At 47.8% G+C, this 71,593-nt stretch overlaps 1 protein-coding gene across 4 annotated transcripts; it reads right to left on the reverse strand.

The window, feature by feature from the left end:
* Positions 1 to 19,311: 19,311 nt before the first annotated feature.
* Positions 19,312 to 52,510, reverse strand: LOC133363932 (cytochrome P450 26B1). Of its 4 annotated transcripts, none has more exons than XM_061583691.1 (6): positions 51,448 to 52,510; positions 46,012 to 46,236; positions 31,438 to 31,713; positions 28,546 to 28,701; positions 27,055 to 27,336; positions 19,312 to 24,510 (listed from the first exon to the last, which is right to left on the reverse strand). In XM_061583691.1, exons 1-6 carry the CDS (start codon positions 51,649 to 51,651, stop codon positions 24,118 to 24,120), a joined length of 1,536 nt encoding a protein of 511 aa, XP_061439675.1. In that variant the 5' UTR covers positions 51,652 to 52,510; the 3' UTR covers positions 19,312 to 24,117. The 4 variants fall into 4 exon arrangements, with proteins under 4 accessions (XP_061439675.1, XP_061439678.1, XP_061439677.1 ...); XM_061583694.1 differs by lacking the exon at positions 51,448 to 52,510 and adding an exon at positions 51,113 to 51,246; XM_061583693.1 differs by lacking the exon at positions 51,448 to 52,510 and adding an exon at positions 50,488 to 51,094.
* Positions 52,511 to 71,593: the final 19,083 nt, after the last annotated feature.

The following is a 71,593-nucleotide window of genomic DNA, read 5'->3' on the forward strand; positions in this document are numbered from 1 at the left end:
TAACAGGGGAATATATTTGTAGCCCACTCGGAGTGTCTGCAAGAGGGAGGAGAGACAATCCAAATGCAGAAGTAAGTAGGGCCCTAAAACAGCTAAACCTGTAGAAATGCAAGGACAGAACTTTACAGTCACACCCTTATTTTTTCATGGCTCCATGCTGAAACCAAGCTATCTGGGCTCCTGCTGGGAGGAAGGGAGGGATATAAATCAAATAATTAATAAATAAAATCTGTCGACACCTAGTGTTCTCGCCCTATTTTCCAAACAGAGGTCCATCTGTTGTGAAGAGGCAAAATTTCAAAAATGGATAGAGCAGCAAAACACCATCTCTGCATTATAGGCAGAAATCAGACTGATGAAGATTTTCCTTGCATGGAAGTACAGAGACCAGAGAAACAGCACTTTAAAACAGTTTAAACATTTTTTAAAAACTTTTTTTTATTTACTGTTTTTAAAAGACATTTGCAACCTGCTTTAATATTTAAAAATCCCAAAGCAGTGTATACAAGAATCAAACTAATATACAATATGTAATAGAAACAATATAAAAACAGCCTAAAATACAATTTCACAGCTACTCTGTGAAATCTATATATGATAGGCATGTGTGGTGACTTTGTGTGAAATTCAAGGCATGAGGCGAATTGGGGTGCCTCAGGGTGGTTTTCTATTTGCCCGAGTTGTATCACACTGCCAATAAGGCACGCTGCATCAGAGCAGCTCCTCTCTAGTCCTCTTGCCCCTCTCTCAACTCCGGTGCCAGAGAAACCACTTTCAGGCATTTGTTGTCACTGGTAGCATAGTGGCAAATTCAGAAGTGCAGGGTCCATTCATGTTAGTCACAGCCACGCCCCCTCCCCCCTTTTTTGCTGCTGGGTTGAGAATGAGATCCTTGTTTTAATGCATTCTCCCACATCAACAGACATTCCCAGGAACACATCACCATGAAAGGGGAGACTATAGCTACTGAGAAGAGTCTTCTCGGTGGCTGACTCACCTCCTTTCACTCTGATTGGCTCCAATCAGCAAGAGAAGGAAGCATGCCCCTTCCCTAGATGTATTCCGCAAGGCCCTGAAGACGTGGCTATTCCAACAAGCCTTTGAGGTCCTTGGGATGGGTAAATCGTCATGAGTCTGTCATCTATCGTATGTTGTTAATTTAATTGCTTTTATATGTATTGATGACTGTCCAGTATTTCTATCTATTGTTTTAATGTGATTGCATCTGATATTATTGTATTTTATCTTTTTTAATGTACGTCGCCTAGAGTGGCTAATTGCCAGATAGGCGACAAACAAATTAAATATTATATTATTATTATTACTTCTCAGTGGCTAACACACTCCCCTTTCGTGCTGATTGGCTCTTAGGATGCTGGAGACATAGGGACCCTGCTCTCAACCCCCCCCCAAGTCCCTGGATGACTACAGCCCTGGTTGTCATTTAAAGCAAATTAAGCTGACTAAAAGGTGGAGGGAGAATATCCTGGTGCAGAGAGGAAAGAGGTGGGGGAACAGTTGTTTTAATGGACAAGTCTAGCTTTTCATCAGAGGGAATTATTTTACCAGGGCTCTCCTATGACATTGCTTTGTGAGAGGGATGTTAATGGAAAGAGTGTGATCCACACACTGCTTTCTCATTGCTCTTTTGCATGTTCTGTCTCTCCAGAGGAACAGAAGTGGTGCACTAGTCGGTGTCCCGCCTTTCTGTATACCAACAAAGAAAAATCCTACTTGAATCATTGTATTTTCATTTGGTTTTTTTCCCCATCTTGCTGTGTTTTTCCCCCAATTTGCGTTTGTGCCAGATTTTAAAGTTAAGTATAGTGGTTAGAGTATAGTGTGGTCCGCCATACCAGCTCAGCCAAAGCTGGAGTAAGTTCCCCAAAAGGGGTGTCCTGGAGGAGGGGGTGTGTGTGGAGGGGGCACAAAAAGAAAGAGGGAGGCTTGTTCTTGTTCTAAACTCTCTTCAGCTCTGGTATGTGACCTAGCAACCCAGCAGACATTACACTGGCAAAAAGGGTGGTCTACGGCTTGTTTGCCAGGGTCAGGATGGCGCAGCCAGCAGTAACCCTGCTCCTGAAAAAGAGTTTGGAGCGCTGTGACTAATGATGCAGCTGGGTCAAAGCCGAATGGAAGCCCGGAGGGTGATGCGCACAGATACTAAAGGAGAACACAATAGGAACATGGAATGTGAGAAGCATGAACCAGGGAAAGTTAGAAATTGTCAAGCAAGAAATGGAACATGAAACGTGAGTGAATTGAAATGGATGGGAATGGGACATTTTCAATCAGGCAACTACAATATATTTTATGCAGGAAATGAGAAATTAAGAAGAAATGGAGTTACTTTAATAGTGAGAAGTGATGTAGCAAAAACAATTAAGAGCTATAATGCAAGGTCTGAGCGAGTGATATCAATGAGGTTTAACAGGAAACATAACCATCATCCAAGTTTATGCTCCAATGGCAAACACAGAAGAAGAGGAATTGGAGAGATTTTATGCAGAAGTACAAGAAGAATCATAGAATCCTAGAGTTGGAAGGGGCCTTGTAGGCCATCGAGTCCAACCCCCTGCTCACAGCAGGAAATCCACAGCTAGAGCATCTCCCGCAGATAGCTGTCCAGCCTCTGCTTGAAGACATCCAGCGAAGGGGATCCCACCACCTCCCTAGGCAGTCGGTTCCATTGCCGAACTGCCCTTACTGTCAAGAAGTTCCTTCTATTGTCCAATCTGAATCTACGGTCCTGCAACTTAAAACCATTAGACCTAGTCCTACCCTCTGGGGCAGCAGTGAACAAATTTGTACACTCTTCCATTGTGTTAGCTATCCCTCCCAGTTTCGTATCATCCACAAACTTCATAAGGCTTCCCTCCACCCCATCATCTAAGTCATTGATAAAAATGTTGAAGGGTATTGGCCCCAGGACAGAACCCTGTGGCACTCCACTCGAAACCTCCTTCCAGTCCGAAGCAGAGCCACCGACGACCACTCTTTGAGTATGGTTTTCCAACCAGTTGTGAATCCACCTGACAGTATTTCCATCTAGTCCGCATTTGACGAGTTTGCTAATCAAAAGGTCGTGGGGGACTTTATCAAACGCTTGCTGAAATCTAGATAGATGACATCTACAGCATTTCCACCATCTACTAAGCTAGTGACCCAATCAAAAAAAGAGATGAGATTAGTTTGACAGGATTTTTTCTTGACAAACCCATGCTGGCTCGTACCAATCACAGCATTGTCATCTAGATAGTTGCCAATGGACTCTTTTATTATCTGTTCTAATATCTTTCCCAGTATTGAAGTCAGACTGACCGGCCTATAATTCCCCAGATCTTCTTTTTTACCCTTTTTAAAGAGTGGGATGACGTTTGCCCGTCTCCAATCCTCCGGCACCTCTCCTGTTCTCCAGGATTTCTCAAAGATGATGGCAAGAGGTTCCGAGAGTACATCAGCAAGTTCCTTCAATACTCTGGGATGCAGTTCATCAGGCCCTGGAGATTTGAACTCATTTAGGTTAACTAGGTATTTCCTGACTATCTCCTTATCAATCTCGATCTGCAATCCCAACCCCTTACTGAGATTGCTACCGATGCAAGGTTGCACAGCGTTCCCTTTTTGGGAGAAAACGGAGGCAAAATAGGCATTGAGCAGTTCTGCCTTTTCCTTGTTATCTGTCAACATTTTGCCATCCTCATTGAGCAGCAGTCCCACCGTTTCCTTGGTCTTTCTCTTGCTTCGAACATATCTGAAAAACCCCTTTTTGTTGTTCCTCGCTTCCCTCGCCAGCCTCAGCTCATTCTGGGTTTTAGCTTTCCTTACGCTATTCCTGCAAGCCCGAGCCGCTCGTCGGCACTCTTCCTTGGTGATGCGTCCTTCCTTCCATTCTTTATACATGCTCTTTTTTACTTTTACCTCCTCCACCAGTCTTCCGTGTAGCCACATTGGCTTTTCCCGATGTCTTCCGTTTTTCTTCCTCTTTGGAATTGTTTGCGATTGCGCTTTTTGTAATACGTTCTTCATGAACTCCCACGCTTCTTGGGCTCCTTTTTTCTTTAGTCTATCTAGCCACGGGATCCTACCCATCATTTCCCTGAGCTTGCTAAAATCGGCTTTCCTGAAATCCAAGGTCCGTGTTTGACAATATTCTTCTTTGGCTTTCCCCAGAATCACGAATTCCAGCATTACGTGGTCACTTTCCCCCAAGGTACCGACCGCTTTAATTCCCGTGACCAGTTCGTCCGTGTTAGTTAAGATCAGGGTTGCCGATCCCCTTGTTCCTTCTTCTACTTTTTGAAAGAGGAAATTATCAGCAAGGCCCATCAGGAATTTGTTGGAGGCTTTGTGCTTCGCAGAGTTTGTCTCCCAGCAGATATGCGGGTAGTTGAAGTCCCCCATCACTGCTACTTCTTGCCTCCTTGAGATTTCAGAGATTTGTTTGAGAAAGGCCTCGTCTACCACCTCTTCTTGGCCAGGGGGTCTGTAGTAGACACCTACTACCATGTCGGTTTTATTTGTTTCTCCATTTATTTTTACCCAAATGGTCTCTACCGGACCCCTTTGTTCGCTCTCTTGGATTTCCATAGAGGTGTATTTGTCTTTGACGTATAACGCTACTCCCCCTCCTTTTCTGTTGCTTCTATTCTTTCTGTAGAGTTTATATCCTTGAATGGCTATATTCCAATCATGGGAGTCATCCCACCAAGTTTCTGTTATCCCTATGAAGTCATATTTGCCTTGATGCACTAAGACTTCAAGCTCCTCTTGCTTGTTTCCCAAGCTCCGCACGTTGGTATATAGACAGCAGAAGTCTCTTTTGTCCCGATTGGATTCCTCCGTTAATATACCGTGAGCTTTGCCGTGCATCCCTTTCTCTCTCCCAGTATCTCGTGTACCCTTCAAATCCTTGCGTTTACAGCCCACTGTTTTTGGATTGGTATTTGAGCTATCATCTCCATCCCCCAGAGGCTTTAGTTTAAAGCCCTCTTGATGAGTTTTGCCATACTTCTGCCCAAGAGATTCTTGCCAGTCCTTGTGAGGTGCAGCCCATCTCTTGCCAACAGTCCCCCCTCCAAGAAGCTTAGATCATGGTTCCAGAATCCAAACCTCTCCCGTCGACACCATCTGCGTAACCAGTCATTGACCTGCAGTATCTTCCTTTCCCTTTGTAGTCTTCTATCCTTCACGGGAAGAATTGATGAGAAGACCATCTGCGCCCCAAAATCCTTGACCTTCCTACCCAGAGCCTCATAGTCCGAGGTGATCTGTTCCAAGGTGTTTCTGGCCATGTCGTTTGTGCCCACATGGATGAGGAGAAAGGGGTACCTATCTTGTTTCCCAATGAGCCTCAGCAGGTTGTCAGCGATGTCCCGGATGCGTGCCCCAGGGAGACAACAGACTTCCCGATTCATTTTGTCCGGCTGGCATACCGGTGCCTCTACCCCCCTGAGCAACGAGTCTCCAACCACCAGCACCCTCCTCTTTTTGCCACGAGCAGTGGTTGCATCAGCTTCCTTCTTCTGGGGTGTGGAGTCTTCCTTTGCAGTCAGTGTCTCTTGATGCAGGTGAGTTTGTTAAGGCTCTTCAGAGGTGCTGTCTGCCGAGAGACACTGAAAGCGATTTGTTAGTTGCATCAGTTCTGAATCCCTCCTGTTTTTCCTTGCCCTTACAGTGACAGTCCTCCACGGGGATTTGTTGCTGTTGCAGTCCTGTTCTTCCTTGCCACTTTCTTCCTGTACTTTGTGTCGCTCCCTTAATTCCTCTTGTGTTCTATCGAGGAAGTCCTCATCTTCTCTGATAAGTCGCAGGGTGTCTATGCGTTGCTGCAGCCCCCTAACCTTTTCTTCTAGGAGCGCCACCAATCTGCACTTGCTACAAGAAATTGATCACACACCAAAACAAGATGTACTGATAATCTTGCGGGACTGGAATGCAAAAGTAGGGAACAGAGAACTAGAAATTGTGGGGAAATGGGGCTTAGAAGATAGAAATGAAGCAGGAGAAAGACTTATTGAATTCTGTGAAGCCAATAATTTGTTTCTTGTGAACACATTTTTTGAGTAACCGAAAAGACAACTGTACACATGGACATCACCAAATGGTCAATATAGGAATCAAATTGATTGTATAATTGGTAGCAGAAGATGGAGAAGTTCCATACTTTCTGCGAAAACAAGACCAGGAGCAGACTGCAGTACAGATCATGAAGTGGTAATATTGAAAATCAGAGTAAAGCTAAAGACGACCAACAAAGCAATCATAATGCCAAAATACAAACAATTTGAGGCTTTAAATTTAGTTGACAGAGAACCAGAAGAACTATGGACTAGAGTCAGAGACATTATCAGGAAAGAATTAAAAAAGACAATACCTCTAGTTAAAAAGAGAGAAAGCCCTCAATGGATGACTCTAAAAATGGTTAAAGAGAGAAGGAAAGCAAAAGCAAAAGGAGATAGAAACATGGTCAGAACCCTAAATGCAATAATACAGCGACTAGTACGTAGGGACAAAGAGAACTATTACAACAGTTATTGTATAGAAATAAAAGAGGATAATAAAAAAGGTAGAACAAGAGCCCCATTGCAAAAGATTAGAGAAATTAAAGGGAAATTTAAACCACAAGTAGGGATGTTGAATAATCAACAGGGGAACACACTGACTGACCGAGATGAAATAAAAGGAAGATAGAAGCAATACACTGAAGAACTCCATAAAAGAGATGCAAGGATGACAGATTCATTCATAGAGGAACCATATGATGAAGAACCAGAAATTTTAGAATGTGAGGTGAAAGCTGCTCTTAAAATACTTGGAAGAAACAAATCACCAGGAATAGATGGCATACCAATAGAGTTGCTACAAGTTACTGAGACGGAATCTGTCCAAATTTTGACAAAAATTTGTCAACAAATATGGAAAAGAAAGCAATGGCCCACAGACTGGAAGCATTCAATATACATCCTGATTCCAAAGGAAGGGGATCCCAGGGAAAGCAGTAATTATCGATCTATTGCCTTAATATCTCATGCAAGTAACGTAATGCTCAAGATTCTACAACAAAGGCTCTTACGAGAAATGCCGGATGTCCAAGCTGGATTTAGAAATGGAGGAGATACAAGAATTCACAAACATACGATGGATAATGGACCAGACCAAGGAATTTCAGAAGGAAATCACCCTGTGCTTTATAGATTACAGAAAAGCCTTTGATTGCGTAGATCATGAAAAACTATGGAAACTAAAGTAATGACAACAAAAGATTTATGTAACTTTAAAGTTGAAAATGAGGACATTGAACTTGTCAAGGATTATCAATGCTTTGGAACAGTCATTAACCAAATGGAGTCAATAGTCAAGAAATCAGAAGAAGGCTAGGACTGGGGAGGGCAGTTATGAGAGAACTAGAAAAGGTCCTCAAGTGCAAAGATGTATCACTGAACACCAAAGTTAGGATCACTCATACCATGGTATTCCCGATCTCTATGTATGGATGTGAAAGTTGGACAGTGAAAAAAGCGGGTAATTGAAAAATCAACTCATTTGAAGTGTGGTGTTGGAGGAGAGCTTTGCGCATACCATGGACTGCGAAAAAGACAAATAATTGGGTGTCCGAACAAATTAAACCAGAATTGTCACTAGAAGCTAAAATGATGAAACTGTGGTTATCATACTTTGGACACATCATGAGAAGACAAGATTCATTAGAAAAGATAATAATGCTGGGAAAAACAGAAAGGAGTGGGAGAAGAGGAAGGCCAAACGAGAGATGGATTGATTGCATAAAGGAAGCCAGAGACCTGAACTTACAAGATCTGAGCAGGGTGGTTCATGACAGATGCTCGTGGAGGTCGCTGATTCATGGGATCGCCAGAAGTTGTAGTCGAAAACACGTAACAATAACAACAATCTACACTGTAGGGCCTGCTATGGCTGCACATTTGATCCACGTCTGTCAAAGGGGGGGGGAGATTTATAGCCTTTTTAAAGTCCCCCATAATAGTGACTCTTGGAAAAGAGCTTTGTTTTTATGGAAGCTGCTTCAGGACCCAAACTACACTTCAGACTGGATAAACTACAGAGTGAGGGGGAACAGATTGGGCTGGTTCCTGTAATGACCGATGCAGATAGAAACTGAATCTTGCGTCCAATGTCCATTCTTAATATACGACGAATATCACTAATCTGAAAATACTTTGGTGAATTAAAAAAAAAAAGCCAAAAGAATAAAATAGTTGGTGGGTGCCTTATTTCCATGGGGAGAATGTTCCACATGATTTTTTAACCTTTTTTTCTGTTTTATAGTTTCTATCCTTTTATTTATTATTTGATTTATTTATTTATTATTTGATTTATATCCTGCCTTTCCTTCCAGTAGGAGTAGTTTTAACTCCCCTCAGCCATCAAGACTGGGAGTACAAAATAAGTCAGTCCAATATCCAACCTATCCCGTGTGCCAAGCCCAAAACAGGAGATGAACATGTGCCATAAATAGGTTTTTCTCTGGATGGAATGTCTGAGGCAGGCATAGACTCTTCAACAGGGAGGGGTTTGTTCCATCTTCTGGTGACTATTGAACCTGAGCTGTCCTTTGCTTCTTCGGTGGCATGAAAACACAGAGAGAGGAAACCTGGGCAGGGTGCTTGCTCTCCTCTCTGAGGGCAGCCCAGCCAGCCGCGGAATGTTTTGCTGCCTCGCTTGGAAGCAGCCAGAGTTTAAATAAACTACAAAGTAATAAAGAGCTTTGAGTCCCAGGGTCATTCTTGAGGCCTGGGCTGCTGTAACTCTTCCTTTTCTGTCTGCTCCAGGAATCCCTGCAGACATCGAAGGACTCTGCACCCATTTGCTTTAACTGTCTGCACCACAGAGCTCCCATGTCTGCCACCCAGATGGCCTTCCCTCGCCACAGACAAAACACTTCTCTGTGGCGTGGAGTGGACTGAAGTCAGCCTTTGCAGCCTGCCTAGGAGGGGCGTAAATATTCCAGAGCGCAAGTCAGAAGCCTCCTGTTTGAAGCCTTGGACTGCATAAACTTCAGAGACCTCCATCCTGACTCTAAGCTCTCTGCTCCATCCATATTGTCTTTTGCATGCCTTTCACCTTCATCAATGTTTGCCAGCAGTCAACCTGCTCAACATCTTTACTTGCAAGGTCAATGGAACAGAGCTTGGAAAAGTTACTTTTTTGAACTACAACTGCCATCAACCCAATCCAGTGGCCATGCTGGCTGGGGCTGATGGGAGTTGTAGTTCAAAAAAGTAACTTTTCCAGGCTCTGCAATGGAAAGCGCTTTGCAACTCAGCTCAACCCCTTTGCAAAGGAGCTATGTTCTGTTACAAACTAATTCACTTTCCTCCAGCATGGGGAGTTTCAAACTTTCTACCCTGAAGGAACTCTTCCCATATCAACTTATCCGAGGAGGAACCCCTTGAAAAAAAAATCTGGGGAATATTCTAGGATGTAGTGTTGCGCCTTTGTTTCATAGCAGGTGAAAATCCATCAGAATAGGGCATTTGTTTCCATTTTCATTCATTCTCATGGGTAATGAATTATTACTCTTGTACATATTTATACCCATTGAGGTTAGAGGGTTTACCGTTCCAGAATGCCCCAGGTGTTGCTTCATTCTGGGGAGAAAAGGCATCAATCAAGGAAGGCATTCTGGGAAAATTAAAGAGCAGCACCGAGAACAGCTGTTGCAAGGGCTCTGTTGTCATTCCCACCAGAGGCAGCAGCAAACACGCTTTTAAAAGCAAGGGAAGGGAAGGCGGAGACTTGGAAGCTGCCTCGTGCCATTGGTCCATCTAGTTCAGGATTGTCGACTTTGACTGAGAAGCTCCAGGTTGCCACATAATACTCGTTCCACATTGGAAGAAATCGTTCCTTGAGTGCGGCAGCACCTACTCTTTGGAACTCCCTGCCTATTGACATCAGGCAGGCGCCTTTGCTGTATTCCTTTCATCACCTGCTTAAAACTTTTCTGTTTAGGGAAGCCTTTCCAGACACACAGATGTTGACCTGTTTTAATCTTTTTTGTTAGTTGCTGTTTTAATTGCTTTTAATATGTTTTTAATTACTTGTTTTTACTGAAAATTTTAATGGTTTTTGTAAAGCCCTTCGAGGTCTTTCCATTCAAGCAGTAGATAAATGTTGTTAACTAAAATAAATAAATAAAATAGAAAGGGATCCCTCCCACCCAGTCGTATCAGGAGATGCTCAGGACTGAACTTGGATCTTTTGGATGTGCGGGTGAGGATGGCTCTCTTGGGCAGCTGCTGTGCATTCCAGTGGGGCCTGCAGAGGCGGATCTCCTGGTGAATTCTTCAGCCTCCTCATTCATGTGCTGTCACCCAGGAGATGAGCCTGGCAGGGAGATGACGCAGCCCAGAACCGCACCGATGGAAAGAGCACAACATGGTAAGATGTCAATGGGAGCTAGAAGCTAATTGCCCAACGAGTGAGTAACTGAGAGGACAGCACTTCCAACTGGGAGTAGCTGGAGCTAGTCATTTTAAGCTGTGGCTTCCTTGTGCCATCACAGTACATCTCATGGATGGAGTAATTTTCAACAGAAGAAGCCTTCTGAGACCATCTGCTGTGTTAACAAGGGTAATAAAGCTCCCGAAAATTGTTCTGGATACACAAATACATTACAGAAGAACGGCTTTGTTAATTCATAGGAGTAAAAGCATCAAAAAGCCCGATGGGCAGCTTAAAATCTAATGCGTTCATTATGGCATGAGCTTGCCTGTGTTACAACCTTCTTTATTAGATGCAGCAACTACTTTGGGCTTCCCAACTAAAAAGCAAGGGAGACCAAAAAAATGTAAACATTTATGTGAATAACTCAAAAGGTCTCCATTAATCTACACCATCAGCTTATCACCTCTTTATAATGCAGACATTTTTACATTTCACATAATGAAGTAAATTATAAACTTTCCTCTCTGATCCAGAGTTCACCATCTGCTCCAATAAGCACACAGGCCATTTATAGATCATTTATACTATAGGCACTTAATGGATAATTATAGATCATATTCAAAATTTTATTTGTTTTAAACATAAACCCACCTTGTACACAAGAATCCCAAGCACCTAAGATCAGTAATTATATAGCCACAAGAGTGTATACTATAGCCACCATGGATTTTTCACATTCCACCATGTTAAATTGAAAATACCTCCCATGCCATTCTGCTGCTTCCCATAAACTCATTTCAAAACAAAATCTTATAAAACTTATAGTCCTGGACTCAGAAATGCTTGCTTAACAACCCTCTAAGTTTTCATGCATTTCTCAGAGAGAATCCAGACTTTAAAATCTGAAACACAAAGTAAAAAAAAAATCCAGACCCCTGTGGGACTTTTTTCGGTCAGTGGGCTCATAATCAAGTCTCTGCATGCCTTGAATGAAAGAAGTTAGATTGACAGGCACGCAGGAGAGAGCCTTTTCAATTGTGGCTCCCAGACTTTGGAATTCCTTGCCCCAAGAAGCCCGCTTTGCTCCCTCCCTGATGGCCTTCCGGAAACTTGTCAAAACTATTTTGTTCCGGAGAGCCTTTGGTTGGTACTGACGGGTCAGCCTGACACTGTTTTAAGCTTTTTATTCTTCATTTTTAAATCTTAAGTTCTTTTAGTCTCACTTTTTTATACGTGCATGCACATATATACATGCATGTTTGTATGTGTATGCATAATTGCATTTTATGTATTTTAATAGTATTTTATGCATTTTAATCTACTGTAATGTTTTGTGTTTTTATTGTGTATTTTATTATGTATGTATGCGTTTTTATTGTAGCCGCCCTGAGTGCCCTATTGTAGTGTAGAAGGGCGGGATAGAAATATTTTAAATAAATAAATAAATGGTTGAAATTAATTAAAAATCAGTCCTGTTCACAGAGTACTTGTAATCCTATTACTGGCCTTGTCCTCTACTCTGATTTTCATCTTCTGCAGTTTAAAAGTTAAAAAAAATGCATGGCTGATTTTTAATAAATTTAAGAAAATTAACATTGGAGTCTATGATAGCATAGGCATGCTCAGTAAGAACCAACTGTCAATGTTCTAAAAGCCAGAGTAACAGCTGTTTGGCTTGGCTAATCAGGGGGACACATACACACCAGACATTTATTCCACTTGAAACACTCCTGGCTGTTTGTGAAGTTTGTGAAGGCTGGTGAGAGTTGTTAGGAGACTCCTATTTCCCTTAGAGAGCTCCAGTGGCCAGAGCGGATTAACAGTTGGAGGCCTTCTTCCCAGACAATTCTGGGGATTGTAGTTCTGTGAGGGGAATAGGTCCCCTCCTAGCAACTCTCAGCACCCTTCACTAACTACACTTCACAGGATTCTTTGGGAGAAGCCATGACTGTCTAAAATGGAATAAAGGTCTGGTGTGGATATGGCCAGGGACAGCTTTAGTTTAAATTTGGGTGGGAGGTACATGTGACTGCTGTAGAATAAAGGTGGGGGAAACCCTGACAAAAATGATACTATTCACAATGTCTTTCTTTTGGAAAGGAAAGGGGCTTCCCCTCTGCCCAATGCCTGTCCCCCATCTCCTCCCCTCCCTGCCCTTTCCCCATGGTCAGTTTCACCTATCCTAAGCATGATTCCACAGCAGTAAATTCCATTGAACTCAATAAGCATGGAAATTATCAAACCTGCTCTCCCACTCCTCCTTCCTCCTATCACATCCCTCCTGCCTCTCTGCTCCCCTTCCTTTCTCCACCCTCCCTTCTCCCCTCACTCTCCTTTCCTCCCCCTCTCTTCCTTCCCCCTTCTCCTCCTCTCTTTCCCCCTCCCTCCTCCCCTTCTCCCTTCCTCCTCCCCTTCCCACTCTACCCTCCCTCTCTCCCCCTCCCCCAGGTCAGTTTCACCTGTCCTAAGCATGATGCATGGGATTAGATCCCATTGAACTCCATAAATATGCAAATGATCAAACCTGCCCTCCTCTTCCCCCCTCCTCCCCTTTGCCCTCCACTTTCCCCCGGCCCTCCCCCGGCCCTCCCCCGGCCCCCTCCCTCCTCCTCTTCCATGGTCATTTTCATCTATCCTAAGCATGATTGCAGGGGAGTAAATCTCATTGAACTCAATAAGCATGGAAATGAGCAAACCATTCTGAGCAAACTCCCATTTCTTAAAAAGCAGAGAAATTCACTAATAGGCAAAAAACCTTACGGTTTAAGAACGTACCTGTAGCCCACAGCTATTTCTATCAAATTTTTAAAAGCAGGAAAATTTGGGCAGCTATAGTGAATGCACCAGGGGAGCAGGAGACCTGACCTCCTCTCTGAGATATTGTACTACCCTACACATTTGTATGCTCAGAGGCACATGTTACCAAATTCTTCCAAGCTACATAGGAAGTAGATTAGACCGTGAAAGACCAACCCAAATTGTGTCTGGATTTTTACAAATTTCTCTACCTGCCCTGGAATCCCTGCCCCTTGATTCATGAGGAAGGGAAATACACTCTGAACACAGACAGAGGCACATTCACATTTGCTACATGTTTGTGAGTTAAATTCTGGACTTTTTACATGTTTGTGAGCATTGGGGGCTTTTTAGTTTAGAAAAAAGGTGAGTAAAATGTGACATGATAGAAGAGCATTAAACTGCATGGAGAAAGTTGAGAGAAACGTTTTTCTCCCTCTCTCATAACACTAGAACTCGTAGACATCCAATGAAGCTGAATGTTGAAAGATTCAGGACAGACAAAAGGAAGTACTTCTCCACACAGCGCATAGTTAAACTGTGGAACTCCCTCCCTGAAGAGGCAGCGATGGCCACTAACTTTGACAGCTGTAAAAGAGGGTTAGATAAATACATGGGGGACAAGGCTATAAAAGGCTACTCGCCACGATACCTATGCTCAGCCTCCATATAGGAGTCGCTGGACACCACAGGAAGAGGGAGTGCACTCATTGCGCTCAGGTCCTGCTTGCGGATTTCCCACTGAGGCATCTGGTTGGCCACTGTGAGAAGAGGATGCTAGACTAATGGGCCCCCTTTGGCCCAATGCAGCACATTCTTCTAATGTTCTGAGTTCCTAATTCTGCTGTGGAACAGGGGATCCCATGTCCTATCAGGGTTAATCTTAAGAACATAAGAAGAGCCTGCTGGATCAGGCCAGTGGCCCATCTAGTCCAGCATCCTGTTCTCACAGTGGCCAACCAGGTGCCTGGGGGAAGCCCGCAAGCAGGACCCGAGTGCAAGAACACTCTTCATCTCTCACACATTTGAACCGGTTACCGTTCCCTCCTTTCCCAGACATGACAACAGGCTGCTTTCTCCTGAATCAGACTGTTCGTCCACCTAGCTCAGTCTTGTCTACTCACTGACTGGCGGCGGCTCCCAGGGTTTCAGGCAGGATTATCTCCCAGCCCTACTTGTAGATAGGGATGGGTGAGAATTTCGATTCAGTTCGCATTTCAAGCAGAATTTATCAAATTCGCAATTTCCGAAACAATATGAGAACCGAAACACAGCCGTCCTTCGAAATCTGCATTTATTAGAATTTTGCAATGCAGTTCATCAACTAAATGACATTTACAAAAATGCATATATTAGGGGAAAGTGTGTATTAAAATGAATACATGAGTGAAAAGAACATGCAAAAAGGCATAAAATGATGCGAAATGGCTGGCAAAAAAGTGTACCTTTGTCAAAACTGCCTACAAAAATGTGTTTATTTGGAGAAATTTGCACTAAAATGGTGCAGAATTTTCATGAGGATTTTTTTTTAAAAAATTCACGGATTGCTATAGAAATGTAGAGAACTGAATTTAACATTGGAAAAACGAGAGACTGAGAGAACCAGACAGATCTTCTCATCCCTGCCTGGAGATGCCGTTGGGGATTGAACCAGGGGCCTTTTGCACGCAAGGCAGACGCTCTGCTGCTGATCTACGGCCCTTCCTTGTTGCTCCTAATAAAGGTATGACCCTGCTGTGGATTTGAAAGCTAAAGGACATGACACCCATGTGCACATTATGGCCTCAGCACCTTTTCCTTTAAAAAGAAGCTGCTGGGAGGGGAAACTTTCAGGGAGAAAGGCATTTAACAGTTTCCTTGCTTCGGATCTCTTGTTTGGCTTGGCTTGTTTGAATCACCAAATTAAGGAGTACAAATTAAACGTGGAAATCAAGTGATGAGGCTAAGGGTTTCATAGTGGTCAACCGGGCCTTTGGTCAATTCACGCAAACATTATTTGCATTGTCACCCTAAGTTGGCTTTTCTCCAGAGATTGTGGCATAGAGAGCTGTCTTGTAAATGGTGCAACATATGTCAAGATTGCACTGCAGCTCATCACACCGCTTCAAATGGAAGGTCTGTTCAAATGAGCAAGCAAATGGAGTATGTGTCGATTGCACCTTGCCTTGTACATGTTGCCTTGTATAAACCTCTTGCCTCCACATCCCTAGGAATTAGACCCAATTCACATGACCACTTCTGTTCTTATTTATTTATTTATTATTTAATTTGTATCCCGCCCTTCCTCCCAGCAGGAGCCCAGGGCAGCAAACAAAGCGCTTGACACTGTACGCATTCCATGTCTGCAGAGACAGTCATATGGCTGCACTGGACCATTTGGGAACTGGGATGATGCCTTAATTGCAACTTGGGAAAGGTGGGTTGGCCGGTAATGTGCAAAGCTCAGTTCATCTTCTCCACCTGCCAGTTTGGTTGCATGAAAATTCACCGTGAGCGCAGCCAGCAATGTGAGATAAAGACCCTCTTCTGGGGCCTGGAGGACTCTTTTTAGACCGGCAATTTTTTGCCACACAGGCAGCTGGTATGATGCCTGCTGACATTGTGTGGGAGGCTGCAAACAGCATCTCTTTTGCAAATATAAATCAGTGGTTTTGATAAGAAGGGTGTGTAATTTTGGACACAATGCATAGAAGGCTGGCTCTAGGACTGATACCTGAACCCAACCCACTTGGCAAAACTCATCCCACTTGGCAAAGACACAGTGCAGCCAAGTGCTTGCAAAAAGTAGCTATTACCCCTAAACAGGAGGTGATGGACATGCATCTTGAGAAAGACGGCACTGTCCCCAAATCCTCAGAAATAAATGGGAACTCATCATGAATTCACCACACAAACTGCATATTAAAATAGCCATCTTTGTCTACACCTGAATAGCTGGAAGACGTCAACCAATTTTGATTCAAAGTAGCTTGTCAGGAGCGGGCGTAACAATGCCCATTTGTGAACTGCAAATTAAATCCAGAGTGCCAAAAAATAAACTTGCTCACTTGTTCAGCACCGTTTTATTTCAGCGGTCTCTCTCCAGAGGGTAGGCTTTGCAAATACCCCCTTCAATGCTCGTGAAGGGTTTTTTTGTGTGTGTGGTTTAAAGAGAGACTTTCCAGAAGTTCAGCAAAAGTTAAAAGAAATGTGCGTAATGTGAAACTCAGAGCTGAAGCAGACTGGAAAGTCTGTTTCAACTGTGTGACCTCCCACACACACACACCAGATGGAAGTCCATGGGGGCAAATGCGTAAAGCAGTGAGCTTCTGTTGGAGTGAGGCTGGATGCATCGGCCCTCTTGAGAGGCCTGCTGTAGCTTTTCAATAAAGCTGCAAATTGAAGACAAAATAAATAAAATGGAAGCAAGGAAGACGAAAATTGCAGCAGGCAAAAGAGGAGGCCAACAGGAAGTGACCTTCCCTTCTCTTTCAAAAGGCAGCATGGCTCGGAAAGATACAGGAGCTGCACGAGGAGGACCCCTTCAATTTGGGGAGCTCCTAGGAGCTCGAGAAAGCGAACATGCCAATGTGATCCTCTTGGCTGCAGCCTCAGGCAGCTATAAAGGACGTTTCAAGTCCATCACTGGCAGCAGGTCATATTCAAGCAGGGCAGCCTTTTGCTGGGAGAAAGCGGGGTGGGTCTTAGAGGAAAGGAGATCTGTTTTCCCTGGCCTGCTGGAAGAAAGAGGACCCTTGGACTAGGGCAAGGTCAGATTTTCCACTTCATTAATGCCTCCAGAGTTTAGATGGAAGAAAGGGGTTCCTAATACAGGAGTTTCGGAAGCTGTTAGTGGGCAGGAGTTGTCCAAACCTCACTAGTTCTGTGGGAGGGGGTCTGGGGATCAAGCATGCTCTTTTTGCAACTCTTTCCTTCTCCCAAATGATCCAGTGGGAGCTGTAAAGGCTCTCCTTGCACGCTGATCTGAACAGAAATGCATGCATGTTCAAAGGAGGGCTTTCCTTGAGATTCTCTGGAGTGACCACGTGTAAACTCCACTTGAACTCTTAGGCTAGAAATTAGGGATGAGTGAATCTGTCCATTTCAGTTTCTGCCGGGGTTCTCATTTTTTTCAATCTTGAGTTCAGTTCTCTACATTTGCATATCAGTATGCAATATATTGTACCCATTTGCAAAGCAAATTTCCCAGATATAATGCATTCTTGTAGATTATTTTCGCTAATATGCATTTGTATGTGTGCTTTCCCTTACTGTCTGCTTTTTTGTGCCCATTCCTTGGCTGGAGAACAGCGCGGCAAAATGCAGAGAAGTGCAAATGTCGAAGGAGGGCTGGGTTTCTCTTTGTGTGCTGTTTCAGAAAGTGTGAATGAGGAAGGCCCACCTTTAACTGCAAGCCGAACTGAGTTTCTCCAGCCTCACCTCTCTGAACAACTGGCTGCTGCTACCAACAGCATGCGCACTTCAGCCACGTCAGATTATGTCTCTGAAGAATGCCAGTTGCTGGGAATCACAGCTCTGCTCTTGCGCTCAGGCCCTGCTTTTGGGCTTCCCATTGAGGCATCTGGTTGGCCACTGTGAAGACCAGGTGCCAGATAAGATGGGCCACTGGCCTGATCCAACAGCCAGACTCTTCTTAGGTTCTTATGACCTTTGGCCTTTGTGAGAAAAGTTTTCCTCCCCCTCTCCTGGACCCTCCCCAGCTCTCAGAGTGCCAACATTTATCGTGTCCCCACCTTCCTCCCTCTCGGTGCACAGTCTCTTGCACCCTGAAGTCTTGTGTGAGGCTCTCTCCTGTGGCCAAACTGACCTTCTGCTTTTCTTATAGAAGCTGAACCACTGTCTGTGCTATAGGGTTGGCCTCCTCATGTCTCCAGGATGATGCTCTAGGACAGCCAAGACCTAGGTAGACGAAGAAACGTTTGTGCAAGCTGATGGTCAAGCATATTTTCCTTAAAAAGTCCCATCAAGGAACTTGGACAGAGTGGTGGCAGGTGGAGGCTTTGGTCACATTGTTTGCAATAAGGCTTTTCTGTGCAGGGCAGAAGATAAGCCTGGACGACCAAATCTCTCCCACCCACCCCACACACACTCACTGCAAACCAAATCAAATTATCTGGGCTACATTTGGGACTCTGAACACAGCTCTGGCTCTTGGATGGAACATTTCAGCCCAGGAAAATGTACATAGGCTAACATACAAGCCAATTCAACAGTGCTGAAGACAGAATGTTTGTGAACATGCTATTGTATTCTCCTGGGCTTTCATGGATAATTTTATTGCTGCTGATACAGAAAAGCCGGGAGGCGGAAACATTTCAGCTTCCCAAAATGCTCTATTTAACTGACCTTAAGGTGGCCATCCTTGAACTTCAAAAGCAGGGTGGCATTGTCAAACTCTTAAATTTCAGTGCATCAAGAGGTTCAAAGCCATAGATTGTGCATTGAACAGGCACAATGGATGTTTATCATACCCTATGTTTTCATTGCCTTACCAATGCAAGGATCCCTGTGTAATCAGACATCCTGGCATTAGCAGCAATGGTTTCTTATGAATGGCCACTGATAATAAGGCCATTATCACTGTCTGCACTGTGTTTCATTTCCTTCTGACCTCACTGTTGATAGTACCCACTACCAGAACATATGTACAAATCTGCAACCCAGGATAACACCCTCTGCATCTGATAATGTGGACTATAGTCCACTAAAGTCTGTATCCTCCTGTTACATTTGTTAGTCTTTAAGGTACCACAAGGCTCTCTGTTGTTTTTGCAACAACTAAGAAGATTGCTCCTCATCTGGGAATTTATTTTGGCTTTTTCTTTTTGTGTCAGTCCTTGTGCTTCATCTTTTAGCTGCTCTTTTTGTTGGGGTGTTGAATTTTACTGGATTTTGTTATCAATGGAGGGATTTTTAAAAAATTATATAGTACGGTTTTATTAGCCGCCTTGGAAACTTTAGCCGAAAGGCAACCCAGACAACTTTTAAATTAAATAAATCATAGCAGCCTGGATTCTACAAAGACAAATGATGGCCTGTTGACCGTGGCATCCGATACATGTCCAAAACAAATGACGATAATAAGGCCTGGAGAGTCAACATTTGTTTTTATTATGGAAGTCTATAAAATAGCCACATGGATTATTTTTTATAAGATCACAAAATACACAACATCCATTTATTCAACACATCACAGGGGCAGAGTTCACCAGGGCGTCCTCAGTTGAGCATGAGCCCCAGTGGAAAGAACAGGAGCTTCACACAAGCAAAGGAGCAGTGCTCCACATGACTACTGTTAAGCAATTGTGCATATGAGAGGGAGAGAGCGCGCTTCCGGGTAGACTGGCCCCGATATTATTTACACATTAAAAACCACATGACACAAAGCACATCTTCACACAGCACCAAAATATAATCCCACCCAACAGGTGCTTATTCCATTTAATATTCAGAACAGGTACAATGTGAAGGAGGAGGGGGTATGCTTCTCCTGCGTGACCCTTATTGGAGGGTGGGCCACTCCTAGACATTCCAGTAAGGCTCGTGCAGGAGAAGAGCCGCCCACCCTGTTCACATTGTGACCCCTGCTGATAAAAACATATTCTTTTTTTTCCCCAGACAAGTTTTACAATAAAGAAGAAGGCAGAGCAGGAATGAGATATTCCATATTTTACTAAATAACAAATATTTTTTAAAAAAACAAACAGCCAACCCTTTTTATACTAAATATCTATTTTGAATTATAACAAAAATAGTACTTATAATAATTATTATAATAATAATAGTTTATAAACTCAGACAAAAAAAACACCTTTATGTATAAAATAATATAGCAAACAGAAACTGTGCCAGAAAATAAAGACACACAAGACAAACATGTAATTCTGAGACTCAAAAGTGCTTTATCCTGCAAATTCACTGCAGTAACATTTTTAAAAAAAAATTAATCAAGTTATATTAGTTAGGAATGGTAAAGCGAACAGAAGCTATCCTTGCCTAGATACAACACACACACACACACGTGTATGTGAGATAGTTTATAAATGTATGCCTCTTACATTTCCTCCCTTCTCCCATTTACAGGTCTGTCTTTTAATGAGTTGCCAAACTTTACATGTGAGCCTCGCCCACCCGTGGCTTCCCGTCAGAGCAAGTCATCGGATGTCCGAAACGTCACTCCTCCTCTTTCCTTGCCCCACCTATGCCTGGGCCGCCCGCTAGCCATTTTGTTGGCCCAAGGGATGCGCAACACACAATTTGAAGAGTTGCATCCCAACATCCTCTGCAACTCTGCAAAGGATTGTGGGATGCACCTCTGAAATAGCAAACCACTTGAGCACGGATGCCTCTGACAACATTCTTACTGCCACCCCAGCAACTACTTGGGGTACTTTGGAGGCACCTGCCCCACCCAACCCCACCTCGGCACCTCTCCCTTCTGCTTATACGAGAGGCCTGATCTATTGTGAAAGATATCGAGGATCTACTTGGAAACGTTGAGAGGTAAGTAGTGAAACCAGACCTAGTTTATAAAAAGAAAACAGAATTGCTCTGCGAGAAGAACTGCTTGCAACGTTTGCAATTATATTTTGTGCATCTGGAGACTTCTGCCTCACAAGGTGTGTAAATAAGGATTACGTAGAGCCTTCTTTCCCAACCTGGTGCCCTCCAGATGTGTTGGAGTACAACTCCTACCAGCCCAAGTCAGCACAGCCATGCTGGGGATTGTAGTCCAAAATATCCGGACAGCAGGAGGTTGGCAAAGGCTGAAGCAGTGTTTGTGACAGGGATGCAGTGGTCTGTTTCTGAGTGGGGATGTGCCGGGGCTCAAAGCTCAAGGGAGCTATTATGTTCTCTGACCTGGAACTCCCACCTCTTGATCCTAGATTTGTGGGGGTGAGCTAAGATTGCTCAGTGGTGAATTTCAAGCACCACTGGGAGCTTGCCAAACATTCCGCCTGGCGGCTAACCTGGTACTCAGAACCACATTTGACTGCAAGGATGCGCATTCAGAAAGACCCCAACGGGCCAAATTTAGATCCTTGCCGAGGAACTGTATGCAACCCTTTTCAAGCGACATTTTCTTAAAATGCATGGGGTAGAATCCATTGGGAAGTTCTCTTATTCAGGCTCCCAAGAAATGAATGGGGCTGCCATTCATCTCGAGGGGTTTGTGCAAGAGAATTCCACAGGGGATTGTGCCCTAGGCATTTGAAACTATTACCAACAGAGGCTCTCCAATTTTGGTGTTTGGTTTGACGATCAAAGAGCTTTCTGAAAACTAAAGGGAAAAAATCTTGCCAAACTTTTGCACTTTTCAATGCCATTTAGCAGCCAGGAAACAAAAGGCACCCATGCCTACTACTTCCCAGCACCATTCGCCGCCTCCTTTTCCCTCACTGCCCTTGCCTTTATTTGCTTAGGCTGCCATTGAACCAGACTGGCTGTGGTGGTGACCAAAATGGTTTTTAAAATTATTTCTAACAAGCATGCTCAATGGCATCACGCTGGCATGATGGCAAAACATTGTTTGACAAAATTCCTCTGACTGAACTACAAACTACCAGGTGGGGACAAAAGAAAAGGACAGTGAGGGCAAGAGAACAGAGGAAAGTGGTGCTGACGAAAAGACCCTAGAAGCAAAGGGCATGAGAGGCACGGTGTTCCAGCCCTCCTAAGAAACACGGCAAGGAGTTTGGGCTCAGCTCTTTCACAAGCCCGCTCCAAATGAATGGGCTGGCAGAGTCCTGGGCTTTGAATATGCTCTCCCCGTCCTCAATTTCACCCCCCATCTTCATCCCATTTTTTTGTTTAGTGTTTTAATCTTGCCACTGCAGAACAGCTGGGCTGCAGCACAGACACAGCTCCTCCATCCAACGGATGCACAATTAAGACTGTGTGCAAGATGGCAGCTAAAGATTTGGCATTTGAAATGGCTTTGATTAAAAAATATTTATCAGTCCACAAGTTCAGGGTGCTTTAATAATAATAATAATGCTTTGAGGTTACCTGCAAACTAGGCACGGTGTGAACTCTCTTGGCTGGCCTCAGCTAATCGGGGCAGGTGGTCCACAAGTATTTCGGTTACATGGAAAGTGCCTCCAGAATTTACAGTTTCTCCTTGGTACAGAACTTCACTATCAGGCACAATGCGTTCTGAACTCCCACAGCTGACAAGGAAGCTCTGGGATCTGAGAGCTTGCAACACTTCAAAACAACTAGTTGGGTCCAAGTATCAACAACCTTTATTTAACAAAACAAAATAAATGTTTCTGCTTAATGTGGCTAAAAACGTGAGCAGCCACTGTTTTGAATTCAAAGTATGGCCCTGGAAATGTGCCTATTTAATTGGAAAGTCCACTGATTCCAACAGCTTCTCCATAGGCTCATTATCAACCAGTTTGCAATTGCCCTCTTTTGCCATGAAGAAACCAGGCTGTGGTCTCTCCACCCACCCCCATGGCCATGGATTCTCCCCTGCTAACTAATGATGGTGTGGCATTCCTAAGGGCACAAAATGTTTGGCCATGCATAAAGGAGGGTGATATGATGGTACCCATATGGCAGCCCACATCCTTTGGGGAAACCCAGGCCTGTCTTGGATGGTATACTCCAGGGTGGGCCCTATAGTGGATTTCAACACACAGCAACAGTTCAGAAAAAATATTTTGTTCATGATCCCATTCGCTTTATTGTCATTGACCCTCATCAAGGCTGAAAAGGGAGGTGGCCGCAGCCTGCGGAATTTGGCTGAGGTTTATTAGAGAGCTTTCATAATCACTAGGCACAGAAAGGCTCCTCTCAGGGGCCACAAGTCCACAGGTCAGTTCAACATTACACTTGCACAACCCTGTTTTGTAAGAAAACAGGTATAGAGAAGCAGCCCCAAGAATAGCCAAAGAGGCACACCTTGGAGATATCAGAACTCTCAGCTACACAGACTCAAAAATCCACAAGGCTTTGCAGAATATGGACTCATACTCATGCCTAAATCTTCAGACTATTCAAGAAAAAAATGCATATCTCCCCCAGCCATTTGTTTTACAGCTTCCCAACACATGCTTTTAACATGCAAGGAGGTGAAGTCAACATAAGAAGCACCCTGTGAGCATTAACACTTCTTATGTTCTCAATGGTGTTAACAGTTCTAACGTCGGCCTCTCTGTAGCCTGACATCCTACTACCTCCTACAGAGACGTGACACAGCAAAGCTGTTATTATGGCAACACAGAAAGGTGTTCCATCCACCAACACCGCGCAAGACTCACTTTAGCCAGGCCCTGCTCAGGGGTCCTCTTGGCCATTCTAAAGAAAGCAAAACATATTCCCCAAACTCTGTTGTATGTCACTGACTGACTTAACACTGATAGTTTCAAGGTCAGGATCTATCAGAAGTCACTCACTGCCCCGGCTCTAGCCAGGTCATGCTTCTGACAGAAGGACAAGACAGCCAGACCTTGGATGGCTAGCAAATGCCAGAGGTCCTGCTCTAGAAGGAGGAGGAGGCACAGCAGCAGCAGCAGCGGCGGCAATGCTTCTGTTTCAGATCATATATATATGTCTATATATACATATATAGACACATACACATTCATATATATATATATGCATATATTAACATTTATGTACTGTTTATAGTCAAGGCAATCCCGTTCTGGTTAGTGTTCAGAAAAACAAAACAAAATCCATCAAGGTGATCTCCTCAATCTGTTCCCCGCCCACCCACCCCTCGCTCTAACACCACTGTCATTTTGGCATATTCATCAAAGCAGGTTTTGCCCCAGAGGAGTGAGGTGGCCCATCTCCAGCAGTGGTGGGCTTCACTTTTTCCTTCCCATTCCTCTATTCCAGGCCCCTCAACCTCCCTAACCAAGATAAACAAAGCCAGCATCTGGCTTACACAGTGGCACCCAGCATGTCTTCCGTTTCTGTCAGGATTTCATTCTGGTTTGAATCAAGTCCAAAAAACTTGACCCTGAGTCCATCAACTGGGTGGACAACTGGCACCAGTGTGATCCGGGGGAAAGTCCTGGTGGCCAACTCAAATCGACTTGTGCTGGCCAACTCAATGGCTAGAGCCTTCAGGAACAGCTTGGCAAGATGTTTGCCCAGACAGGTCCGCACACCTCCTCCAAAAGGGAGGTAATTGAACCTGCCATCTTTATCTTCAGTGCGGCCCTGTCCAAAGCGATCGGGGTCAAACACGTCCACATCCTTGAACACGGGAGCTGTGTCATGAGTGTCCCGGATACTATACATGACGCTCCAGCCTTTGGGGATTTGGAAGCCCTGTCGAGAAGAATGGAGGTTAATCAGAAAGGAAAGAAACAGAGCATTAATAAAAATGATGCCTCTCGGATTGCTTGAGGCATACACATGACTGGCCCTACTGTTAGGCAAAGGGAGGCAGTCACCTTAGGCAGCTGATTTTAGGTATCATTAAAAGGCAGCAAGTTTCAATAGCATAGGCAGCAAAGCATCTGTCAATCTGTTTGTCACTGGCCTGATCCAGCAGGCTACTCTTGTGTTGTTATGTGTAGATGTGTTGAGTGAATTACACCTGGAGGTATAAAGTGTGGGGGGTTGTTGAAATCACTGAAGAGAGAGCCATGCCACAGAGCAGCTGTCACTCACCAATCCCCTTCAAAAGGATACAAACCCAGTACTTGACACTTAGGAAGAAGTATGGACTGTAACAGCCAAACCGGGAGATTTTATTTTGTTAATCAAAAAATCCATCTGCTCTCACTTCATCCAAATAATAATAATCATCATCATAATCCAGATATGTGGACGTAACCCTCGCTTTTCTCATCCCCATGTCGTTTTTTGGCTTCAGTGGTCACATGTCTGCAGCTCCCAAATTTTGGTATCGCATTCTGTGAATGGGCCCTCTCCAGAAGCTGTCATCCTATGATCACAAGCTCCAGGTTTTGGTGGTAGGCTTCCTAGCAGGATCTCTGCACCAGGTGGTCTAGACAAGAGACCTTTGGAGGCACAGCATAGCCATCATGGCTAGTAGCCTTTGACACCATTATCCTCCATGCAGGGCCGGCACCAGCCTGCCCCGGGTGCGTGGCCACTGACTGTTCCACCTACCTCTCTCCTGTGTTTTACAGCTGCGTGCGCAGGGCTACCATCAACCAAGATGGTGGCGGAGGCTTTTCTAAGGGGCTAATGCCCCCGCCACCATCTTGGTTGATGGCATGCATGCGTGGTACGCTACGTGCGCACACATGCCTGCCATCAGCCAAGATGGCAGTAGGGGCATCAGTCCCTTAAAGAAGCCTCTGCCGCTATCTTGGCTGATGGAAGCCCTGCACGCACAGCACAGGGAATATATCTGTAGCCCACTCAAAGCGTCTGGAAGAGGGAGGAGAGACAATCCAAATGCAGAAGTAAGTCGGGCCCTAAAACAGCTAAACCTGTAGAAATGCAGGAGAGAGGTAGGTGGAGTGAGCGAACAAACGGGCGGGCAGCCTGGAAGCTCCCTTCCTGTGATCCGCTGCAGGGGCGTGCTACTCTCCCACCCTAACAAGGGGCCCTTCAGGGGCCCTTGGCCAGGGCCTGACCTGGCCACCCTTTGACGCCAGCCCTGCCTCCATGAATTTGTCTCTTGTGTGAGTGAATTCCATAGTTTAACTATGTGCTGTGTGAAGGAGGACTTTCTTGTGTCTGTCCTGAATCTTCCAGCATTCAGCTTCATTGGATGTCCACAAGTTCTAGTGTTATGAGAGAGGAAGAAAAACTTCTCTCTATCCACTTTCTGCATCACATGCATAATTTTATACACTTCTGTCATGTCACCTCTTTCTCACTTTTTCTCTAAACTCAAAAGCCCCAAATGTTGCAACCTTTCCTCATAAGGGAGTCGCTCCATCCCCTTGATCATTCTGGTTGCCCTTTTCTGAACTTTTTCCAACTCTACAATATCCTTTTTGAGGTGAGGCAACCAGAACTGTATGTAGCATTCCAAATGCAGCCACACCATAGATTTCTATAATGGCAGTATATTAGCAGTTTTATTTTCAAAACCTTTCCTGATGATCTCTAACACAGAATTTTCCTTTTTCACAGCTGCTGCACACTGGGTTGACATCTTCATCAAGCTGTCCACTATGACGCCAAGGTCTCGTTCCTGGTCAGACACTGCCAGTTCACACCCCTTGAGTGTATACGTGAAATTAAGATGTTTTGCCCCAACATACACCACTTTACACTCGCTCACATTAAATTGCATTTGCCATTTTACTGCCCATTCACTCAGTTTACAGAGGTCATTTTAGAGCTCTTCACAATCCCTTTTTGTTTTAACGACTCTAAACAGTTTAGTATCATCAGCATATGTGGCCATCTCACTGCTCACTCCTAACTTTGGATCATTTATGAACAAGTCGAAAAGCACAGGTCCCAATACCGATCCTTAGGGGACGCCACTTTCTACAGCCCTCCGCTGGGAGAACTGTCCGTTTATTCCTGCTCTCTGCTTCCTACTACTTAACCACTTCCCGATCCACACAAGGACCTCTCCTCTTACTCCATGACAGCTGTGCTTACTCAGGAGTCTTTGGTGAGGTAACTGCTGTACATCTAGTCAATTCGATGTTCATTTTGTTAAGTATGTCTCCCACGGAATTTTTTATGGAAAAGCAACTGGTAAGCCCTACAAATAAATAAATATATAAAAACAGACATGCACGCAAAGCTCTAGGGCTGAATTGTGTCACTCCCCCCCAAAAAGAGAAAAACCAAGCCAATCCCACACCAGAGCTCATGCCAGACCATCTTCCTCCAATAAATGACTAGACGCGAGGGGGAGGTCCCAGTACTCACGTCCAGCTCAAAGGTCTGTAGCACCGTCCGGTATCCGCCAGAGATGGGAGTGAAGAGCCTCAGGACCTCCTTGATGACACAGTCAAGGTAGTGGAGGCCACTAATGGTGTCCAGCTGGAGAGGGCCCTCACACAGGCAGCCATTGTGGAGGATCCCTTTGCTCCTCAGCTCTTCACGAAGCTTCTCCAGGACTGCGGAATGTTTCAGGAGCTGCATAATTAGAGAAGTGCTGGCACTGGCAGTGGTCGCATAGGCAGCAAAAATCAACTCAAGGGTGCCATCCTGAAAGGCAAGGAGAACAGTGGGTTACACGCGTTGAGAGCCAGCATGATGTGCTCAGACCCACAGCATCCTGGGGTCAAATCCCTGCTCTGCCATTGGCGCCTCTTCAGAGGAAACCATTTCATTAACCTTATGGCAACCTGTTTGGCTTCCCTTCAAGTTCCTACAGAAGGTTTTGCCCCAGAGGAGTGAGGTGGCCCATCTCCAGCAGTGGTGGGCTTCACTTTTTCCTTCCCATTCCTCTATTCCAGGCCCCTCAACCTCCCTAACCAAGATAAACAAAGCCAGCATCTGGCTTACACAGTGGCACCCAGCATGTCTTCCGTTTCTGTCAGGATTTCATTCTGGTTTGAATCAAGTCCAAAAAACTTGACCCTGAGTCCATCAACTGGGTGGACAACTGGCACCAGTGTGATCCGGGGGAAAGTCCTGGTGGCCAACTCAAATCGACTTGTGCTGGCCAACTCAATGGCTAGAGCCTTCAGGAACAGCTTGGCAAGATGTTTGCCCAGACAGGTTCGTACACCTCCTCCAAAAGGGAGGTAATTGAACCTGCCATCTTTATCTTCAGTGCGGCCCTGTCCAAAGCGATCGGGGTAAACACATCCACATCCTTGAACACGGGAGCTGTGTCATGAGTGTCCCGGATACTATACATGACGCTCCAGCCTTTGGGGACTTGGAAGCCCTGTCAGGAAGAAGGATGCCTCCACAATGCTGTTCCATCACAACACCCACTGTGCACCTTGGCAGAAGCCTCCAAATGCATTTTGGGAGTCACTTGAGGTGAAATTCAGTTGCAAATCAGGAGCAAGGATAAGAATGACTACTGATCACTTTGAACACTAGGAAGTGCTGCAGAAGGGGTGGAATGGCAGGGCATATGAAGAGCTGAACTGATGTGTGAAGCCAAAAAGTCACAGAAAGAAAGGATTTCTCACAATTGTAACGAAAAGCTTAGTTCAGCCTTCCCTGACCTCTTGACCTTCAGACTGTTTTGGACTGTAACATGGCCATGTTGGCTGGGGCTGATGCGAGCTGCAGTCCAAAATATCTGGAGGGCCTCAGGCTGGGGACAGCTGGTGCTTTATTCCAGGAGAGGCCGGTGCTTGTCGCGTGACATCCTTCCTGTGCAAGAATGAGTCTAGTGCTCCTAGTGGCGACAGGCAAAAGTGGAGATCTCTGCTGCCTCTTCCCACCCAAACATACCTTCAGTTCCTGCATTGTGAGTTCTTTGCCATGTTCCTTGCCACTTTCTATCAGGATGTCCAGGGCATCAGAGTAGTCCTTGCCCTGCGTGTTTTGCAGCTTTTCGCGGATGGCTTTCTCTAAGCCCTTCTGCAATGCCTCTCGAGCACGAATTCCCTGCACAGGGGGGAGAAAACCAAAGGTTAAAACTGTGGGAGAGCAATCTGTACAGCAAAGCCCAGATCAGCTGCGCCCCTCCTGTAGCGTCATCACTGGATGAAGCACCCCACACATCTGGATGTCAGGTAGAGGAACAGCAGAACAGCCCAATCAGCCCTCAAGAAACAGAGCCTTCTAGACATGCCCCAAGCAACTCTGAACATGGAAAGATGTCTTATGCTGAGGTATGGCCATTCCATCTAGTCCCAATGGGCTCTCCAGGACGGCCTCTGGCACAGAGAGGCCCCTTTCTCATGACCTGCTAACTGACCACTTTAATTCCATGCAGCAGGCCCCAGGTTTGATCCCCAACATCACCCAGCCTGAAGCACTGCACAGCAACTGCCAGTCAGTTGTGGCAACATTGAGCCAATGTTCTCATGAAGCCAGTGAAGCTCAGTCAAGCAGAGGCAATGAAGCCATGCCCCACAGCAAGAGGAAGAGCGGGAATAGCGAATGACTGGCTACAAGGGTGGTGCCAACACGAGAGATTTGGGTTCTGGGACCATGGGCTACGCTTCCTGGAAGATGGACTGCTGGCAAGTGATGGGTTGCACCTCACAAGGGCTGGGAAGAATGTGTTTGGCCACAGCATGGAGAAATTCATCAGGAGAGCTTTAAACTGAATCCTAAGAGGGAGGGAGACGTAAACTTGGTAGTAACAACTAACAAAGGCTTGGACACAGTTAGAGGAACTGAGAGAACAGCTCTAATGGAGTCCAGTAACAGTCTGCCTAAAAATGTAGGAAGGAATCCAGGCAGTAAATCACATGGTCAGCTAGAGGATCAGCTATCCTTGACTTGATTCTAACCAATATCTCTATTGGTGGATAACGTGAGACAGTTACGGGAACTCTAGGGAAAAGTGACCACACTATACTTGAGTTCTTGATTTTAAAGAAAGCAAAAGCTGAGAGCAGCCATACACACACCCTGGACTTCAGGAAAGCCAATTTTAATAAACTCAGAACAATGGTAAATAAGGTTCCATTGCAAGTGATCCTTATGAGAAAAGGAGTCCAAGATGGGTGGGAGTTTCTAAAAGAGGAAATCCTAAAAGTGCAATGGCAAACAATTCCATCAAGGAAAAAAGAGGGAAGACAGCGAAGAAGCCAATGTGGCTTCACAGAAAGCTTAGAGATGACCTGAAAACAAAAAAGGACACATACAGGGAGTGGAAAGAAGGCCAGGCCACAAAGGAAAAGTACAGGCAGGTATCACGGAATTGCCGGGATGGTGTCAGACAGACTAAATCTGAGAATGAGCTGAGGTTAGCGAGAGATGCTAAAAGCAACAAGACAGCTTTCTTCAGGTACAGCCAAAGTAAAAGACAGAGAAAAGAAATGGTGGTACAGCTACTCAGTGAGGATGGCAAAATGATAACAGGTGACAAAGAAAAGGCAGAAGTGGTCAATTCCTACTTTGGCTCAGTCTTCTCCCAAAAAAGGGCCTATGCCCTCCCAGGAAACATGAAGTAGAAGGGGCAGGATTGGAGTTTGAGATTGATAGACAAACGGTCAAGGAACACCTAATCACTTTGAACAAGTTCAAATTGGCAGGGCCCAATAAACTGCATCCTAGAGTATTGAAGGAAGTACCTGAAGAACTCTCAGAACCGCTGTCTATTATCTTTATGAAATCGTGGAGGTGAAGTGCCAGATGACTGGAGGAGAGCTAATGTTGTCCCTATCTTCAAAAAGGGCAAGGAGGAGGAACCAGGGAACTACAGACCAGTCAGCCTGACATCAATCCCTGGGAAAATCTTGGAGCAGATTATAAAGCGGTCAGTCTGTAAGCACCTTGAAAACAATGCAGTGATTACTAGGAGCCAACATGGATTTGTCAAGAACAAATCCTGCCAGACTAATCTTATCTCGTTTTTTGATCAGGTAACCGCCCTGGCAGACTGCGGGAATGCTGTGGACATAATATATCTCGACTTCAGCAATACTTTTGACAAAGTGCCCCATGGTATTCTGATTAGCCAGCTAGCTAAATGTGCACTGGATGGAGCAACTATCAGGTGGATCCACAGCTGGCCACGGAATCGTAAAAGAGTGCTTATCAATGGTTCCTTCTCAAAGGGGGGGGAGGTAACAAGCGGGGTACCACAGGGCTAGGTCCTGGGCCCAGTGGTCTTCAACAGGTTTATTAATGATTCGGATGAGAAGGTGCAGGGAATAAATTTGCAGGTAATACATAATTATGTAATCAAAATCACTTTAAGAAGGATGTAGACAAACTGGAATAGGTTCAGAGGAGGGCAACAGGGATGATCAGGGGACTGGAAACAAAGCCCTATGAGGAGAGACTGAAAGAACTGGGCATGTTCAGTCTTGAAAAGAGGGGAGATATGATAGCACTCTTCAAGTACAGTACTTGAAAGGTTGCCACACAGAGGAGGGCCCGGATCTCTTCTCGATCATCCCAGAGTGCAGGACAGGGAATAATGGGCTCAAGTTACAGGAAGCCAGATTTCGACTGAACATCAAGAAAAATGTCCAGTAACCTGTTGGGGATGCTTGGATTCCTGCATTGAGCAGGGAGTGGACTCGATGGCCTTATAGGCCCCTTCCAACTCTACTATTCTGTGATTCTAACTCAGTATAAGGCAGCTTCCTACGTTCTCTCTACCCCTGAGCTATGGCCCCTCCCCAGTCTTCCAAGCCATACCCTGATTGAGGGGTCTCTTACCTTCCGGTAGCCACTAAAAGGCAGGTCTACAGGCAAGGAGAAGACATTCTCCATAAATTGCTGGTAGACCTCAAAGAGCTGGCTAAGGTCTTCATCTGGGATCCGGAATCCCAGCAGGATCCTTATTGCCATGCGGAAGGTGAGCTGCTGGGCTTCGTAATAGACATTAATGGGCTCTGGGTTGCTGCTCCAGGAACGCAACGTGTCTTGGATCACCAGCTGGATCTTTGGAAGGTAACTCTCCAGGGCTTCATGGCTGAAGATTTTGGAGAACACCTTTAAAAAAGGGATATGGTTTAATTGCGTGCTAAGGAGACAAACGGACAGATTCAACTCTTCACTAGAAATATGCTCCATTGTCTATCGGCTGCTATTTGCCACGGGTAGGAATCACTGATCCAACCGCACAAGCAGCCCAAAGCATCTGACTGCGGCAACAAGGGGGAAGCAGCTGCACAATCCTAGCAAACATCTCTCAGGAATCCTTGCACTGGACTCTCGGCCAGCAGGTTTTTCAGTTTGTGGGCCACACACTAGGGCAAGGTGAAGACTGAAAGCCATCGCCAAACCCAAAGGAAGGAAGTATAAGGAAAGTGGGCCTTCATGGTATGTTACTGAAGCTGTGTGTGTGCATGTTCTGTAACCTTGAGCTAATCAGTTTCTTCTTGCCTCATCAATGAAATGGGAATAATGGTGACCCACCTGGTTAGGTTGTTGTGAGGGCATGGGAAAGAGCTTGCAATGCTTTGCAACATTTTTATAAAGTAAACATTCTCGAAATGCTAAGTAGTGGACCAGAGAGACTAAGGATTCATCCATACTTCCATTTAATATGTAATGTAAGCTCCTCCTGTCTCCATTAATTCACCCTCATCCATATGACATCCCACGCCACCTGCAGCCCTCCCCAATTTTCTCCTAACTAAATCTGGAGTTTCCCTACCCTGCAATACTCCAAATAGTTCTGAGTAGGGAAACTCCAGATTTAGGAGAAAACTGGGGAGGGCAGCAATTTGTGGGGAGCATCATACGGGCAGGGGGAATTAATGGAGACACAAGGGGCTTCCATCACAGATTAAAAGGAATCACAGAAGCATACAGTGATAGTGTTTGAAGGGGCCTATAAGGCCATCAACCCCCTGCTCAATGCAGGAATCCAGCTTAAAGCAGACCAGACAGGTGGCCATAGGGTATGGAAAGTGGCAGTATGGATGAGCCCTGAAACTACAGACCAGCATCTGTTATTTACTCCCTTACGAAGAAGCCCAGGCAAACAAAAAAATGGGTTGAGGTGACACTTCAGAGGGGGGGGGGGTCCAAGAAATGCACCAGCAAAATTAGTCCAAGGAGCTGAACTACACACACACACACACACTTCCCCCAAGACAACACAAGGGATCCTGAGCCCATGCCACTCAGATCGTGCAGCACAGACACTTGGCTCAGGATGAGGTCTTGGACCGTCCAGAAGGGTTCATTGACAGGAGGGGGGTCGCATTTGCAGCCCACATAGCAGCATCTCTGCCCAGCAAGCAGTGAGCTCTGCAGGCCAACATTTAGGTTCTGCTTCGCTTCCCCCCACACACACCATTCCCACTGGGAAGCTTGGCGGAAGAATGTTTGCTTCCTGTTTATGAGTGGGCACTGCCATGATCTGGGCCTCCAGCACCAGTAGCAGCAGGGGGCACGCACCAAGGCAAAGGTCAGACAGCCCCACACAAGGAGGTCTTCGTGGGGGGAGCGGAGAAGGTTGGATTTGGGGTGGCAAAGGCAGCAGCAAACACCACTTCTACCCAGCAAAGGCTAGAGAGAGGCTTGCTCCAAGATCATAACCTTTGAAGCTGTACATGTGAGAATTCCCCTGACACCAGTCCCCCTCCCCATCCACCTGCCCGCAGGATCCACACAGGAAAAGGACCTGTTTCCTGGGCACAGCTCTGCATCTGCTATGTCAAGTAACAGCCCTGATCCTTCAACGGCCTTTGCCTCAGAATGAGGTTCCGCGCGGTCTGCTTCTAAGCAGGGACAGGGCTTACGCACCACTTTTCAGAGGTGGGGTGGGAGACATATGGCCCCTCCAGGTCAGATGAACAAAAGGCAAGACAGAGGTCGGGGCCTGGGGAACAAGTCTGGACCGGATGACCCTCTTGGAAATCTGTCCCAATTCACTCAGAATGACTCCCCCCACCTGCCCCCCCAATCCATGACTCAGAGCACTTCAGAGCGCAGGAGGGGAAACGGCAGGTCACGCAGACAGTCAGGCTGGGAGACCCTTTGCCCAAGACCTCGGAGAGTCTCAGGGCCAGTCACGCAGAACAACGCCAGGCTCATGGATCCTGCGTCTGAGTCAGCTTGTGCCAACCTGGTGCCCTCCAGATGTCTGGCTTGCAACCCCACTCTGATCTGGAGGACATCTGGTTAGAGGGAGGGAGGGCTGGCTCGCTACAAAGCAGGCTCTGCAACATCCAAGGGCCTTTTTGAAATTGCACAGGCTTGAAACCCATCTCAATGCCATGCAAGCTCTGGGGGACCAGCCCTATGCATCAGCAGGGAAGTGGGCTGCACCAGACCCTAGGAAGACGCTGCCATGCACCGAGTTAGACCCACTGGGCCATCTAGCTTAGCAAGGCTGACACTGACTGACAGCTCCTTTCCAGGCAGCCCTACCTGTGAGATGCTGCTGGGAACTGAACCAGGGACCTTTTGAATGCAAGGCAGATGCTCTGCCGGTGGGCTACAGCCCTCCCCCCTAACCAGGTCCTTCCCCCCAGTTAGAGCCAGCGGGATGCACCCAGAGAGAAAGGAAAGAGAAAGTGACTTCACACGGTCAAAGGCTGCTTCCGTCTTTCTGTTTTCAAGCCAGAGAAAGAACTCTTTGCCCTGTTCCAGGAGAGGTGTGTAGGCGGGTCGGTGGGTGTTTTTCAACATCAGCGGCTGTGGCAGTTTTCCCTTCCTGAACTAATGAAGGGAAGAGGGACAGCAAGGCCTCTTTCACACTCCCAAACCACCTGGGGAGAAGGAGGGGAAAGCAAGGAATACTTTTGGGGCAGGCCAGCTCCTACCAGCAGCCAGGAAAGAGGCATTTCTCCCAGCGAGGGGAGCTGGGAGATTTGCTGCCAACCACAGCCAGAAAGGTGGGGCGCCACCAGAAATTACTGGCTGCTGGAGCCAGCACGGCATGGCTCCTGCGTGCCAGGGCAGTTGTGGTGTGGATTTTGCCACTAAAACGCAGTCAGGAAAGAGGCAAGAAATGGGAACAGACCCAGCCAGAGCATTTGGCTATCTAGCTCAGTACCGTCTACAATGACCAGCAGTTTCAGGCTGGAGTCTTTTTCCAGCCCTCCCTGGGGACACCAGGCATGGAACACAGGACTTTCTTCATGCAAGGCAGATGCTCTGCCACGGAGCCATGGCCCTCCACATCCTCCACATGAATGCAAACTTGCACAAAGCACAACTAGGTCCACATAGCATACTCTGTGCTGGTGCAGCAGACCATGGGGGCCCTCTTCAGCCTCATAGAATCATAGAACAGTAGAGTCGGAAGGGGCCTATAAGGCCATCAAGTCCAACCCCCTGCTCAATGCAGGAATCCAAATCAAAGCATTCCCGACAGATGGCTCTCCAGCCGCCTCTTGAATCCCTCCAGTGTCGGAGAGCCCACTACCTCTCTAGGTCATTGGTTCCATTGTCATGTGGCTCTAACAGTTAGGAAGTTTTTCCTGATGTTCAGTTGAAATCTGGCTTCCTGCAACTTGAGCCCATTATTCCGTGTCCTGCACTCTGGGACGACCGAGAAGAGATCCCGGCCCTCCTCTGTGTGGAAACTTTTGAAGTACTTGAAGGGTGCTATCCTATCTCCCCTCAGTCTTCTCAAGCTCTGGCACCTGGCCCACAGAGCTGAAGGCAGCCGACTAGCCAAGTGTGGCCACTTTGCGCACACCCAGCACTCAAAGGAGCTTCAGGGTTTGCCGGCAGCCCGCCACACAGGGCCAGGAGGCTGCTTTTGACTCTCTGGAACTAGACTAGGGCAAGCCAACCCGGCTGTACAATGCTGTGCTGTCTGGAGGTGATGGTAGAGAGAGTCTTGCTGCACCATCGGGACACTAGTTCCTGCCTTTGTCTCCCTGGGGAAGGGCCACAGCTCAGTGGCAAAGCATCCTCCTGCACATCCTCCGTTGGAGACTGCAGCTGAAAACCCACCGCATGGCAAGGCTGGCCTTGATCCCCCCTCCACACAGCTTGCCAGGGATGAAAATGGAGAAGGTGCCCCAGTCCTTAATCTCTGCCTCTCGGCTCCAATCCCTGCCTGATGCTCTGCCTTGTGGGGCTCCTAAAATATCTTTCCACTGAGAGAAATCCCAGAGCTTCTCCTTCCCTTAGTCTGTGTAGACTAAACCCCCTGCGCCCTCTAGTGAGCATCTGCAGGAATAACTCTTCCCACGCTCCCCCCCCCCATCCCTTGTCTCCTGGACTGCACAGATGATTTAGGAATTACAGAGGAAGAGACATGACACGGCGGGGGGCGGGGGGGGGAGAGCTGGAGTTTAGATGAACAAATAGGAAACATTTCCAAGCCTTGCATTCCATTTCTACAAACCAAGTGAAACCAAACCAACAAACCAAGAGAAATTATCGGGGAAATGAAACACCGTTGCTAAATTGAGTGTTTACCAAAAAAAAAAAAAAAGAGGGGGAGCCCGGAATATTTTTTTAGTAAAGCACTTCAAGGATCAGGATACTATGAGATCAAGCAACTTGTAGCAGTGGGATTTCAGTCTGTCTTGCACTGTGACCATGAAAGTGACAAGCACTTGTGTCTCTTCACAATCAAGAGGCAGCTGTCTGCAAATATGACTAATTTATTGGAAAGGGTGTGAGACAGGGGTGTATTTTATCCAGGGCTGTGTAGTCGGTACGCCAAACCTTCAACTCCTCTATTTTTCTACTGTCCGACTCCGACTCCACTCAAGATTGCTTCCAACTCCACAGCCCTGCAAAGGGCTGTAAATGTCTTTTTAAATTGGAAGCTCTCGTAGGAGCATTTTTATAGCTGCCTGAATATGCGCTGATCTTGGCATCACAGCATTTGTCTTCATCTGGGTCCTGTGTCATACACTGACACACAAAATGTTTTCCATCTTGAGTTATGGTGAAATGCTCAACTACAGCTGACTTCATGGGAAGCTTCTTTGACATTGTGAATTTATATTTTAAAAAAATTTTCAATCAAAATTTATTTTGAAGTCAGAGTTGGTACATTTCTACCAACTCCGACTCTGACTCCGACTCCACCCAAAATTGCTTCCAACTTCAACTCCACAACTCTGATTTTATCACCCTATTTGTTTAATCTATATGCAGAACATATTATAGAGAAAGTGAGATTGGGCCAAGATGAAGGAAATGTGAAAATTGGAGGGAGAAATATCAATAATTTAAGATATGCAGACGATACCATACTACTAGCAGTAACTTGTAATAATTTGAAATGAATGCTGTTGAAAGGTAAAGAGGAAAGCACAAAAGCAGGACTACAGCTCAACGTCAAGAAGACTAAAGTAATGACAACAGAAGATTTATGTAACTTTAAAGCTGACGAGGACATTGAACTTGTCAAGTACTATCAATACCTTGGCACAGTCATTAACCAAAATGGAGACAATAGTCAAGAAACCAGAAGAAGGCTAGGACTGGGGAGGGCAGTTATGATAGAAGTAGAAAAGGTTCTCACATGCAAAGATGTATCATTGAACACCAAAGTCAGGATCATTCAGACCATGGTATTTCCGATCTCTATGTATGGATGTGAAAGTTGGACAGTGAAGAAAGTGAATAAGAGAAAAATGATTTGAAATGTGGTGCTGGAGGAGAGCTTTGCGCATACCACGGACTGCAAAAAAGACAAACAATTGGGTGTTAGAACAAATTAAACCAGAACGATCACTAGAAGCTAAAGTGATGAAACTGAGGTTATCATACTTTGGACACATCATGAGAAGACAGGATTCACTAGAAAAGGCAATAATGCTGGGGAAAACAGAAGGGAGTAGAAAAAGAGGAAGGCCAAACAAGAGATGGATTGATTCCATGAAGGAAGCCACAGACCTGAACTTACAAGATCTGAGCAGGGTGGTTCATGACAGATGCTCTTGGAGGTCGCTGATTCATAGAGTCGCCAGAAGTCAAAATCGACTTGAAGGCACATAACAATAACAAATGGGAATAACAACTTGGCCCACAGTGGAGAAACTGGTTGCTTAAATCCATCCTGAGGTTCTTGTATCTCTTTCCCATATTTTACTCTCACCCAACACCACAGTGAGATATAGCCCACTGGGGGGGGCACAACGCTTCACTCCCAACCAGCACACCCCATTTCCCCACTATTTGAGAGATGTCAGCAACAGAGGTGGTCTTGAACAACACTTTCTTTAGGAAAAACTGAACCGCATCGCACGAGCTGCAGTAGGATTGAGATCCATTTCACGTGGCACATAACAGTGAACTCTTCCACAAATGCCTGAAATTCAGGCGCTTTTCAAGTTGTGGAATCTGTTGTTAATTGTTACGTGCCTGAGTGCAGAACTAAGACACAGCCAGTGAGAGATGTTAGTTTTATATGCAATGGTTATGTCCACTGGAAACTGTATATCCTCATTTACTGGAGCAATGCTAGAAGATCTGGTGAGTATCTTGCTACTGGGAAAGCTGCAATCCTGCGGCTCTCATGACAAAATCTTTTACGTTTCAGCTAGGATGGCAGGGTCAGCTAGATGGGCCAAGCAACTCAAATGGATGCTTAGGGCTGTGATTTTTTTAAATAGGTATAAATTAATTATTGCAGCCGCTACCCTGCAGTGCTATCCCAAGACATTTTACTGCTCCAAGTGGCTAGATCACATGAACTAAGCACATAAGGAAAAGATGCAGCCAGCCCTTCATCACACACAGCCACTTGTGTTCTGGGTTAGGGGGACAGAATATCTTAGCTCGGCCCTACAGCAAAATACTTGCACTCAGAAATCAAACAGATGACTGGGTAAAGAAAGAGCAGGGTTTATTATCATTCGGAATTTTAATCGTCTGATAGCCAAGTGTCATTTCAATTTTTCTTAATGGATATGTATTTGAAAGTCCTTGGAATAGGTTGGTATGTTTTTGGAATTAATTTTAAAAGTATGTTTAAAATGTACACAACCTAGTAAATGTATAAACATTATTCATACTGGATTATCATTTATATCTGCAGTACTTCAAGGGGGTGTCATTTGAGTTCAGATCCTGACAATCTTTGTGTGGGAGAGGGGGGGCATTGTTAGTGAGCCCCAGAACGTTTCTGCTGAGTTCCAGATCTCCTGGCCCACTCTTTTAAAAAAACTTTTTTAAAAAATTAGGAAACTTTGGTTACACAGTACACTGCAAAGCGCACTGCAGTTGAGAGCCCAGCCCCCTGCCACAAATGTGTGGCATGGACCTGTGCATACAAGTCCTCCCCCAGGAAAGGGGAAGGAGCAATGGTAAAAGGAGGGGGAATTGATGGCACAATCCTACTAAGTATGTTTACTCAGAAATTGGTCCTTTTGAACTTAACAGGACTTTACTCCCTGGTAAGTACTTTGTGACAAGCCACAGCTTATGGAAGTGGAGCACTCTGGAGAAAGTATCCCCAGTTTCGGGTTTTTTTGGGGGGGCAGTGGTATTCCAGTATAAAAGGGGCACTCTTTTAAAAACAAAAGGAAATTTTCCAAATCTACTGAGGCACCCTGCAGTGGTCATCATCACCAGCATGCACCCGCCAGGAAGAAAAAGCTCGCTCCGAAAGAGAGACTGAATGATCCTGACTGTAAAGCAAGCCACCGAGTGGAATGAAAACAGGATATTTCAAGCGTTATGGTTTCCCTCAGGCAGAACATTCTTGCCCTGGAGTCTCGGCTGCAGGATGTACAGAGCACTCCAGGTATGTGTGACACCACTAAGCGTTTGCTGGGAACCTCACAGCCTTGTTGTCTAGGTTTTTCACTGGGTGGGGTGGGGGAGAAAGGGGAGACCTCTTGGCGACCTCTGGGTGGAAAGTAAATTTCAGATCCAGGCTGGCACCAAGCAAATCCCCCCCTGCAGTTGCCAGATACAATCTTCTTACAAATATTCAACCCAGTTCTATACAAGTGTAGCAAAGAAAAGTTCATTAAGTGGAAACATCAAACAAAAGTCAACACAAGTGCTGATTACATGATCAGCTGCCTTCAGACAACAACCCCTGAACTCACGTCAACCTCCGATCTGTTTGCATGCCGAAGGGGTGAATCCGGGTTTCAAGTGAGTCAAGAGGAGATTGGCTGCCCGTGGCAAGACCAGGTGTTCTTGACTTGCCTCTATTTCATCCTGGGCTAGAAGATCCAGGGATGAGCAATAGCTGGGTTGTTATCGCTAGTGGGTGGAGTTAGCAGGCTCCAAGAGAATCCCAGTACAAGCAAAGCCTGTGTGGCATCCTGGAAGTTTGCATGGACCCAAAACATATTCGGTATCCTGAGCAAGCCCACAACTGATGACACACAGCATGCAATGCTGCAACACAAAAGGCTAATGCACTTTTTAACTATGTTAACACATTAAACCTTCCTGCCCACGACTCAGGAAGTCATAGCACTGATCTAACCCTTACCAATGAGATGGTATTAGGTTGCCATGCTCAGGTTTGGGGCCCAAGCTTCAAGAAAAGATTCTGACAAACTGGAACGAATTCAGGAGAGAATTCAGATGATCAGGCCATTTCCATCAAGGCCTTCCTGCGTGGAATGGCTTGCCACTTTCTGCACGCATCCAAGACATGCAGCCTGCAATGCACCACAGTTTAGTTCAGTTCAATACCAGCTGCACACTGATGGAAAAGCCCACTACAGGATCCACACAGCCTGCCACTGAACATCATCACAGTCCAGAAGGGTTCACTGCCCAGTTCTGGATGCTGCCACCTACCATGTTGCACCCATTCTTGACGTATGGAGAACCTCAGAAATGTTCTTTCTACTTCTTCCTGCTTTAGGGCAGCAGCACAGCTCAACCCCATAATTTCTTACGGGTGCCAGAGTTCCAGTGCAAGCACTGAGGTTTCTTTGCCTATGACAACACCCAGGTTTGTTTTTCAATGCAGGAAGCAGATCTGTGTGCACATTCAGTGGCATGTGCTCCTGTTAAAACAAGTAAGACAAATCGCGTGGACAAGATCCCCCCCTTGGCCCCCCGGCCCTGCTGGAGGACACATAGGAATTCTGAATTGGGCAAATCTCTACAGTAAATTTATGAAGAAAGCAGGAACGTGTTAGCTTTCAAATATGTCAGAAGGAACAGGCAGAACAAGTGTTCACCATAAGCCCCAGAGTAATGTGTTTAAATTAGAGAAGACAGATTTAGATTCCACAGTAGCCATGAAAAATCCAGACTCCAAAATCACGTTCAAGTTCCAACCCATAGTCACACAGTGCTGGATGCCCTCCTCCCTCCTAAGCCTTGGGTCTTGGCTGTCGCTCAAGACAGGATACCCAAATTGATGGTTCAGTGGCCTTGCAGATCTTAGATGCCAGTGGTGCTTTTGGCTCCTGGGCCGGTGCCTGTGAGAGGGAGAGCATATCTCATGACTGCCAGCTCTGGCGGAACAGAAATCCACACGAGCCTTCCATTTGGCCCAGGAGACCGGGGGTGGGGGCAGGGGGGAGAGGCGGAAAACACAGCCCCAAAAAAGACTTTTTCAGCTGCTGCTTTGTACTCTGCAATTCAGGCAGGGGGGATGGGATCACTAGCAGGGGGGTTACAGATACACTCACAGCAGCATAACCTGAGCTGGGTCTCAGTAGCCCAGGCACAGGATTTGATGGGGCATTGAAACGGATGGAAACAGAGCCTGGGGCACTGTTAAGGGAAGAGGCTTTGCAAAGACACCAGCTGTGCGGAGAGAAAGCGGGTAGAGGGAGGGATCTGGAAGAAGCCACATTTCAACTGGACATCAGGAAAAACTTCCTAACTGTTAGAGCCATACAGCAATGGAACCAATGACCTAGACAGGTAGTGGGCTTTCTGACCCTGGAGGCCTTCAAGAGGCAGCTGGACAGCCATCTGTCAGGAATGCTTTGATTTGGATTCCTGCATTGAGGAGGGGGTTGGACTCGATGGCCTTGTAGGCCCCTTCCACCTCTACTATTCTATGATTCTAAGAGGGACCCCACGCCATGAAGAGGTGCTCCGTGACAGAAGATGCAGAATGTGAGGGAACGCCTTTTTCAGCCGAGGGCCAGAGTCCCTCCTGAGCAACCCTCCAGGGTGGCAGAACAGGTAAGAAGTGGGGGGGGCAAGGCAGAAGTGGGCAGAGCAAGCGCGGCACCAGCAGGCAGCACGCAAAGGATGCTACACATAGAGCCCTCTTCCTGCGCCACCCAGCCGTCCCAGGCAGGCAAAAGCTCGTGAGATGGGCGCAGTGTGGGGGTGGATGGGGCCTGAGGAGACCCCAAGGGCCAAATGAGAGAGCCTGGAGACCGCATCAAGGAGCATTCTGCTCCAACCATGACAGCCAGAGGGCAGCAGCAGTAGACAGAAAGCCAGGAAGTGGAGGGGGCAGCATTGGTGGTGGGGTCTGCCAAGGCTGGAAGGGAAGGAGAAGCACAGCTGGAAGGAGATGATGCTTCTTGGAGCTAAAAAAATTGACTAAGGCCAGCCAAATTCTGTAATCTGAATAAATTGTTGCAATTCATCATCCTGCATAACGTGTTCTGTCTCTTCTTGCTACGGAGAGTGCGCACAGCTTTGCAGCGTGTGCAGCTCCCATGTATTTCCATGGGACTCCCAGGGGATTGTGCCCCCCGGGGGCCCCTGCCCTGCCCCTTGCCCCAGGCAGTGCTCTCTCACCCTGTCTGGTATATGAAGGAGGAGAGATGAACATGCTTTCACGGGTGGCATTGGTCTCCTTCGGTCCCTAAAAAGGAGAGCGCCAGGGCTTCCAAGCACCGGAACAGGACAAGCCCCCTGGGGCCGCTGGGATGGGGCTGCCTGGCCCCTGGCTGCCTGTGGTCCAGCAAAGTCCTTGGCCTGCAAGCAAAGGGGAGAAGAGCAGGTAGAGGGTGGTTGGCCCTCTGAAGAGTTATGTGGGGCTGGATTTGCACAGGTGGATGAGGGACCTCCTGACAGGCTGGCTTTTCGGCTGTGAGGCTGCACAGCAGGAGCCCAGCAAGACCTGGAAATTGTACCTTGACCCCTTTACACAGGTGTATGGGGCCTTGGTCGTGAAGCCACAACATTCTGCACATGCTCAGAGGCATGGGTTACAACACATTCCACAGCTGAGCACAGCTACTGAAACAGAAACTGTCCAGATAATTTCACAGGAGCTATGGGAAAACCCCCCCCCAGACTACAGAGGATCTGCAGAGAACACCCAGTTCAGCCTGACCTCCTTGGCCCCCTTATGTCCTCTGCCTGTTGAGATTTCAGCAAAATGAACCTTCTTCACACGGAGGGGGAAGGAAACCTCTCTCTGTTCCTGGGGCAACGCGGAAAAATATTCAGATATACCTGAAAGTAATTGGCGGCATGCTTTGCACACTCTTGAATAGGACACTGGAGGGAGGGGGCTGAAATGGAAGGGCTCTTCAGTCAGCACTTCCTTCCTGCCCACAGCCTTTGGATGAGGACGCCCTTGTCTGCCGAACAAGCAGCCCACTCTCCCAAGTGGCCAAGGCAGGATTCCAGCTCAGAGGCCACAAGGTCATCAGCGCTTCAGGTCTGAAGCACTCCCTGCCTACTCTGGTACAGACAGGGTTTCATTCAAAGACCTGCGGAGATGGTGGGAGTCACCCAAAGGCTATTTTCTCTGCAGGGCCTCTGCACAGGCAGGCTGGGAGGGGGCTGGCACACCAGCAGCCCCACCACCTTTTCAAGAGAAGGGGAGGGAGAAGACTGGGAGGTGGCAGGAGAAGAGGAGTCAAAAGCAGAGCCAAATAAGGCCTTATTTCCAAAACTTTGAACCCAAGCGCACCCAAGGCCTGAGCTCCACGCCCAGCAAGGCCATCCACCCATCACCAGCCAGTCTGCAGAAAGGCCCAGTCTCCAACAAGCCATACAGAAACCACAGCCATCTTTGCAAGCCTGGTGTTTGAATCTCTCTTTCGTGCCTTGTCTGAAATTTAACTACTGTACAGTGGAAATCCCACCATGCTCTTGCTCTGTTCACTGCAATAGATCCTGCGCAGGGCGGCTGCCACGTGGACAACACCCTCCCTGATGTAAATGCCATTAACCCGAACCCCAATCCTGACAGCAACAGCATAACAGTCCTGCAGGTGGGTGGTTCATCTGCCCGGGAGAGGGTGTCCTGACTTCCCAGCAAGGACCTAGCTCAGTTTGGGGGTGCTGAGAGATCCAGTTTTGTTAAGAGAGGTCCAACTGTGCCCCCCCCCCCGTTGAGGCTGCTGTGCCAACCCAACCCCTCCTGAATTTGACCTTCTCACCCAGCGCTGGGGCTGGCAGAGCAGGCCAGGCCTGGCCAGGCCACCCAAATTCTGAAAACAGCATCACTGGGTGGAGGGCCCATTTCCCAGCACAATTCCAAGAAGGGATAAGGGAGCCCGCAAGAAACCCTGCAAAGGAGGCTTTGCCAGCCTGGCACCCGCCCCCCGCTTTGGACTGCATACACCTCCAGTGCTGGCAGGGGCGAGGAGAGCGACAGTCCCAGGCAGCCGGCGGGCATCAGGTTGGCTAAACCCCCTGTCTATGTGGAGGAGACCCAGTGCGACGGCTTCCTCCCGCGCAAGCTTATTTCTAGCCCGAGACCGTCCGAGGATGCCCTTCCTTCCCCGGGGCCTCCGCCGCCCTCTCGTCTGCCCGCCGGCTCCGGAGAACCAGAGGGAGGTGGCCCCACCGGCGCCATCGCCCTTTTAAGGCTGGAGCCGCGCGCCCTCGAGTGCAGCTTCCCAGGTTACTACAGTTCAACTCCGCCACGTGCCGCCTGCCAGGAGGACCGGCCGAACCCGACGGGAGATCCCCGGCCTGGCAGAGCGGGAAGGGAGCCGGAGGCGCGGCGCTGGGAGGGATCCTCCGCCGGAACCGAGAGGGGCGGGCTGGCTCGTGCGAGGGCGGCGTCGGGGGCGCAGAGGCACCTCCTTTTCGCCGCCTGCCGCGCACTGACAAGGGGGACGGCACCGACTGGTTCCGGGGCTCAGAGGTGCCAGGAAGGCGGAACCCGATCCAAGGGGCGCCGGCCCCGCACGAAGCAGGCGCCGGCCTTGCGCGCTTCCCTGCGAGTCAGCGGAGGAGGGTGCCGACCAGCTGAAAGTGCTCTACACGGGCGCAAGGGCCCGCACGCGGGATCCGGGCGTCGCCGGTTCCGGGAAGGGCCATCAGTCGCGCTCAAGCCGGCTTCGGATTCTCGGCGCTGCAAACAGGTTTCCTCGGGAGCGAGACCCGCCCACGGGGTTCAGTGGGGCTTCGTCTGCCTCGCAACCCCAGTACAACACCTACTTGGGAGTAAGCTTCCCGGGGGGCATTCGGACTTACTTCCGAGTAAGAGTGCGTGATGGCCTTCCACGTGGAAAGCGACGTAAGGGCGACCCGGGGTAAAGGGCTTTCGCGCCGGCGGCCCCGAGGCTTCCCCGCTCGCCTGCACGTCAGTTCGGCCGCGGCCGGTCGCTGGCGCGTCAACTGCTGAGCGGGGGGGCGGCCCGGGTGTCTGTCAGTGGCTGCTGCGGGCCCGGCGCGCTCCGCGCATCGCCCCTTTAAATTCCTCAAAGGCCGCGGCAGCCGCGCTCCGAGTTCCCATCGCTTTCCCCGAGCCGACCGTGGAGACGCGGGGAGGGGCGGAGCCTGCCAAGGGGCGGGGGAGTGCGGGAAGGCGTCCGGCGCAGGAGACCCCCTTCCCCCCCGCCTCGCCCTTGTCCTGCCGACGGAAAGGGAAACCCGGCGCCCCAGCCAGGGCGGGAGGTGCCAAGCCACCCCGGAGAGCCCTGCCGGTCCGTCGGTGAAGGCACTCTGCGCGCGCTCAGAGGCGCACGACGGCCTTCGGCTCCCGAGCAGAGCCCTCCTTCCAACGAAGGTTCCGAGGCAGGCCTAAACCCGCAGGTCTCGGGCTGCGTCCTCCGGCAGCCCCTTGGCCGGTTCCACGGGGCACAACCGCCAGCAAGGATCACAGGTCTGCTGCCGCGGTGCCTTCGGGCGGGCCCTCGCCCCTCGGGGGCCTCGCAGCGCCGCCCGGGCCACATCGCAGGCGCTTCTCCTGCCCAGCGAAGGCCACCCCTGCGCCAGCGGCTGCGCTCCAGCTCTTCCGACGCGAACTCCCACCCACCCCCTTTCTGTTGGGCACCGGCTTGGTCAAGCCCGCCACCAGGTGAAGGCTGAGGGCGGAAGGCCCTCCCTTGATCGTGACGCAGAGCATCTTGGACTGGAAGCGCCCCGTCTGCTGCCAGCCACACACCGGACCGAAGGCAGCCCTCTCCTCCCCAAGGCTTTTCTCTGGGGCGCACGTGCACGTACCCCTCCTTCCCTCCCTCCAAGCTAAGCGACAGGAGGTTGCCCCTGGGGAGTCTCTCTTACCTTCCTCTTGTGCCGGTGGATGTCCCCGATCGAGTTGGCCACCGTGTTTGGGCCCAGCAACATGCGGGTGCTGCGGGGCCACTCAGTGCTCACCAGGCTGTGTTCGCCCATCAAGATCTTGCGCACATTCTCAGCACCCGTCACCCGGATCAAGGGGCGGCCCAGCAAGTGGGTCTTGAAGACATTCCCATATTTCTCCCTCCTTGAGGACTGGAAGCAGGAACCCTAAAAGAGGCAACCAGATTAAGTTGGAATAAACTGGCATCAGCTTATTAATAAATTACATTTATAGCCCATTTTTCCTCCAATGAGCTCGAGGTGGTGTGCATGGTCACCCCCATCCCTCCCAATTTTATCCTCACAACACCCCTGTGAGGTAGGATAGGCTGAGAGACAGTCACCCACTGAGTCTCATGCCTGAGTGGAGATTTGAACCTTGGCCTCCCAGATCCTAGTCTGACACTCTAACCACTACACCACACTGGCTTTCTGCATCTTGCCACCATTGACATCCAAATACCCTACTTTTACCACCACCCCACCCCCAGAATACACTCCTGTTCCCTCAGTTCCCGGCAGCTCAGGTTCACCAGCACCTAGACCAGACTCAGCACCAGGAGTCGGGATTTGTGGGATGAGAAAACATCTTTGAACATGTACAGAGTGCTTTTTGTTAGTTGCATTACTGGTGCTAGAATTGGGGAGAAGGACTCACGAGTAGCTAGTGACTCTTGCTGGCTTGGATCTTGCCCTTCCTCTCCTTTGCGAAGCTTAAGTGCTGGGAAAACTCAACCCACAGAGCCCTCCTTGAACCACCTTGGGTGAATGTGTCCACATTTGCAAGGAGGGTAGATGTGGGGTATAATCAGGGTGTGTGTGGAGGCTCTTCAAATCAGAAAAGAACACCCCTCCCCGAGGTCAACAGACCAACCCACTTCCTACTTCAGTATTGCCTGCTTTGACAGGTAGCAGGGCTCCAGGATTTCATATGGGTCTCTCCCTGCCTGGAGATACTGAGCTTTGAACTCGGAACCACCTGCCCTGCCACTGAGCCATGACCCTGTCACAATCTTGATTCACTCTGGATGGTCCCCATCTCCCACGCTTTGAAGTAATTTCTTCCTGGTCTACGGCCAGCAGCTTCTCCGTCCAATAGAGAAAAAAGGACATGTCAAATGTGCACCAGCCTCCTCACCTTCAGGGTCCCTCCAGGGCCATCCAAACCTACCCCCATTTGCATCCCTAGCCACCACACACACACACATACAGATAAGGGGTGGGTGGGATGGAGTCTTTCAAAGGTAAGGTGACAGTGTCAGTGCTGATGGTCAACAGGGAAATGAATAAAGGGAAATGCTGCATCTGGGGAACATGAAGCAGGAACATCCATCCACCGGTTCCAAAATGTGAACATCTCAAAATAAATAAAGGCCAGACTAGATATTGGAAAGATTAGATCAGTAAAAGAGACTTGAGAAATCAAGGTAGGCAGTGTCACTAGTCTAGAAAAGTGGGGCAGGGCTTGGGTGCGTCCTTCAGAGTCAGAATTGCAAAGTGGCCTGGGACTGGCACAACAGGACTCGCTCCCCTCTCCCCTGTTGGCCCAGTGAACTGGGAAAGTGGAGATCCAAGTTCAGACATGAGATGGCCTGTGCCCCTTCACCGGCCCTCTTGCCTGCCTCCCTTGATCAGACCTACACAAATCTAGAGCCAAAGGGACCTTGCAGGTGGAAGCAAGAGGAAATCAGCCAAGTGAAGCCCCCTCCTAAAAAAATGTGGTGCACCAGCAGATGTGACTGGGAGGGGATCTGGAGTGAGATCTCATCTCCCAGTTCTCTTGAATATGAGAGGATCCCCCAAAGAAAGACACAACAGAGGGACCACTACAGTTTCTGATCTGCAAAATGGACACAAGGGTGGCCCGGTGTCAAGAGGGTAGTAGTGAGGCAAATGGGTAGCATAACAGCATGATCATTAGCATGAAGGAAGCTGCGTTTAACTTCCAAAACTGTAGGTTCTGGGACTCAAGCCTGACTGGGAAGTCCTGTCCCAAAACTCTTGAGAGATGGTCATTGTGGTTGGTCACTGGTGAGGAAAGGCTCTAAGCATGCCGGGACTGCATGCCCCATGGATGAGCACTGAGAAGAGGTTCTGCAGGCAAAGCTGGGCTCACACTGACCCGTGCAAAAAGCCCCATAAATGCGATCGATCACAATGCATTGCAATGTTCATTCGCCCCCAACGCCCTCAAACTGCAGCCTGGACTATGCAGGGTTTGCCTGCTCAAAGCTGACAATGAGGACATTGAACTTGTCAAGGGTTATCAATACCTTGGCACAGTCATTAACCAAAATGGAGACAATAGTCAAGAAATCGGAAGAAGGCTAGGACCGGGGAGGGCAGTTATGATAGAACTAGAAAAGGTCCTCAAATGCAAAGATGTATTGCTGAACACTAAAGTCAGGATCATTCAGACCATGGTATTCCCAATCTCTATGTAAGGATGTGAAAGTTGGACAGTGAAAAAAGTGGATAAGAGAAAAATCAACTCATTTGAAATGTGGTGTTGGAGGAGAGCTTTGCGCATACCATGGACTGCAAAAAAGACAAATAATTGGGTGTTAGAACAAATTAAAACAGAACTGTCACTAGAAGCTAAAATGAAGCTGAAGCTATCATACTTTGGACACATAATGAGAAGACGTGATTCACTAGAAAAGACAATAATGCTGGGAAAAACAGAAGGGAGTAGAAAAAGGGGAAGGCCAAACAAGAGATGGATTGATTCCATAAAGGAAACCACAGACCTGAATTTTACAAGATCTGAACAGGGTGGTTCATGACAGATGCTCTTGGAGGTCGCTGATTCATAAGGTCGCCATAAGTTGTAGTGGACTTGAGGGCACATAACAACAACAAAGGAATAAAGAGTGGATTTCCCCCCCCCTCGTCCCTTCATGCTTATGGCCCAAGGGAAAAGATCCCAGTGCAAGAGACATTGTCTGGGGCTTCTCTGCTGCCTTTTTTGGCTGGAAGGACAGGAATTGGGGAGGGGAGAGAGAGAGAGAGTTAGCAGAGCATTCATGGGTGTGATGGTCCCTATAAGACCTCAAAGTGCCAGTAGGTTTGTTTCATTGAAGCAGCCAGTGAAATCATGCGCGGAGCAGGAAAGCGAGTTAGGACTGATTTAATTTCCCAAGCATTTATCCAGACCCCTCTCCCAAAGGAACTGTAATAAGCGAGCTGGCTTACCCGTCCCCACCCCGCCACCCATCTCTTCGGGGTGGGGGTGGGGACTTACTGCCTTAATGCACTGCAATTATCCTTGGCTACGTAAATGGACAGAGTTCAGGGCTTTTAATAACTTTCCCACATGCTGGTCAGATCCACACAAAAGGAGGGAGCCCAAGGGGAAGGAAAAGGGGTTCCCCTCCCCCCCACACACACACTCCCCCCACCCCCAATACCAACATAAGTATTTAGGGGGGAATCCATTCCCATTAAATTGTGGAGCAACATTGCAAAGCCCCTTTAACTCCAGCTGCCGTGGGGAAAGGGTTGCAGCTTTCCCCCCATAACTTCTGGGCAAAGGGGGCTGCTGCACAGCCTGTGGGGGCAGGGGGGGTGGAGGGTTTTTTTAAAAAACAAAAGCACAGTTGTGAAGTTCAGATGTTCAGGTGACCCTGTTTCTTGATCTGCGTAAATATAATTAAAGGACTTTTTGTGGCATTAATAAAGGGTTATTTGTACAACATTTCCATCGCTGTACAAAGGCCACCTTTATGTGGCAAGAGTTTTCGAGCTGAGTCCAATTTATACAATTTTTTTTTGTATTTTTAGCCCTGGCCTGTGCTTGGATGGAGCCTTGTGGAAAAGGGAGAGCCCTCTGGGTCCCCCTGTAAAAATCTGATAAATGTCAGTTAAAAATAAGGCCCTATTGAGTGAGGGCAGTTAACCCGTTGATTGCTGTCAGCGAGCGCAAATCCGCCCCTGCGGTTCTCATGCTCCAAATGGGACAATATTTCCCATTTATTGGGAAGGGAGAACACCAGGTCGAGGTCCTCCAGTCTTGAGGCAGAATCCGCCCTGGCTTTGCTCTGCCCCGTCAGATCGGGGTGAGATCTGACCGCTGGACGCTCCTCAGTTGAATCCCCTGCGCTTGTCCCCACTTGGGAAAGTCGGGTTGGCCACAACACCGGGGCTCGGGGCTCGCCCTCCCCAAAAGCGATGGGTTCTGGAGCAGGTCCTAAAAGGTCACGGGCATTTTGGATGGGCGTGCGACATGATTTGATCCGCCCGCTCCCTTCCCAGTCCCTCAACTAGGAGCTCGCGGGCGTCGTATGAAACGAGGGGGAGGCCATTATTGGTGAAAGATCCTGATCAAAAGGGGAGGGGGAGGGGTCTTCTGCTACGTCTGGCGAAATTCTCTACACACAGAGAGAGAGAGAGATGAGCACCCCCGCAAAAAAACCCCACCTTCCTGGTTTAGGTGCGGGTTGTCCGCACCACCGGCACAGCCAGCAGCGACGGGATTCCTCGAGAGGTTCTTTAGAAGGTGAATCCTGGGTTCAGCTCCCGAGGTTATCTTTACACCGGGGCTTCTCCGCCGTGTTGGGGGCGGGGGGCAGCGAGAGCGGCGAGCCGGGCCGATCGGAACGTCGGCTGGGGGCGCCTCGGATTCAAGGCAGAGAGTCGCCAGCCCTCCTTTGCCCCCCCCACCCTCCCCGGTGGCTGCTGGCGGCTGGTTTGCTGGGCCGCGTTCCGGACCCAGAGAGTCTTCAAGGGCGACGCAGCCAGACGGGCCAGCTCCGGCCTTTCTGGGCTTCCTCCACTCGCGGGCCGGGCGGGGGAGGAGTTTGCGACGCGTCCCCCTTGGGGTGGGAGGGAGAAGAGCTCGAGGTCCCGCCGGGGTCGAGCTGCGGCTCGGAGAGATACGGGCCGTGTCTCGGGATCCGGGACCTCCCTGAACCTGCAGAAGGAACCCTCCAGGGGGGTGGAGGGAGTCTTCTCGCGCCGTCAGATCCGCCTCGCGGATTGGCTCCGGGGGCGTGTGGAAGATTGCCTGCGCGCGGAGGAGGTGGCGCGCTTCCCCGGGACTTACTCTCGAGGAAACCTGGGTCGGTCCGGGTCTCCTCGTCTGCCGTTTCTGTTGCCCTGCTCGCCCCTTCCCTGCCTGCTGCCAGGGATGCGCTTTGCAAGCTCCGCGTTTTGCCCGACGGGGAGCCTCCGGCCGCGCGCTTCACACCGTCCCGGCGCCGGGCAGGGCGCGCGTGGCGGCGGCGGCCTCTGGCAGGAGGCATCGCGTGTGTGCGCGGACGTGTGTCCGTGTCCCCCTCCCCGCCCCGACGCGACGCGACGCAACGCCTCCGTTGCCCTGCCCCGTTTCCTTTTCCCGGAGCGGCGGCCGCGCGAGCGGGGAAGCCCTCTCGGCCTTACCTGCAGGAGCCAGTGGAAGGTCTCTCCGACCAGCGGGAAGCCCATGGAGCCTTTGGGGATGGGTAGCTTGCAGCTCTTGTCGCGGGTGGCGGCCCAGCGGAGCTGCCACAGCTGCTGGGAGACGGCCAGGAGCAACGTGACCGAGACCAGGCAGGCGACGAAGGTGGCCAGCGCCGAGACCAGGTCGAAGCTTTGGAAGAGCATCTTGCGCGGCGGCGGGCCGGAGCGGAGGCGCTGCTTCCTCTTCTGGCGGCTGGAGCGGGGGGGGGCGCTCCCCGAGGGGGCCTCGAGGGAGGCGGAAGGGCTGGCGGTCCTGCACGGAACCGCAGGAGACTGTCGTCGGGGCGACGCGCGGAGGACCAAATGCTTCCCGGCTCGGGACACTTTGCGGTTTTAGCGATGGGGAGATATATAATCAGCCCCTGCCCACTTATAAAGGAATGCAAAAGGGGGGAGAGGAATCGAAAGGCGAGGAGGTGGCAAAACAAAAAGCCCCCAAGGCGCTCCAGCCCCACAAGCGACTCTTGCGGCTCCCGCTGCTGTTGCTGCTGCGAAGTCTAGAGGATGAAAAGCGCTTGTCCCAAAAACTCCGCAGAAACCGTCGAATAAGGAGGGGGCTGTGTTTGTTTGTTTGTTTTGCACCAAAAACGGGGGGGGGAGTGAAGAGAACGGGGGTTGATGGTTTGCTGTTTATTTTACTCAAACTGGAGGGGAGAGCAGGACCGACTCTCCGAGGACGCAGAACAGCCAAGGGCGGAGATGCCTTTGCGCCCCGCAGAAAGCGGAAGAAATTCTGGCGGACGCAACGAGGAGGCGGACGCGAACTCGGGAGCGGGACCGACGTGTTGCGGCAGCGGCGGCGGCGGCGGCTAGCTGGCTGGCTGGCTGGGGGACTCGCTCCGTCCAACTTGAGCGGCTCTCTTGAGCGCCTCTGCCGGGGGCCGGGCTGGGCTGGGTTTGGCTAGGCTGGGCCGGGCCGGGCGGGGGAGCGAGGGAAGCGAAGGGGGCGCTGCGCTGCCACTCTGCCCTGCGCGTCTCTCTGCCGGGAGGAGGAGCCGCTTCGCTCCGCGCCAGTTTGCGGGGAAGAGACCAGGCGGGTGTTTATATAGGCAGCGCGGCCGGTGCTCGGGGCGCGGGCGGGCGGGCAGCCCCTCCTCCCCTTCCCTCCGAGGCGGGGGCAGCGGCAGCGACGACGACGGCGGGGGGCGAGGCTGGGCCGGGCGCGGCTGGAGCGTGCCAGCTCTGGCAGCGGGCCCGCCGGGCGAGACGCGCCGAGGAGCCTCCTTCCTTCTCCGCTCGCGGGCCTGCCGTTGGTCCGTCCCTCGCGGCGAGCTGAGGAAAGAAGAGCACACCGAGAGGCTGGCTCAGCGGCGGAGCGGGACCCTCTCCTGGCCCGCTGCGGACGGGGCGCCAGACGAGTCCCACCAGCCTGCCCCGTCCCATCGCCCACTCGAGATGAGCCATCCCGCCGGCCAGCGAAGGCTGCCTGCCCCACAGCCAGCGCGAAAGGTGCCCGCAGCGAGGAGGAGGGCAGCGAGAGCAGGACTTGCCGCGGGTTGCGCCAGGGCGGCCGCTCGGTGTTCTGGAGGGGAAGGAGCGGGGTCTCCGGAGAAGCGCAGGCAGTAGCTGGCCGCCGCTAGGCGAGGGAAGCGGAGGCGCCGTGAGCCAGGGGCTGGCACCTTTGGCCAGGTTCGCCCAGAAGCCGAAAGGATCACCCCCGCCTCTCAAAGCCATCAGTTAGAGAGCAGTTTTAGAAGCCCATTCAACAGACAAGTTTGACACACACACCCCCAGTGTCTTCTGTTTGGCTTTCTTGAACTGGAGCGAGCGGGCGCACGGGGGTCGGCCATTCACCTCCACCGGTACTTTGCTTCAACGCTGGTGACCATTTCAGGAGCTAGGAGAGAACCCGACCAGCCCCCCATCTAACACTTTCCCGCCGGGGAAAGCTCCGGGATTGTGGGCATCTGCCCTGGACTGCAGGAGGTGAGGCGGGCGGGCGGGCGGGCGGACGGCTGCGTCGCCCAGGAGAATCGAGCAAGCACGGAACCTTGACTCTTCCTTGGCTGACGCCGCAACAAGGCACGAACGCCTCGCGCTCTCCGGGCACATCTGGGTCTGGTCAGTGCCTGGATGGAAGGCACCTGGGCGGCTGAACCATGTGCGCGGCCTTCAAGTCTACGGAAGGACATGAATATTTCCAGAGGGAGAGCAGCCCAAGAGTGCTGTGGAACCTTAAAGATGAACCAATTTATTATGGCATAACTTTTTGTGGACCATGACCCACTTCCTCAGATTCATGAATATAAAAGTGCAGGAAGATTTTTACAGATGGGGGGGCGGCTGTTTTGGCTTTAACCTCTTCCTTCTCCCCTCCCGCCTTTGTTCTTGCTTAATTGCAGGTCTATACAATTAGGCACTGTAGCCTAATGGAATAGATAGGCCAGTTGTTTCAGGGAACCAACTTTTTAAAAAGGCCCACACCCCTTAAATGCACCTAAAGCATTTTGAAAGTGTGTTGTGTCGACATCATTTCACTCCCTCTCTTATCAGGCCAGAAATAACAGAGACAGCACCAAAGCTGTGGGTTAGATTCACAGAACCACCAAAAGAGCATAATTCCACAATTGTGGCTTCTTTAGTGTTATTTTTACATTTTCTTTTGTCCCGTGATTTCTTTTATGCTCTATGGAAATAAATATTAAATGTTGTTGTTGCTACCACCCAAAAGCCATTTGTGGCAATGCAAGAGCCCAAAGGCCCAGCCGCATATTGTGCTCTGGTGAGGCTCAGAGGAGTTCCAGAGGCTTCAGAGCTTGAGAAAAAGGAGCCCGGGACTCTGGAGGTGCCTGAATCAAAGGGTTCTTCAGACAAGCTCTCACAGCCATACTGGTCATACAGTGACAGCAGCACATGGTGACGTCCTGCATATGTGAAGCACCCTTTGCATATCAGAGTGGCAAAGTGCAGCAAAGGTTGACAATTGCCACACAGCCCTGCATTTCAGTGGAGAGGTCACACTGCACATCACTGGGCAGTGCGATACCAAGTGGTCTGAAGGCACACGAGGCCAGCTCCCTGCTGAAGCTAAGCAGGGTCAGGTCTGGTCAGTGCTTGGATGAGAGACCGCCTGGGAACCACATGTAAGCCGCCTTGGGTTTCTACCATGAAAAGAAAGGCAGGGTATAAATAAATAAGTGGTGGAGAGAGGCCTGTGGGAATGGGCTTTGCAAAATCCTGACACAGGTGGCACTCTGGGGAGAAAGTCAATCCGCAGACCGAGTGGTCTACAACCTGATCTTTTTTACCCTAAAGTATATCTGATGGCCCTGCTCCCCAGGAAAGGTGCCTTGGGGTTCATTCAGCCCAGCCAAGCTGGCCTGCTTAGTTCACCCAGGATCCCTGTGCTCTGCTTTCCCCAACAGCCACAGGGAACAGCACAAAGCATGAGAGGGCATAAAGGCCAGCTGGCCAGGCTGTTGTGCTGACTTGTTCCCCAGATGCCAAATCATTGTGTTGTTTTCCCCATTCCAGTGGCAGAGGACCAGTGGGACCACTGCGGCTTAAACCCACAAACAGGACCTGGGCATGATTGTAAGACAGTCCACTCTGGGCTAGCTGTGGGCTTCCTGATCTTCTCCAGAAGCAAAGGGAAAGGAGGGGGACAGAATGATGCCCCACATGGGTCACGAGCAGAAAGAGCTTTTCGCTGAGCTGCTTAGGTTTGACAGGGCCCCTCCCCACCACCACTTTCTGGTCACACACAGCACAACTCTTCAAGCAGGTGCAACCTGTTGCTGAGGAATCCCTGTGAGTGCTTCTTGTGCTCTGTGCTGCTTCAGGGAGGCATCTGCCCTGGCCTCCCATGAGACACTGGCCAAGATAGACCCTCTTGCCTGGCGTAGAAGAGCTCTCCTCATGTACTCAAGGCTGGCTGGATCTATGTCATTTACAGGCTCATGAGATACCCAAAGCAAAGGCGGCGGCAGCTGCTGCTGCTGCTGTGGTAACCCAGTTGAAGCTTAACATGAGAGCTTTGCCTATATGGCTTTGCAATGCTATTGCAAAATGTGCCCCAGATACCACACTGACCCCACACAGCCCTCGCCTGCCTTTCCCTCTCTGCAGGAACAGTCAAATCATAGCCGAAGAAAAGGTCCAAGGAGACTTTATGGCTAACTGACTTGGATAAGGCTTTGCGGAAGAAATCTTTTATATAGTGTATCAATTTAAAATTTATTTATTTATTTATTAGACTTATATCCCACCCCTCCTCCCAGTAGGAGCCCAGGGCAGCAAACAAAAGCACTAAAAACATCACAAAAACAGACTTTAAAATACATTAAAACAAAACATCCTTAAAACCATATTAAAACATCTTAAAACATCTTTTTTAATAAAAGGCTTCAAAGCATCTTTTAAAAAAAGGTTTACAAACATTAAAAAGCAATTCCACCACAGAAGCAGACTGGGATAAGTCTCAACAGAAAGGTCTTCAGTAGGCACAGAAAACATAACAGAGATGGCGCCTGCCTAATATTTAAGGTGCCACCACACTAAAGGTCCGTTTCCTATATCGTGCGGAACGAACCTCCTGATAAGATGGTATCTGCAGGAGGCCCTCACCTGCACAGCGCAGTGAACGACTGGGTATATAAGGGGTAAGACAGTCTTTCAGGTATCCTGGTCCCAAGCTGTATAGGGCTTTGTACACCAAAACTAGAACCTTGAACTTGGCCTGATAGCAAATGGGCAGCCAGTGCAAGTCTTTCAGCAGCGGGGTGACATGGTGGCAATACCCTGCCTCAGTGAGCAGTCTCACCACCGCATTTTCACCAGCTGCAACTTCCAGACCAACCTCAAGAGCAGCCCCACATAGAGCGCATTACAGTAATCCAGCCTGGAGGTTACCAGTGCATGGACAACAATGATCAGGCTATCTTGGACCAGAAATGGCTGCCAGCTGGTAAAAGGCACTCCTAGCCAATGAGGTCACCTGACCCTCTAGAGACAAAGATGAATCCAGGAGCACCCCCAAACTACGGACCTGCTCTTTCAGAGAGAGTACGACCCCATCCAAAGCAGGCAACTGACCAATTATCTGAACTCGGGAACCACCAACCCACAGTGCCTCCATCTTGCTAGGATTCAGGCTCAGTTTATTGGCCCTCATCCAGCCCACCACCGAGTCCAGGCAGTGGTCCAGGGCTTGCACGGCCTCTCCTGACTCAGAGGTTACAGAGAAATAGAGCTGGGTATCGTCAGCATACTGCTGACACCTTGCCCCAAAGCTCCTGATGACTGCTCCCAAGAGCTTCATATAGATGTTAAACAGCATGGGGGACAAGGTGGTACCATGCGGCACTCCACAGCATGACTGCCAGGGGGCCGAAAGACAGTCACCTAATGCTATTCTCTGAGAGTGACCCTAGAGATAGGATCGGAACCACTGTAAAACAGTGCCTCCAGTACCCATCTCACCAAGTCAGCCCAGAAGGATACCATGTTTAATGGTATAAAAAGTCCCTGAGAGATCAAGTAAGAGTAACAGGGTCGCACTCCCCTTGTCCTTCTCCCTCAGGTGACCAAGGCCGATTCAGTGCTGAACCCAGATTGGAATGGGTCAAGATAAACTGTTTCATCTAAGAGTAATTGTTGTGCCACAATAAATTCAGTAAATGCATTAAAAAACACTTGCAGTTTGAAGTCAAGGTAGATTCTCCCCTGGCATTAAACAGACCCTGACCCAGAGAGCCGTGTGTGTGTGTGTGTGTGTGTGTGTGTGTGTGTGTGTGCGTGCGTGTGTGCGTGCGTGCGTGCACGCATTGCAGGTTGTGCAGTTCCCAAGCCAGCAGGGGATCTGGCCCGGTAGCCATGCACTGTTTGTCCTTCCTGGGTCAGGGTCAAGTCACTTGCACTTTGTCAGGTTCTCCATTGGGGACAGGAAGTGCCAAGGACACAGGTGAGGTAAGGGACCTGGAGAGTCACCACCATCTCTGCTTCACCCCACCACAGCTTCACGGGGCCAGCCTTGGGTTACGTAGAGTGTCATGTTGAGTTGCCTGTCCATGTTACATTTTGGAGATTCCCTATGGCCACATTGACCCCAAGTGGGAAAGGAACTGGAGAGTGAAAGTTTGAAGGCCTCAGGGGTATCTTCTCGCCCAGTTCTTCTGCAAGCTGGTTTGCATCTCTAGTTAGGTTTTGGGGCTCAGTCACAGGGAACTGTTAAAAAAAAAAAAGCATCATGGCCTTCCATAACAAGAGATGCCAGAGAGCTGTCACCACTGGACATAATGGTGGTGTGAAGTTCTCCTGCCCACTGAAATGATTCAGTGCTGCAAAAGAGCTTAATTGTTCCTCTTGTACAGCTCTCATTTATTTCAGTGGAGCTTGTGGAGAACTTCCTGCCAAATCATGTCAATTAACAAGATTTTCTTGGGGGGGATACTTAGGCCTGTAGTGTCCACCCTGCTCCTTCATATCCCCCACCCCCAAAAAGTTTGCCTAAAAGGGTTAATTTGTATTCCCCAGGATCCATCGATATCCCAGAAAGGATTATTTTATTTCTCACAACAGCAATTAACTCCCAGCCCCAAACCAATCCTCTCCTCCAGACTTCGGGATCTATAAGGATTGCCCTGGGCAGTTGGTCATTCCTGCGCCTAGATCGTGATGCATCCAGCCATGGCTAAAGGCTACAGCTGCGCGGGTCCCTTCTCCGGGCTCTCTCCTAATTCACTCTTTACCCTGTAACCCCACCTGGTGGACAATTCGGGTCGTGCAATTTTTGCCATAAACTCTCCCTTCGCGTTTTTTGTTAGGATGTTATTTTATTTGTATTATATGAAAAATGCAGCGTGAATGTTTTAAAAGAAAACTTCTGCGATCCAACTGATACCAATCACATGGCCACTTTTTGAACTCCAGAGGAGACAACAAGAGGGATTTTTCAATCTTTTGTTGTTGTGCAGATGGGTCTATTTCTTGCTGGCAGTCCCAGGCTGGAACTTTCCTTTTTTCTGGATCCGATTAGCTGTGGCCCTGAGACTGCCTGCAGCTGCACTGCAAGGGGTCTGAGACTCTCTTAAATCTGTAGGTAAGATACAGGCATGTGTATGTGTATTTTAAGCCACCCCTTAGGATTTCCTTGCCAAATTTTCTGACCATGTTCAATCTTCCTTTTAAAAAAAATCAGTGAAGCCCACAATTTTGCTTTGCAAACTACGTGGGTCTGGAAAACGATGGATTGCCAGGCTTTTGTCAGTCCAGTTTCTGACCTGACTATGGCAGTCTTTCATTTATGATCTGGAGAACTACCTTGATGATCGGCTCAGGTCCTCCACAGCACAATCTCTTTTGCTGTCTACTCACTGTGTGGCTCACCCAAAGGCACTAAGGTGCAACCTTAGTGGACTTTTGGCCGCAGGAGAGTTTCACCCAAACAGCATTCTCCTTTGTGACTCTGCTCATTTGTAACAGAGAAAGCCCCAGTGGAGTGATGTGTTATCATCACCAACACCTTGGGCCCTGTCCTGGCTTCAGTACTGGGTGAATCTATGTGGAGCTTTAAAGTAAGTTAATCTCACTAACCTGACAACACCCAGCCCGTCCGCCTGCCTGCCAGCCCGCTGCCTGTGCTCACTCTATGCCATTCCTGTCCAGCAGTCTCTCCTTCCCATCCATTGGCTAGCCTTCATTGGACAGCTGTGGTGTCATGGTAAGTTCCAAAGTGTAGCCACCAGAGCCACAACCCTTCCAAGACTACACAACAAGAATTCTTGTTTTGACCCACACCAAGTCCATGGCTGCAATAGCAAGCCGGCTCCTCCCTCTTTCTACTGCCCCCTCTTCCCCCCCCCCAGGCCTAACATCTCATCTGATGAAAAGTTCTGGTGGACTCAAAAGCTTGCTTACAATATTGTGGCATTTTGGTTGGTCATCATGCAGGGAGTTTTTCCCAAAGTACAAGTGCCAGTTTAACCCTTACCCACACATGCTGATGTAACCTACCTCTTTTCCTTTGCTGAGCTTATTTGGCGGCTGGTTTATTTGGCATGCAGAGGACTGGCAAATTGTGCCCTTGGGGGTGGCATCATCACCAGACCTGCCACGGAATAAGTGCCCCCACTTTGCCCCTGCCTGTTGTTGCTCCACTGCAGCCAGCGGGCAGGCTGGGGGGTCTGATTCCCAACAGAAAGATGGGGGGGCAGACCTTGGTCAGAGTGATGATGTCATGAAATAGTCCCCCTGAAATAAAAGGGGGAAAGAGCTTGCGAGGGGGGGAGATTGGTTCCAAGAATGGGGTGGAAGTTGGGGGGAATGAAGGCACAGGGGAAAGATGAGAAGGAGGCTTAAGGGAAATGGCTTGGAAAAAGAAGGGTAGAGAGTGGAATGCTAAAACTAATTAAATGTTAGCATCGTGGATAAACTGAAGCTACGGCAGTGGCATTATGACTGGCCTGTGATAAATCAAAGTCAAGGGACAGGGCTGTTGTGTTGGCATTTTCCATTGTCTATTTATTCACTATAAATTGACCACCCAATTGAACACTTGTTAATTATTCCCTACTTCTTTTCCATCCTGAAGCATCCCGTGCAAGCCTCTATGCTGGATGGCAGGTCTTGTAAAGGAATCGGGGGTCATTGCTTTGGGGGACTGGACCCATTGCTACGCTTGAACCTAAACTAAAGGCTAAGTTCATTTTTAAATATACCTTTGTTGAAAATGAATAAATATAAGTCTCAACTCTATCCAAGGAAGTGCTCATGAACTTTTCTTTTAGATCGAAACCAAGCAACCATCACTCATCCCTTTTTAACCTTGAGGTTTGACAACTGTAATTCCTTCTATGCAGAGCTGCTCCTGAAGACTGATCAGAGACTGCATCCGTGCAGAACGTGGTGATCTATTTCCTGGCAGCAGCTTGCAAAGCAGAGAACATTATTCCAGACTTCCAGCATCCGGACTACCCATCTGGGTAGATCTGTTATAAACTATAAAACTGTTGTGATTTTGGTGGCCACCAAAGGATGATCTGCTGCTGACAAATTCTGTGCATCAAGAACAAATGCAGAGTCTGTTTGCAAGAGGCGCTTCCTGGCTTGGGAAATGCCTTATGCCAGCCTTTGCCAACCTGGTGCCTTCCAGCTATTTTGGACTACAGCTCACATCAGCCCCAGCCAGCAACTCTGGCGGAAGGGAACTGCAATCCAAAATAGCTGGAGGGCACAAAAGTTGGCAAAGGCTGCCTCATGACAAGAATCCCACAGACCTCAAAGTTACCAACGTTTCTTCATAGAATCATAGAATAGTAGAGTCAGAAGGGGCCTATAAGGCTATCAAGTCCACTGATGTTTCAGTTTAGACACTAGGGGCGCACGCTTCAGGATCAGCTTGGAGAGCAAGGAAGGCTCCCAGGCTATGCTCTCCTGTCCCTTGACCAGGAGTGGCTTCCCAGGTCCCTTCCTAACCACACCTTCTGCATCCCATTGCCTGCAAGATCTGCTTGACCTTAGGCCACCCAGGACATGGACTTTCCACCTGCTTCATCTGCAGCTTGAGGCTACACCATACATTCTCCCCTTTAAAAAATGTAAACACATACACACTTGATTAAGCAGTATACACATCTTAATAAATAAATTTCATTTTTAGAATAGGAGCAGTGGTTGGATATATACACAGCTTGATTGAAATGACGTCCCCCCTCAACCACCTCATTAAGTCAGTCTCCATCTGTATATTGGCTTGCTTGCTGCTGTCATTTTTGTACTTTGCTGCTGAGGCACAGGTGGGTTCCCCCCTCCCCGGAGTTTTTTCAGCTAGCTGAGAATGGACTAACATGAGTGATCCTATAAAGGATTGTAGAGCGAATGGGATGCCTTTGCATGGCTATCTAGCCAGATTTGGCTAAGGATGAACACCAGTGAGGGCAAGTGAAGGCAACTAAGGGCAATGCCTCCTGCATCAGCATTATCTTCGCTCTGAAACACTTTCAGCCCCTTCAGATAAGCACAGAAAGTGGTACAAACACTCTTGGGGGAAAGCACCCACCACTCCCCTTTCAGCTTAGCCCCCTAACTCAAGCATCGATGACCCAGTGTTGGCAAAAGGCGCACAAGGGGGCCTCACTTTGAACATGGGTTTGAAATGAATGGGAGCGATACAAGGGCCAAAGAGCTAACAAACAGGTATGTTCCCAAGTGCACAGGGTTTGCCAAAGACAGACACCTGCATTTGAGGACCTCCTAGTCATTTCAATGGACTCTTGAATGCCTCCCATTCATGGGGGGGGAGGGCTTCATCGGAGACTGTGCCCAGACTAAGCAAAACTACTACATTGTCATCAACACCCACCCACACCCACACCTGGCTAACACATCTGAAGAGTCAATTCAAACTCGCTTCTAAATTCACAAGCTTCCCAGCAAGAGCTCCCGGTGCCTGTTCAGAAACACTCAGCAGAGAGCGCAAAGAGGTTTATTAATTATTAACATTGCAGAAGAGCCCCAGTGGCCAAAATGGCGTGGCCTGCTTAAAGAACCCAAGAGTGGCTGCGGCAAAGGTCCATCTAGTCCAGATGCCTCATCTAGGAGGCCCACAAACAGGACTGGAATGCAACAGCAACAGTCTCCCCGCTTGTGATTCCCAGCAACTGGTCTTCAGAGGCAGACTGCAGCTGCATCTGAATAGCTAGCAACGCCTTCCTTCTAGTATGGCTGTGAGGTTTTCTCCCCTTAACCTATTTGGCTCCAGCTGGGCACTTGATGGGCACTTCTTGAACTGAGTGACATCCTGATGCTTTGGACTACAGCCCCAGTCAACATGGCCATGATCCCATCACCCTAGCAGCATACAGCCATATTGTTGAAGTCCAAACCATCTGGAAGATACTAACTTGGAGAAGCCTGGTCTAGAAAATGCTCTCCTGTGCAAAGTCCCCAGAAATGCCTGATGTTTAGCCCGAGTGCACTCCACTGAGCTTTACAGAAGCAGGGACAGGATGCAAGCGTAAGATAGAAGCAAATAAAATGCTTGCTCTGAGATTTTCTGTTTGAATCTTTACAACTCTGGATTAGTCATTATTCTAGCGGTCTTTTTAAGGTATTGTACAACAGAAGCACACCATAGTGAACTTAGAAACTGGCTATTTGGGTTATTTTTATTTATTTATTTATTGTACTTTTAGACCGCCCTTTAGCAACAAGCTCTCAGGGCGGTGTACAACAGAATAAAACCACATTAAAATACAGGGGAATGAGGGTACAATACAACTATAAAAACATTTTAAAAGCAAGGTGAAAACAAAGATTAAAATAAGATTACAATTACAATTAAAATTAAGATTAAAATGCCTGGGCAAAGAGGTAGGTCTTTACCTGGCGCCGAAAAGATAACAAAGAAGGCGCCAGGCGTATCTCGTCAGGGAGGGCGTTCCATAATTCGGGGGCCACCACTGAGAAGGCCCTAGATCTAGTTATTGCTCTCCGGGCCTCCCTATGAGTTGGAACCCGGAGAAGGGTCTTCGACGTCGAGCGTAGCGAACGGGTAGGTACATAGTAGGTTCCTCATTTTTTCAGTGTGAAGTTCTGTTCTGCACATTTCCACATCTGTTTGTGATTTATTTATTTTTTGTAAAAGTCCTCATGAAAATTGTCCAGCATTTTAGTCTGAATTTCTCCTAATATTCACATTTTTGTATGCAATTTTGCCTGATGTCCACATTTTTGCAAAGTAATTTTCTCTCATATAATGCATTTTTATATGTTATTTCTTTAACAGAGGGCTGGGGACCCTGTGGCCTTCCAAATGTTGCTGAATTACAGCTCCCATCTGCCCCTGCAAGTGTGGCCAATATTCAGGGATGATGGGAGTTGTAGTTCAGCAACATTGGAAGGGCCAAAGGTTTGTTGCACCTGCCTGAACAGCTGCATTTTTATGCTCTCTACCCTAATATAGGTGTCTTTGTAAGCATTCCTTGGCTGGAGATCTGCATTGCAAAATTCAGAGATGTGCGAATTTCAAAGGGCGGCTGCATTTCTGGTTCGTGTATTGCTTCAGAAAGTACGATTAGGTAGATTTCACCTTTAAATATGAACTGAATGGCATTTCTTCTCCATCCCTAAGTGGACTACAGATTATAAGATAACACTGTATATTAATCACCTCAGGATGGTCAAGTGGTACAGTAGGGCCTCGCTTTTCACTTTCCGGTGTTCCGCTGATGCTGCGGCTTTCAATCAGAGGAAATTCCCCATTTTAAAGCCAACTTTGCCGTTTTGCGGCATTTTGCATCATTTTCGCGTGATGCAACCCATTAAAGTCAATGGGTTCCGCTTTACGGCGTAGGCCTGGTCCCTAACCTGCCGTATAAGCAGGGCCCTATTGTATATACATTCATTCATGAAGAAATCTTCCTTTATAGTTGCATCCAACAACAACAGAGCACCTTCAGTTTGATCCAGAGATTAGAAGAGTTTGCCACACACCTCTGTTGACGGGTTGGGGAATGAGGAGTGCCTTGCTGGTCAAAGAGCTTGTACTTCTCATCCATGTCTGATGGGGCTGCTGAAAACAACTGCCACCCCACACCCACACCTCATGGGACAGGCTGCCCCCATTTAGTACAGTAGAACTACCTGCAGTAACACATGGCTCTAGGGCAGCCTTTCCCAACTAGTGGGCCACCAGATGTTGTTGGACCACAATTCCCATCTTTCCTGACCATTGGCAATGCTGGCTGAGGCTGATGTGGTCCAACAACATCTGGTGGCCCACTAGTTGGGAAAGGCTGTTCTAGGGCGATGAGTTGGGAGAATATCTACTACAATTAAAGTCGCAATCTGGCCATATTTAGTCGTGATCAAGTCCATCAATGAGAATTACACATGTTTAATAACTGCATTGAATCCCTGGGGCCTTCAATGTGCTTTAATGTTTAGCTGGATTGTGCCCAGCAGTTTTCTTTCAAAAAATTATTTCCCCCTCTATTCTGATCTATTAAAATGCCCTTTATTGGATCTATTCAAGTGCACCAGTCCAGCTCTAGTCATTGCATAAAAAATGGCATTTACTCATGCCTACTTGTGCCAGAATGTGTACGAGGGTACATACTCATGTACAAAAGCACATCCCATTGAAAAATATGCAGTGAGGATCCTCACATCCTCCCGATACAGCTATAATCGGACAAGGTTGCTTTTGTGCATGGGATTCTTCCCCTGGATTGGGTTGTAATATGTTTCATGTGGATAAAACAAAGGAGAAAAAAAATAAGCTACTCATGTATTGGCAGGGAGGGGGCATCATTGTATTTAAAAGTGTTCAATCATTTCTGCACTTACGGCATTATGCATGCCAGGTTATTAATTATGTGTTATGCCATCAAAACTGCAGTTGAATATCCAACAGGAATTTAAAGCTTTTTTAAAAACAACAACTAATTTCAAAGTTCTGGGGACAATTTTTTACCTATTTCCAACTGACATTATTGCAGTTTGAAAACTTTATATTTGCTAGTGACTTACATCTTTTATCATGAGAATGGTGGGAGCCAACTGAAGCATGTAACTGGTGTTCTGATCTCTGAAGACAGCAAGCCTGTACTCACTTACTTGGGAGCAAGCGCAACTGAACTCAATGAGACCTAGTTCTGAGCAAATATGTATAAGATTGCACTGTAAATTTCTTAATATAAAAAGAAAAAAATGAATCGAAAACATTCAGGGAAATGAGAAATGGAGGGGGGGGAGAGAAAGAAAACATTTGGAATCAAAAATGCTGATTCCAGTTAGAAAAGTTCTAGACAAGTCTGGCATCTCAAAACAGGAGAGTGATTTCTAAGAGATGAAAAAGTTCAACTTACCAAAACGGAGAGCCCTTCAAGACAGTTCCAACCTGTCTTGTCCAAAAGATCTCTCTCTCCCTCTTCTACAAGCTTGCTCTCCCTAGCAGAGAGAACTTAAGGAGGGCCTTTTATAGGATAAATGGAGGGTCAATGTCTGCCCACAGTGTCAGACCAACGACAATTCCTATGCATTTAAGAGTTATGACAATGGACAGCAAGGCTGCGCTCCCTCACCCACTATCTACTGCTCCCCCCAATGAATTTACACATGGCAGATTACAGACATCACTTTTTCCACTGCTTCTCCCCCTTCACTTTTTTTAAATGTTCAGTTGAGCATCTCAAATATCTCACCCCATTCTTCCCCTTTCCCCTTCCCCCATCCATAACAGTTTTTGAAAAGAATCGGAAACCGGTGTGTTTTTGCAAAGAGTTTATCAAATTACATTTGGTGACAAAGAGCTAGAGTGCATTTTCTTGAAGGCTCGACAATTGGGGATCCATCAAGGAAATGAAAAGAATGACAGAAAACCTGGGGCTTTTGTCAGCTGCAGAGAACACCCCACTGAAAAGCTCTTTAGGAGCTCTCAGTTTATTTCTTGCTTTGGAGAAGGCCTGTTTTTATTTACCTCTCTCTGCCTTTTGAAGTTTGAGCAGCAGCTGAGGCTGGAATGGTGATGGGACACTGGGAGAGAGCGCATGGGTGTATTTTTTTAATTACAGAGAGAGAGAGGGAGAGAGAGAGAGGGAGAGAGGGAAATCTCACTCGGAACAAGATGTCAGTGTCTAAAGAAGCTCTTGGGAAACGTGAGGCTTTGGGGATAATGACTCCGATCTTTCCAAGATTGTATGGGAACAGGTGATTCCCTTCTCCTTGTCTCTCGTTTGTTTCATATGGATACTAAAGAGAGAAAGGAGCTAGATCATCCTGATATTCTCCTTTGTGCCTGCATTGTGATTTTGCTTGAGAAAATTGCATCTTGGTCAGCATCCAGACTTTATTAGAGGCAACGGCTGTTGAACACAAAGGCCTTCCTTGGTCTGCCTTTGGCCCCTGGCTAAAAGCGGCCCTTTTCTCTTTTTAAAGGTGTATTTGAAACTTCAGGGGTCCTTTGGAGAGGTTGGATAGGACAGAGGTTTCTTCCTGGGGGGCACAAGCTATTTCCACCATTGCATTTCCACTGACACAGCAGCATTCAGAGCACCTCATCCATGTTTAGGGGCAGACATCACTGGCCACCATCAAAAGAATCCCCTCTCCACTCCATTCACATGAAGGTTCATTAGCATTGCTGAAAACATGCCTGCCCAAAGTGAACTGCTTGTGCCATTTGTGTAGTTAGGCCGACCCCCAACTAGATTGGACAAACAGTCCATTTAATTCACCACACTCTTCATCAACAGTGGCTGGGCAGATGCCCATGGAGGCATTCACAAACTCTTTTGCCAGCAATTGGTCATCAAAGGCACCCCATTGTGGCTCAGAAGGCAAGACTGCCACCCTGGGCTCCTCTTGGGAAGAAGGGCAGGATCTCAAACAAACAAATAAATAAGTGTATATGAAACCGTTCATTGTACTTTTATCTATTTATGCACACCACGATAGGCAAAGTAGTTTGAAAGTGTCTGCATAACATCCTTCTAGAATCGATGCAATGTTGAGGTTTCTGCCATCTCACTCCTGCAGCAGCCAAGGATTGCCTCTAACAGGGGTTACCCTATAAAGTATTTATTTACCATATTTGTGCTCTGCCCTTTCACCTAAAAGTCCCAGGTCAGAACTATATAAAATTGAAACCAAAAGCCAAACAATAATATTAAAAAATATGCCACAAACATGAATTCCAGACAAATTAAAACAGTCGCAGCCAGCAATATCCACCCCAATGCACTTCACCCTTCCCAAAATCCTGAGCAAAGAGCCATGTGTTCATCTGACAAAAAAGGAAGAACAGTGTCCTGGTGACATACACCTCATTCCAAAGGCATGGGGCCACTATCAAGGAAGCCCACACATGGGTCCATAGTCATGCAGATGTCACTAGCAGGCCTTCTCCCATAGATATTAGCACATGGGCAGATCAATCGGAGACTTCTCCCCCCTCCTGACTTTTAAAAATTCTTCTTCCTGGCCCATCTATCTCACATTTTTAACTCTAGTGCAGACCTTCACTCTCAAAACCATCTCTCATATGCCTCATCCTACCTAGAGCTGCTGCTAGTCGGGCGGTATATAAGCTTAATAAAATAAATAAATAAAATATTACTACATGTAAGAAATGTATTTTTATAGACACATTTAATTTTGTACTACTGTGTCACATATTGAATCTTAGCTGTGTGTGAATAAACCAGCAAACCTTGCCTGGTCTGTGGAGGTGTGAGTGCCCCTTGAGGGAATTATCTCATTGCAGGTAATGGAATGTTTGGGGTGGGGGTGAGCAAGGCCTGCCTGGAGCAGAGAGAAGCAAAGAGGCTCAGGATACCATCTGGACACAGAGGCAACTGAGAAGAGCCCTGATGAAAATGGGGCAAAAGAGAGTGTCGTGAATGAAAGGGCAAGTCAGGAGAGGGTAAGGAAATGGTATCAAGCGCTCCATATGCTAAATGTTTCTGCTGAAGGAGCAGTAGGAGTTCCCACCCTTTAAACAATGCCACCCTACATCCTTGTCAAAACTGCCCACCTCCTTAATGGGTGACACACTTTTAAAAATGACTCCCAGTATTTGCTGATGGAGCACAATGTAGGATGAGGCCATCACAAAGGATGTCTCCCTCATATGCCTTTTGCAGAGGTCCGTGTCTGTGTGTGACCGCGTGCGCATGCGCATTTCCAGTAGCTTGGCCTGAACTAACTACAGTTATTTCATGGTTCTGTGGTGTCTTGCACTAGGGCAAGGAAGCAACACACAACATCATTTGCTACGATTCCAGTGAGGGAGATGCCAAACCCCGTTAATGCCACATGGCCAAATGATGCTTAAACTCAGTGTGGATTTCTGGCATTTACCGGAAAAAGAATTGATCTAGTGCAGAAACAGAATTTTGCTTAGAATTTCTTTGCAGAGCTGTCAGACTGTAAAGTGAGGACGTTCTGTGAATCACAGTTCCTTTCTCGATTGATTGAGAACATTCTGTGGTGATAGAACTGAAAAATGCACAGAGAGCAACTGGGATAGCAGAGGATGAAACTATTGGGTGGATTTCTTTTGTACTCCACCCAGACAACACCAAGAACAGCCTGCAGTTTAATCATACATTGTTTATTTATCTACCTCTGGGATACCTGGCTGGCTGGCGTTGCTTCAGTCCTCAGACTTTCAACTTTTCTGTGGCACTTATGTGTTCACGTTTATTTCTTCTTGTGTTTTTTAAAAAATCAGATCCCTTTAAAGCATTTTAAAAAAACACTGTAAAACATAAAGGTAACTTTACAATTACTTTCATGCACAAAGGATCCTCTTTCTCCTCTATGATCTGTCAGTGTGGTTGTATGTAGCACGGAAGCAAACACCTTTCTATTTAACTCTGAATTGTATCTTCATTGAGCTGCTTAGATCACTTGATCATCTCTTTTTCTGTTGTACATTTCTATTTATACAAGTAATGCAGTTGTTAGCTATTTATATATAAACAAATCCAAATTAATTTTGCTGGAAAATACTTGGAAGCTTTTTCAGATTCGATGTATCATTTAATTGCATTTCTGAAGTTTCATTGTTCTCTATGGATCTTCACCTATTTTTAGAGAGCTCTTTAATAACTGCGTAACTTTTTGGTGAGTTTTTTTAAACAAAACATTTGTGAAAATGGTGCAGTTTTGGCAGAAATGTTCCAGTATGTGCATTATTATCAACCAGTTTAGTTGGAACTTTCCCTATTAATATGAAGTCATTTTGATGCCTTAAATAACAGGATCCCACACAGAGCAGACTCCCACCCCACCCCCGACCAGCTCTTGTGCATGTTTCAGATGGCTGTTTGAAATTTTCTGTTCCCTCCTCCCCCCCCCTTTAGGATTTTTGCATCACTGCAAGAATACAGCCTCCATTATTCTACACAAGAGGCAGTCTTTGATAAAATTAAAAAGCCATAACGAGAAACATCTTATGCGGCTAATGAGGGAAAATAACTCAGCTGAATTTCCCTGTGCATTCCAAATGCCGGGGTAACCTGAGACAAGAACGGCAAGTGAGTTAGGGGAAACATATCCTCATTACATGTATATTTTAGATAGAAGGAGGCTTACTTACTAAGGCTACTTTAAAAAAGAAATCCAGATTGGCAAACAGAATTTCTTTTTTGCAGACTTTTGGTAGTTCTAAGCAATTTGCTGAATAGCTCCAAGTGGAAATTAATATTTCAGGGCAATTCCGAGATCCTGAGGTCAAGCAGGGGGTGGACTCTTTAGACTGCCCATCTGCAAGGAAGAAAAACTCCCAGCTCCATAGAGCTCCCTTTGTTAATTCTTTTGACACTTGAACCCTATCCTGCAGGAAAGCACCTTGTCTGATTACAAGACAACCAAAAGCAAGCCATACATTTATTAGTCCTTTTCTATGGCCTGCAGACTTTTAAGGTGGGAAGCTGAGACAAGTCTAAAATATCTGGGCCCAAACCTGCCATTTGCAAAGTCTGTACAACAGGCATCAAAAATCTTCCTGACGACCATATCGACTGGTTAAACTGATTAACTTGCACATTTTTATTTGGTTAATTGTTGTGGACACACTTCACACAGCTCCCCTTTTGCACAAGCCACATTGGAACGAAAGATCCATGGCCCCCATCTGTACAACTGTGAATGGTTTAGGCTTGAAATGCTCTATGCCGCACTTTCTGTCTGCTGTACTATCACCATCCACTATACATTTCAAGTACATAAATGGAACTAGATGTTGACTCCCAAAGGAAAGGAAAGCCTAAATAAACATATTGTTCTACAGCCATATTTCTAAAATTCCCTGCTCAAAACTCCCCCCCCCACCGGCTGTTAATCCACACTCAAATAATCATTCTAGTTCTATTTTAAAAAATCATTTGTTTGTACAGAATCCTGGAAGAACATGGGATGGAGATGACCTGCTTCAGGCTAGGACACCAGCTTGCATCCAGAGGGCATTTCCTCAACTCAGACCTTAGGCATCAGTCCACTATGTAGATGGAAAACCTTCAGTTAACATAGCTCATGGAACCATAGAATTGTAGCGTTGGAAGGGGCTTCTAAGGCCATCAAGTCCAACCCCCTGCTCAATGCAGGAATCCAAATTAAAGCATCCCCAACAGGTGACTGTCTAGCTGCCTCTCATATCAACATTCAGCCAACAGACTCGAGTCTGAGAAGCTGTCTGCACAAAACTCTCTGTCAAAGATCTTTTTTTTTCTAGACAAAAGGAATATGAAGAGAAGCAGCCAGGGGACAGTGCCCAACAGCACCTCAAGGGGGGGGCTTAAAATGGGGTCATTTAGCATTCCAGATGGTGAATCTGTCCCCCTTGAATACAGTGGTCAGTGGGGGACTGCAGATAGTTATCTTAATGTTTCCCAAGGATAGTTAGTTCTCTTATACATTCAAGATATTGTTGCAAGGTGGGGGGTCCCATTAAATGTGTGCAGGCCTTCCTGCTGTCTTGTTTTGTGCACTCCCTGAGCAAGCACTGACACTCTTTTTTGGCCTTACATTCCCTCTTTCCTCCCTTCCCTCTGTCACTCGCTCCCCCCCCCCAGTTCCCACAGTTAATCCAGTTCTAGTCCACAGCACAGAAATGATTTCCTTAGTTGTTGTGACTAAAAGGAGTCAGACTAGGAACAGGAATTAATCCAACAAATGGAATTAGAAGCTGCATTAGAAAGAAAGAAAACTTTACTGTGTTTCCACAAAGAGGAATTTCCTAGTCTCCCCTACCCCCATTGAAATCCTACAGGCATTTTTTCAAGAAAGTTTAAAAACTTTGCAAATTATTAAAACACTTAAAAACATTAAACATGTATATTTAAAAGAAAAGAATTAATATTCTTGTTGATAACAAAGTACAGTACATTTGATGGAGACAAATAAATGAACAGCATACAAATGGTTATAAGAAAGTTACACTCTCTGTGGGAGTGTTTTGTAGTGCACCGCTACCCACCTTTAGACTCAGACTAGCCTTGTTTCCTCATTATGTCATCCAGAATCATTTCCTCTCTCTGTTGCACATATAAAACTGTCAGCCTTGCAAAGACTCTCAACCAACACTCATAATAATGATGTACATTTAAAGCAAAGCTGAAATAAACATGTCCACCCACAGCTT

This window comes from Rhineura floridana, chromosome 9 (assembly GCF_030035675.1).
Source record: "Rhineura floridana isolate rRhiFlo1 chromosome 9, rRhiFlo1.hap2, whole genome shotgun sequence".
NCBI lineage: Eukaryota > Metazoa > Chordata > Lepidosauria > Squamata > Rhineuridae > Rhineura > Rhineura floridana.

Excerpts from the sequence above, each read along its gene's own strand:
- LOC133363932 (XM_061583691.1), bottom strand. The coding sequence starts at position 51,651 with ATGCTCTTCCAAAGCTTCGACCTGGTCTCGGCGCTGGCCACCTTCGTC. Across the intron at positions 46,237-51,447 it reads CCTTCCACTGGCTCCTGCAG|GGTTCCTGCTTCCAGTCCTC; the intron begins GTAAGGCCGAGA and ends TGCCTCTTTTAG. Across the intron at positions 31,714-46,011 it reads TCCACCGGCACAAGAGGAAG|GTGTTCTCCAAAATCTTCAG; the intron begins GTAAGAGAGACT and ends CCTTTTTTAAAG.